Below are 70,968 nucleotides of genomic sequence, written 5' to 3' on the forward strand. Positions count from 1 at the left end.
ATGGGTGGCAGCGAGCTGGGGATGAAACACGGAGATTTTTCCTCCTGGAAAGGGAGGCCTGGCCCTGAGGAGCAGCTGGAAATCCTGCAAAACATCAACACCCTGTGGTGGCACTGGAGATGGAATGTCCCCAGCCCTGCTGGCAGTGGTGACACTGGAGATGGAAGGTCCTCAGCTCAATGACAACGTTCTGGCCACTCTGGCACCACAAAGAGCCGATCACTGATCAGAAACAGAGAGGAGAACCAGGCCAGGAGAGGCTCCTTGGGCTCCTGAGCCTGCCCTGGCCCATCACAAACCACAGCTCCCAAGCAGCCCCTCCCAGAGGGCCTTTCTCAGTAGCTCCTGGCTTGGATGTGGAAAATCCAAAGAAATTCAGTTTTCCTCACTCCTCTGGCTGACAGGAGGGGGCAGCCAGGGGGGTCAGACTCTGCTGCCAGGACAGGGACAGGATGGAGGAAATGAGGAAATGGCCTCAAGCTCCTCCATGAGGAATTTGGAGAACACCAGGAGGAATTTCTCCATGGAAAGGATGGTCAGGAATCAAGAGGGGCTGCCCAGGGAGGTTTGGAGTGCCCATCCCTGGAGGTGCCCAAGGAAGGCCTGGAGGTGGCACTCAGAGCTCTGGGCTGGGGACAAGGTGGGCATTGGCCACAGGATGGACTCAATGACCTCAGAGGGCTTTTCCAGCCCAGCTGACTCTGTCATCCTGTGGCAAAGACACTCGTGCACAGAGAATCCCTTTCCCACCAACATCTGCTCAGTGGGAACTGTTCAAGGGGAGAACTTTGCTCCCAAAGCAACATCTCCCCTAAAACATCCATTTAAATAACAACAGCTCCTCACCAGCTCCCTGGGACCCCTTCCCTCCCACAGCAGACCCCTGCTCTGACACCGGGAAGATCTCAGATCTCTTTCACTCTTCAGAGCTGCACAGCTTTTGTTTGCTCCCCTTTCCTTTCCTGTGCAACAAGGAAATAGGGTCACATTTCAGAGAAACCCAGCCAGCGGTGGTTTGCGAATGCCAGAGCTCTTGCTGGATGCTGCGGCCTCTTCTTTCCCAAAACCGACACAACCCTCACTCCACAGAGATTCTTTTCCTTCTTTTTTCCCTTCCTGCTCCCCAGCTGCTGTAGGGAAGCCCCCAAAGCTCCTCGGCAGAGCAGGTAAGAGGCACTTTTTGTTCGCTGCTGTTGTTTGGGGTGGCGGGTGCATCATGGCTGCTTTGTTCCTTGCCTGGTGGCTTTCTGCAGCACCGGGGCGTTCGGAGGGGAGATCCTGTGAAATGTTGGTGTTGAGATTCCAGATTGATTCCTCATTCAACCTTGGTTTTCCTACTGATCACTCAATTGAAAAAAAACAGGGTTGAGTTGGGGCCATCACGTTCTTTTTTGAATCTGAGGGGGTTTAGACGGGTCAGAAGACAACGAGATGGTGGCTTGTGCTCCAGCACCCCTGGCCAGCCTTTCCCTTCCTTTTACCTCTGAACATGGCATCAAAACTCTGGAAGTTTCTCCTTACATTTCCTGTGAGCCTCGGTGGCAACGTGGGAAGGTTTAGGATCTCAGTGGCAACGTGAGGAGATTTAGGATCTCAGTGTCAATGTGGAAGGTTTAGGATCCCAGTGGCAATGTGAGGGGATTTAGGATCTCAGTGTCAATGTGGAAGGTTTAGGATCTCAGGGACACTGTGGAAAGGTTTAGGATCTCAGTGGCTGTGGGAAGGTTTAGGATCCCAGTGGCAATGAGAGGAGATTTAGGATCTTAGTGGCACTGTGGGAAGGTTTAGGATCCCAGTGGCAATGAGAGGGGATTTAGGATCTCAGAGGCAATGCGGGAAGGTTTAGGGAACCTGGCACCTGCTGGACAATGCTCCAAACACTCCAGAAGAACTTCAGGGATTTTCTGCTGGCCATCATAGCAATAAACAGACTGGAATCCAGAGGCAAACTCACTTTTATTTCCTTGGGTTTCTTTGGCATCTCCTCTGTTGATACCCAGTGAGGACAGGCACAGTTCCAAGCACAGTCTGGGGTGGTAGGGAATAACCTGGGACAAAGGAAACTTGGGTTTGAACCTCAAAAAACCCTTCCCTATCCATTAGACTTGGAATAAACCCCACAGGAACACCAGGGAAAGCCATCCCAGGGAAGAACTGGAGGAGGGATCCGGCTCCTCGCTGGCAGGGGATGAACAAAATGGATCTTCCTGATTTATTTATGGTTCTGCTGATTCCAATCCCTCACCCTCCTTTTTCCTCTTGGGAAGAGGGACCCAATTTTTCAATTGTCTGAAAAGTTTGCTTATGTTGCTGGGAATAGGATTTCCTAAACAAATGTGGCTGCTGCCACGGCAGGATTTAGAATTTGCACATATTAATGCACAACTTAAAAAGTTAATTCCCATTAGGGAAGAGGATTTCTTGGAAACTCCCAGATAACCAGGACAATTCATAGTCTCTGTGTAAAGCACCCAGCTCCATGAAAAGCAGAAATTCTGGGAATTCCCAGGTTCCCTCCATGCTCTAAACCCACCCAGCCAAGCACAGAGAACTTGGCTTGAGCAGCCAAGGTCAGGAAGGACAAAGGTGTCGGTTAAGCCGAGCTTTTCCTCTCACAAACCCCAAGCAGGTGGGACTGGAGGCACAAAAACAGAGAGGCTGAAGGCAAAGAGTGGCACTGAAAGGATTTTTTTCACCTCTGACAACATTTGGGGTTGAGTTGGGTAACGAGCAGGGAGCAGCTCCTTGTGGGGCAAAGCAGGAAGTTCTGGAGGGTTGGAAATACTCAAAAATACAAATAATTGTTATCAGGTGATTGGAAAGCTGACACTTTTTGTTTAGTGCTTGATTTCCTGGGAATCTCTGTGGATTCCTGGGGAGAGTTAGGTGGTAACTGCATGTGGATGGGTTGGGAATTAAAGCCATGGAATCCCAGAATGGTTTGGGTTGGAAGGGACCTTAAAGCCCCTCCAGTGCCACCCCTGCCATGGCAGGGACACCTCCCACGGTCCCAGGCTGCTCCCAGCCCTGTCCAGCCTGGCCTTGGGCACTGCCAGGGATGCAGGGGCACCCACCCTGTGCCAGGGCCTGCCCACCCTGCCAGGGAACAATTCCTGATTGCCAAGATCCCATCCAGCCCTGCCCTCTGGCACTGGGAGCCATTGCCTGGCTCCTGTCCCTGCAGGCCTTGTCCCCAGTCCCTCTGCAGCTCTCCTGGAGCCCCTTCAGGCCCTGCCAGGGGCTCTCAGGTGTCCCTGGAGCCTTCTCTTGTCCAGGTAAACATCACCAATGTTTAATGCTGGCTAATATAATACAGACTGTAAGTACACACACCTAAAGCATAGACAGAGATACAATAAATACATTAATACAATAAATACATTTAATAAAATGAAATATAATAATAGAATATTTAATATCATTAAATATAGTCATAGATACAATAAATACATTAATATTTATACAGAATGAAACATAGTAATAGAATATTTAATATCATTAAATATAGACATAGATACAATAAATACATTAATATTTATACAGAATGAAACATAGTAATAGAATATTTAATATCATTAAATATAGACATAGATACAATAAATACATTAATATTTATATAAATGAGACATAATAATAGAATATGTAATATCATTAAATATAGACATAGATACAACAAATGCATTAGTATTTAATATAATGAAATATAGTAATAGAATATTTATTATAATTAAATATAAGCTTGAAGTGTAACCCTTGCTCTTAGTGCTTAGTGCAGGAATGTGCATTTTTAAACACAGCTTTGATCCCTGCATGTGCTGATTTGGCCTTGCAATATCCCAGAGGTGCCAGGAAAGGCTCTGCTGGGTGTGGAATTGAATGGGCACAGCCCAGAGAGAGCCCAGAGCATGGGACAGATCCCAGGGGGCCATGGGGACCATGGGCAGCTTCCACCAACTCCACACAGAGCCAGGAATCAAATTCCAGCCCCAGTGAGGGAGGCAGCAAGGATAAACCATGAACCAGTCTGAAATAACTCAATTTCCCCACATCTCATCCAAATCATTGCAACAAAACCCCTTTGCTGTTGTAATTAAAAATAAACAAAATGCCCTGGGCAGATCTAACCCTTTATTTCTGCCTCAGAAAATCTTGGCTCAGCTTTATACTTAGAAAATAAGGATCCCAAGCTGCCTGTGAGTGGAGCATTTCCACACTCAGGGAATGTGGGAACAAATTCCATTGTCCCTCACAAATCAGTGCTCACATGCAGGGGTGTCCTGACCCCTCAGAGCTGATGTCCAACACTTTCAGTTCCCAGCCGTCTTCATTTTCCTCCTCAGAATTTCCTCCTCAGAATTTCCTCTTCAGGAATTTCCTCTGGCTGCCCTCTAATGAAGCCCAGTTAGATTTTCTGTTTGATGCCCAGAACACAGATTAATAAAGGAATGGTCTCTGTCTGCTTTGCAATAACGTTCCAGCAATGCTCAGGCAAAGCTGGAGCTCCCAGTCCCATGGAGACCCTTCCAGAGCATCACCCACCACCAGGACATTCCACACGTGGGATTTCAGGCCTTCAGCTGGATCCTGCAGAATTCCTTTCTTTGTTGCACTTTCAATTTCAGCCTTGCGTTCATCTTTCTTCTTTTAAAATTCCAACCAGAGCATCTGATGCTCAATAAACTTTCCTGCTCCTAAACTTCCTGCTGGCATGGAGCTCAGGGCAAGGTTCTGCCCCCCGAGGCTGCTGGGCACTGCCCAGGCTCCCCAGGGAATGGTGCCAAGGCTGCCAGAGCTCCAGGAGCCTTTGGACACAGAATTCACAGAATCACAGAATTCCAGAATCACTGGGTTGGAAGAGACCTCCAAGACCATCGAGTCCAACCCAGCCCCAGCACCTCAACTGAACCCTGGCACCCAGAGCCACATCCAGGCTTTGTTAAACACACCCAGGGATGGGGACTCCACCACCTCCCCGGCAGCCATTCCAGAGCTTTATCACCCTTTCCATGAAAAACTTTTTTCCTAATATCCAACCTAATATCCTAATTAGGTTTTTCTTAATATCCTACCTATAGGATAGGATCTCACCAACTTCCTAATATCCAAGCTATATTTTTTTTCCTAATATCCAACCTATATTTTTTCCTAATGTCCAACCTACATTTTTTTCCTAATATCCAACCTATATTTTTTTCCCAATCTCCAACCTGTATTTCCCTTGGCACAGTTGAGGCTGTGTGCTCTGGTTCTGTCAGTTCCTGGAGAAAGAGCCCAGCCCCAGCTGAGCACAGGCACCTTTCAGGAGCTGCAGAGAGTGATGAGGGCACCCCTGAGTCTCCTTTTCTCCAGGCTGAGCACCCCCAGCTCCCTCAGTTGTTCCTCACAGGGTTTGTGTTCCCAGCCCCTCACTGACAGAGCCCTCAGGGGTGCTCAGGGTGGGGTTTGGGGTGGCTGTGCAGGTCCAGGGGCTGGATTTGATCCCTGTGGGTCCCTCCCAGCTCAGGATACTCTGGGATGCTCAGAAACCCCTCTGTTGCAAGAGTTAAACTCTGAAGCAGAACCTTGAGCCTCCCAGTCCATCCACCTGGAGCTTTGGCAAGGCCTGGAGTGGATGGGCTGGAGGAAATGGGACACTCTGGATTCTGCCCAGGGCTGGGGTGGGCAGCACTGGGTGAGCAAAACTGCAGAGCAGGAATCACTGAGCAGCAAAAAGCAGCAAAATCATCAGCTCTGGGGTTATTTTTTCCACCAAGTACATCCTGAGTACTCCAGCACCTGCAGAAAATAAGTGAAGTCTCCAAACCTCCTTTTATGACGATTTCACCAAGCCAGGCACTCTCTCCCAGCACTTCAGGGATGTTTCTGCCTGTCAGTAATTAACTGGACAGGAAACACATGCAGAGCTGGAAGAGACCCCAGCCCCAGCATCTCTCAGTGATTGACTCCAACCCCGAGCTCAGATCTCACAGAAAATCCTTCTGCCTCCAAGGTGCCCAACACAGCCACACTTTGCCCAGGTTCTCTCTTATTCTGGCCTCAAAAACACCAGGGGCTGAGTATTTTAAACCTTAAAAAGGTTTAAAATTTTAACAGACTTAAAAAGTCTCTTACAAAACCAACTGATTTGTGCCTCTGAAAAGTTTCTAACACTCCCCCAGCCAGAGCCTGTGAAGTCACTTAGATGTGACAGGCTGAGCCAGGGAAGAACAGATTATTCAGGTTTTTGGCTCTCCTGCTCTCCATCTCGCCAGAAAACTCCCAGTGTTGGTCTCTGAAGCTGAGTGAACCCTTCTAATTTCATTTTGGAAAGGTGCAGTCAGCACTGAGCACCCTGCAGCAGATCACACCCAAATCTGATGTTGAGATCTGCAGGGCAAGTGGAAAGTGCTGGGTTTTTTTTTTCAGTGAAAATCACAACTTTTTTTCCTGTCAGATGTTTGTGCAGATCCAGCAGATGATCTGTGAACACATCCATGTCTGGTTTGCCCCTCAGTTTTTATCTGGGCTCCTGATCTTTCACGCACAGAGGCAGAGGTGGGAGCGCCCCCAGAAATAAAATATCACAGCCAATAAACTTTGTTTGATTAATGCAGTTCTAGGGGAGACTGAGCATTAACTGAGAGCATCTCCCAGTTTCTGTGTCAGATGTTCAAGGTCCTGTTGTCACCCCCAGTACAGAGGGGGATGGATGGAGGAGGGTCCTACCAGAACCAAACTGGGCAAACTGGGCACGGACCCCAGAGCTGGGCCTGAGCTGGGAAAGCATCCAGAAAATCCTGCAAATCCTGCAAATCCTGCTGATGGGTTTCTCTTGGAGACAGATTTTATGAGCTCTCAGAGAACCCATCACACCTGAGACAGCCCAGCTACCCCAATGGCATCAAATTAGCAGCATGGCTTCTGAGGTAGTGTTGGAAACAGAGAAAGGCTTAATGAAAGGCAAAATAACAAAGCTCTTACAGAGAAAAACTGAGCTAGGGGTGAGAGGTTCTTGCTCCTGCTAAAACACCCCACAAAAGCAATTATTTCCTTTGTTCTCTTCTTTTCCTAGTGAATTACCCAGGTGGGACCTCTTGGCCTCCGTCCAGTGGACAGCCCCAGGTTGGAGGTGCAGTCCCAAAGGTCCTATGAGGTGTCTTTGTACCAAACTGGGAGAGAAACTTGTGGGCTTTTTGCCTTTTTAAGCAGTTAAAGAATAATTTAGTCACTCTGTGAACAGGGGGCACATTCCCACATCCTGTCCCAAGGAGCATTATTTGGATGTGGAGGCAGACAAGAGTGTGGAGAGAAAAACCCCACAGCCACAGCAGGGCAGGGTGAGGGATGCCAGAGGGATCAGGGGTGCTCAGTGCTGTCTGCACCTCCCCAAAATCCACTCCCATGGCTTAAACCAGGCCTTTCTGGGCACTCAGCTGGGCCCAAGCAGGGCAGGACAGGCCCAGCTCAGCTGCCATTCCCTGGCATGTGGAGGGATTTCCACTCTGGAAAGTGCTGAATAAAAGCTGCTGGCCCTGTGAAGAGGCTGTGGGGGAAATAACCCTGCTCTCAGTGCCCCAAAACACAGCCAGGAACATCCCCCGCAGCTGAGAGGGACCTCCAGCACCAATCCCCATCCTCTGAGCACAGGGAAATTGTGTCCAGTGAAATCTGTGCCCATGTCTTGGGTTTTTGTGGTTGGGATGACCCCTGAGGTATTAGAAAGTCTTTTTTTTCCTCAGCCTTACGACTGAAGAAGTCGAGATTTGTCGGTTTTCCTTTTCAAGGTTGTTTATTTGCTCTTATCTATTCCATTCTTTCTCTGAGCTGCTGAGGTCTGTCCAGCAGGTCGGGTTGTGGCACACTGACCACCCTTGGGGTGGTGTTGGCTTTTTATACTAAGAACTACGTGTGCTTTACTTACAATAATTTTCTAATACCCATCACCTATGTTAGACAGTCTGTCTCTACTCTAAACCAATCTAAAAGTGCCACCATCACAGCAGAAGATGGAGGACAAGAAGAAGGAGAAGAAGGACAGGAAACGCCCAGATTCCTCCATCTTGCCTCTTGAACCCTCATTCTAAAACCCCAAAATTTTACATTTTCACCCTGTGATAAATTCACTGTCACTCTACCCAAACCCTCATGGCTTGTAACTTTTCACACAAAGTTGTTTATTGTTTCTATGGGTTAAAATTGAAGGCACAGAGGAATGTCCTGGGTTCTGACATCCATGGACTCCTCTTGTCCCTCAGGTCCAGTTTGAGGGGGAGCAGAACACGAGGGCCCCAAAGGTTTTCTGTGGGGCAGCATTTCCCTCTTCTGCTCCTTCTTGTGTCCTTTCCAAGAGGGAAATGCTGGGTTTTGCCTGCTCTGGGGTGTTCAGCTGCAAGGTCACCTCAGAGATATTTTTCCTGGGTGGAAAAGTGGAGGCAGAGTTAAATAGAGCCCATGTGGGAACAGCGTGAGCACGGGCAGTTATTGATTAATGCAACCTCCCCTTGAGAGCACAGGAAGGACAAACACCAGGAACTCACCAGACCATGGAGAATGAGTTGTTTTTGCACCTCAGTCCTGATCACTGAATTATAAAAATGTGCCAGAGAGTATTTACTGCTGTGCACAGGGAGGGTTTCACTCTCCTTTCACACAAAAATGTCACAAAATCCTCCTGTGCTCGGTGGTTTTCAGTTTTCCACAAAAGACTGACAGAACTAGAAATCACATTGGCCCCAGAAAGAAACTGGAAGCAGGATTTTCCCTAATGGAACTCAGGATTGCAGGAATCAGCGATGGGAAAATCCTGTGAGCTCATAACTGGGGGTTCTTCCTGCCTGGGGAGGATTGTTCCCATTTCCTGATCCTGTGCTGAGGGCCTGCCAATGGCACTTCCAGGCTCCTCCTGCCCCACATCCTGATGAATCTTCTTGCTTGGAAATGTTTCTTGATACCCAGACTTCCTTTCCACTGATTAATTCCTTCTGCCTTATCCCTGTTCCATTTTATGAGCACATCCAAACCAGTTTTTCCTCTCTGAAGGAAACTTGTGCTCCTCAGATGCTTCTCCCTTGCTCTCAGATGTTCCCCCATCACTCTTGGCCAACAATTAATGTTTGTCTCCCTCCCCCAGGGCTGAGCCCATCAATCAGCCCAGCCAGGCCCTTCATCTCTTCCACTGCTCTTTCCTGAACTTGTCACATTTCCAACACTTTGAGGCTCAAATCATCCCCCAGAATAACTCATTTCAACCTCACCAACGTGCTGGGATCATGGGACTGAGCCCCAGGGGTGGTATTTATTTTATTCCTTAATTTTCAAACCACAGGGAATGTTTAGGTCTGGTCTATGCAGTCTGAGCTCCTCGTGGTGTGTCTGAGGAGCAGTGAGGGCTCCTCCAGCCCTTCCCCACCTGGCAGCAGCTTTCACCCTCTGTGCCCACAGGAATATTCTGACTATAAAGATGAACCCAACACGTTCATTTTGTGGTGTTGGGAGCAGCTGGTGGCCCCTTCACCTGCGATTTCAGACTGTGACTCACAGACAGCAGAGCCCCTGGCACTGCAGGCACAGAGAATTCACTTTGGTCTCTCAGCCAAATCCAGAGCTGCATATTTCTTTATTTTTTTATATTTCTGTGTTTTTATATTTCTAACCTGCCCAAAGCCCCTCCAGCAGGGCTACAGGAGGTTGTGTCCCTATTCCAGACACTCCTGGAGCACAGGAGCTGCTGTGCCCCACCAGAAGGTGAGGATGAAGCAGCTCCAACATCTGCTGCAGATGTTCAGAGGCCAAAGTGGTCTGGGGGAGCTGGAACTTCCACCTGGTTATTGTACCTGCAGGGAATGTCCTGATGAAGGCAGGAATGATGAATCTGACTCCATATTCTCAGAAGGTTCATTTATTACTTGATAATACTATATTATATTAAAGAATACTATATTATACTAAAGAATACTATATAGAACATGGAATACTAAGAATATAAAGAATACAATACTATTATATTACATTATATTATATTATATTATATTATATTATATTATATTATATTATATTATAATATATTATAATATTCTATTCTATTCTATTCTATTCTATTCTATTCTATTCTATTCTATTATACAAAAGAATACAGACAGGAAACTTACACAATGTTAAAAAGATAATAATGAAAATTTATGAATCTTTCCATAGTTCCTGACACAACTTGGCCCCAGTTGGCCAAAAAAGTCAAAACAACTCACACCAGAACCCAATGGAACAATCACCTGTGGGTAAACCATCTCCAAACACATTCCACATGAGCACAACACAGGAGAAGCCAATGAGATAAGAATTGTTTTCATTTTTCTCTGAGGTTTCTCAGCTCCCCAGGAGGAAAATCCTGGGCAAAGGGATTTTTTCAGAGAATGTGGATGCCACCCCCTTTCCAGTGCAGTTTTGGGGCAGCTCAGGGCTCAGGGAAACCTTTGTGCTGAGGTGACCAACGTGTGGCACTGACACAGCAGCAGCACAACGAGCTCAGTGCTGGTTTGGGTGGCAGCTGCTGGGTTTGGGATGGATAATGGGTGAATTCCTTATTCAGAGGGTGGGCAGGACCTGGCACAGGGTGCCCAGAGCAGCTGTGGCTGCCCCTGGATCCCTGGAAGTGTCCCAGGCCAGGCTGGACAGGGCTTGGAGCAGCCTGGGATGGTGGAAGGTTGTTGGATGATGCCCTTTTCTGACCCAGAGATGGGGCAACTGAGAGGCGTTTTAAAAACTAAAAAAAATGTTTAAAAACCCCATAATACAACAGAAGGTGTCCCTGCCATGGCAGGGATGGGATGGGATGGGATGGGATGGGATGGGATGGGATGGGATGGGATGGGATGGGTTTTAAGGTCCTTCCCAACCCAAAGCATTCCAGGATTCCCTGAGCTCACAGCCCGGGAGGGCCAGACCCAGGGACAGCTCTGCTCCTGCAGAAATGGGATTAATGGTCCCTTTCAAGGTGGTTTTTGCTGTGTGTGAGCAGCTGCCTTGGTTCTAGACAGTTTTTAAGAGCTGGACATTCTAAAATGACTCCCATTAAAATTTTAACCCATTCCTTTAAGGTCCCTCCAACCCAAAGCATTCCATGGTTCTGTGACCCCCTGTTCCAATCCTCCTCTCCAGGAGGGACCTGTGAGGGTGGCTCCAGTGGAGAACTGCGAACCAGAAATGCCACAAAGTTCCACATCTGCACAGAGATGCTGCCCAGAGTGAGAATTCCTTAAAAACCCACCTTGGGATGCAGAGAGAGGAGAAGGGAGGTGGTTTTGGGCAGGACCATCCATGTCTGGCAGCACCCAGAGCCAGAGCAGAGGCTGTGCTCAGCAGGGAGGTGTCACTCAGGGGGACACAACAACCATTTCAAAGTATAAGTAAATTACTTATACTTGGAAGTAAATTGGAAGTAAATTAAAGAAGAATTGAATAAGAATTAAAATTAAATTTTAGCAAATTTAAGTAAACTTAAATGAAGGCAGAGTTACTGAAGGAAGGAAACCCAGGCATGCTGATAACTTCACACATGTATCACCTTTATTTTCAAACAGCAGAGGCAAGGCAAGAGCACAGCTGTTCATGCACCAAAGCCACTGTCACTTGTGGTTGGAAATCGAGCTGTGAGCCCCTGCAGCACCTGAAGCAGGGAGAGGGGTGGGGGAGAGAAGGATCTGGTGCTCAGGGCAGTTTAAAACCTGCTCAGCACCTTCAGGAGGACCCAAACCAGTGCAGGTCGGGGTAAATTTATTTTCAGTGCTCTCAAAGCCCTCTGTGCCCCCTCTCCTACACCCTGCTCAAGGCTGTGCTACCTGCAGGAGTAAGGAAGTAGTAAAGGAATGGGCTCAGCCACAATTCCCTCACATAAATATCTCATTTAATCTTCCTGCAGTCTGACACTCCCCAAATCCTCTGCCCTGGCAGGATCAATCTCCACGCCCCTGATGTTGTGTATAAGTTGTAATTTCAGCAAAAGGTGAATGCAGGGAGGCCAGGGAGAAGCAAAGGAAAAACCAGAGTCCTTCTCCTCCAACTTGTGCACAAACTGCTGCAGTTTCCTGCTCGATCCCAAAGCCAGAGGAGCTGCAGCATTTCTGACTGCTTTCCATTTGTTGTCAACACCTTGGTGGCAGGGACGAGCTCTGTGCTCCTGCAGCCCCAGGACAAAGCTCCTGGCATCATTTGCTGAGAGCCAGGGCTGAGCTCTCAGCCCACAGGAGCACAGGGGGATGCCAGGCAGGAAAGGGTGGGGGGGGGTTCTGCAAGGGCCTAAATGAGGGGTGTGGGACTCCAGGCAGCTCTCCAAAATGCAGTTTATTGTATCCAAGAGGTTCCAGCAGTCCAGGATCATGGGTGACAGAGCTGCACCCACAGCTGTGAGCCCCAGCTGCAGGCAGGCCTGGAGACCCACATCCCTCATTCAGGCTCTTACCAATCCCTCTTACTAATGGTGCTGCACGTTGGGCGCCACTTGAGAGCCTAAATGAGAGATGTGGGACTCCAGGCAGCTCTCCAAAATGCAGTTTATTGTATCTAAGATGTTCCAGCAGCCCAGGGTCATGGGTGACAGAGCTGTGCCCACAGTGGCAGCTCCAGCTGCAGGCAGGCCTGGAGACCCTTTGGTTTTGGTTCCATTGAATTATAGACTTTTCTTTTGGTTACAATGCATTATAGACTCTTCTTTGCTGAGCATCTTAATACAGCAGAACCAATCTATACCTTAACTATTATCCATAGCCTATCATAACTACTATAATTACCATATTCATGTTACTGTTCTCCAATCACTAAAAGTCAGTACATTACAGTTTAAGCTAGAAGCTGTTTTTCAGTTTTCTTGCAGTGGAAGATTCTGAGACCTTTTTTCTACTTGCAACTTCACTGCCTTGTTTGCCTGTGCTATTTTTCTGCTTGGTAAAAACATCTTCTTGTTTCAGGTGGGTTTATCCTTTGCTCTAAGCCATAAAAACCCCTTCTAACTAACACACCCTTTGCCTCCTTGGTTATCCAGTGAGACTGGCTCAGCAATTCTTTTCCTCTATATCAAAACTTTCATCTCTATTCCTTCACCAGACTCAACATTTAAAAATCTTTCTGCTAAGCACACATATCTGTGAGACTTTCTTGTCAAACTTCCATCCGTCCCAACAGGGTTGTGTTTAACTCTGTGCCCCAGCCCCTCATTAAAAACTGTTCAGGATCAATGGCTCTGGAGCCAGGAGTGTTTCCAGTGGCTCCACAAAGGCTCGGCAGGGTGTTTGTGTTTTCACAGCTCAGTCCACAGCCAGCAGAGGAGGCCAGGCTGCCTGAGGACAGCACAGTGACATGGTTTTACACAGAAATGTCCCAGCAGTGCCACCCTGGGCCCAGCATCCTCCTGCTCTTTCCTGTTCCAGGGGGAAGCTGCTCACCAGGGACATTTGGCCTGGGAGAAGATGCTTCCACAAACCAGGGGCAGCTCCAAGAAGGGTTTCTGTGCCTGCTCTAACCACTTGGAGTCTTGGGCAGCACAAGAGCCCAGCCAGGGCTGAGCCCAAGATGAACCAAAATGGTCCCAAAATGCACGACCAGGCACGAGTCTCTCATTTTTATATTTCTGGTCCATTTGCATATTGGAGTTCATTGTCCAATTCCAGCCCCAGCCCATGCAGTCCCATCCTTCTTGTTTTTCTCTCTCCAGCCCATGTTGTTTGTACTCTTAGGGCTGAGATTTGGATCATTTGTCCTTGGTGCCCAGCTGGAGCAGGAATTGTTTTGTCTCCCTGCTCTGTGCACAGAGCTCACCTTCCCCTCATGTGAAGCCCAGACCCACCCACTAAAGCAGCACAGAATGTGAAAAATATAAAAGCCAAACCTGAGACATCACCCTCATCTGGTGGCTGTGATCTCACAGAAATTCCTATCCCAGCCCCTGTGGGGAGGCACCTGAGAAAACCCAGAGGAAGCAGAGTGACACCAAAAAGAAGCTTTGTGGGAACAAAGAAATTGCTTTCTGGGAACCTAAACCCTCCTTTCTGCAGTGCCAGCCATTAGAGAAGCCCAGCCTGAAGGGAGCAGGCACAGAGGTGTCCCCAGCAGCCCCAGGGCAGGTGGCCCTGTCCCTCTCCTGCAGCAAATTGCTTCCTCCTGTTAACAAATAACCCTGTGCAGGATCAGGAGAGCCCAGGCCTTTGGGGCTATCTGAGGGCACCAGACCTGCCTGGCTGGGATCTTCCACAGGTCCCTCATGGGGAGGAAGGTTGGAACAGGGAGTCACAGAACCATGGAATGGTTTGGCTTGGAGGGACTTGAAAGGAATGGGTTAAAATGATAAGGGAAATAATTTTAGAATGTCCAGCTCTTAAAACCGTCTATATTATATTACATTATATTATATAACATTACATTACATTCTCACAAGCACTTGAACAGAACCATCCCCTGTCCTTTGGAGCTCCACTAACACTGGGATGGGTGTCTGGAAAGGATTTAAGAAAGGGGTAGAGGCACATGAGGCCTCTGGAAAGGATTTAGAAGGGGATGGAGGGACATGAGGTCTCTGAAAAAAGATTTAGAAGGGGATAGAGGGACATGAGGTGTCTGAAAAAGGATTTAGAAAGGGATAGAGGGACATGAGGTGTCTGAAAAAGGATTTATGAGGGGGTAGAGGGACACTGAGCTCCCCAGGACCAGCTTTTCCCTGCTCCTGTCACTGCCAGGAGCCTTCCCTCATTGTCAGGTCCTTCCATGGGCCTTGCCAGTGCTGTGGAATTCAATATTTTTCCTCCTGAAGAGGACTGGGGATCGTCCCTGGGGCCAAATGGCTCCCACATTTCACTTCAGAGGGGGAGGAGGACATCAGGGAGGATTTCTTCATGGGAAAGGTGTCAAGCACTGGAACAGGTTGCCCTGGGAAGCAGTGAAACACCTTGGAGGTGCTCAATGAACAACTGGGCATGGCACTCAGAGCTGGGCTTTGGGTGTTGGGTCAAAGGTTCGAGGTCTTTTCCACCCTTGGTGATTTTTTTCTGGAGCTTTTCTGCATCAGGCAGCGCTGGGTGTGAAAAACGCCAATCACTTGTTTTTAAAATTTTAAAAGTTTAATAGTAATAAAATGGTTATAAAAATAGGAATACAGTTAGAGTAATAATCATTTGGACAAATTGAATTAGGACAGTATGAGACAATAAAGACAAAGAGTTATGGACAGTCTGGGTACCTTTTTCTGGGCAGCACGAGCCCGGAAAAGGACACAGTTAACAGAGGATTAACTCTTAAAAACAATAACCTGTTGTATATTCATACATCTCATACATGATGCATAAATTCCATTCAAACACAGGATTCTGTCTGGTCATCATCAACTTCTTCCTTCTAATCCTGACAGCACCTTCAAGGCGGGAAGAAGTTCATTTCTTCTGATAATGGAGCAATAAATTCTCTTTCTCTGAAAGATTCAGGTGTCCTGGGACTGCTCTCTGGAGCAAGTGCCTCATTCCTTTCTTAAAAAAATCCCACTAACATAGTTCTTATTTTAACTACAAAATAAATAACTACAAAAGTTACCTTTTAATTACAAGACTACATTTATTACTAAAATGTTAATACAGCACTACTAATCAATACATCAAAATACATATGGTAAATATCTGCAGACAGCCATACAATGTGCACTTTTCACACTGGGGCACTGAGGACCCGGCTTGTTCAAGGGCAGCGAGAGCAGACCAGGTCCTCGGTGGGAATCAGGGAGGTTTTCCCTGCAGATTTACCGTAAACTCACCCATTTCAGGCAGCTGTGAGTCAGTGAGCTCCCTGAGCAGGGGAGCAGATCGTTATCTGCACCCAGCCCGTGTTTGTGAGCACAAACACAGACAGGCTCTCACAAACTCCCACACAGCTCAAGTGTTAATCAAGAGCTGAGCAGCTTTGGCTTTAATTAGCAGCCAGCAGGGAGGGCAGAACGGCAGCTCCAGCCAGGAATGTGAGTGCTCCTAAAGGTTGGGAAGAGCTGCCATGGAGTGCATAAATAATTAAACATTAGTAATTAGTAGAATGCAGCCAGGTCAAGGCAAAGTGAAGTTTTTCAGGTTTTTTTTCTTTGAACTAAGGAACATTGCATTGAATCAAAGTTATTTCAAGTTGAATCAAAGTTATTTCAATTTAAATCAAAATTATTGCAAGTTTTCTGTTTAAGATTTTAAACAATCTTATTTTTTTAAGATTAAAATTTTTAAGATTTAAAAAACAAACAAAACCCCAAGAATCCTCCCAGAATCAGCTCCTCAGTTCCTCCTCTTACACAGTCCCAGCCAGTCCTGGGATGAACAATCTGCAAAATCAACTTGGACACTGAAGGTGTTTTCCAGCCTCTTTCTTGTCTTCAGCCACAAGTCAGAAACAAGAGAATGAAATGCAGGGAAGGGCTGGGGACAGGCAGGAGGTCCCTGGCTGTGCCATCACCTCTGCAGCAAACAGCACCACAACAAAGTGCATTTATTCTGGCATTAAATGCAGGTGGGTCCAGGTGAGGCACCACCAGAAGCAGCTTTGTGGCCATTTGGCATCAGGAGGGGACAAGGAGGCAGCAGAGCCCGGGGGAGCTCAGGGCAGAGTCGTGCCCCACACCACACCTGTGGTGCTGCTGCAGGATGGGCAATCCCAAACCTGGGCTGTCCCTTGTCCATCAGGAATGACCCTGGAGCAATCCCAAACACGGGCTGTTCCCCATCCATTGGGAATGACCCCAGAGCAATCCCAAACCCGGGCTGTCCCCTTGTCCATCAGCAATCCCAAACCCAGGCTGAGGTGGGCTGTCCATCAGGATCCCACTCTGGAGCAATCCCAAACCTGGTCCATCCCTGTGCCCATCAGCAATCCCAAACCCTGGGCTGTTCCCTGTCCATCAGGAATGACCCCAGAGCAATTCCAAACCTGGGCTGTCCCCCATCCATTGAGAATGACCCCAGAGCAATTCCAAACCTGGGCTGTTCCCCATCCATTGGGAATGACCCCAGGACAATCCCAAATCCACCCTGTCCCCCTGCCCATCAGGAATGACCCCAGAGCAATCCCAAACCCAGACTGGTCCCCCCACATCCATTGGGAATGACCCCAGAGCAATCCCAAACCCGGGCTGTCCCCCTGCCCATCAGCAATCCCAAACCCAGGCTGAGGTGGGCTGTCCATCAGGAACCCACTCTGGAGCAATCCCAAACCTGGGCTGTCCCCCTGTCCATCAGGAATGACCCCAGAACAATCCCAAATCCACCCTGTCCCCTGTCCATCAGCAATCCCAAATCCAGGCTGTGCCCCTGTCAATCAGGAACCCACTCTGGAGCAATCCCAAACCTGGGCTGTCTCCCTGCCCATCAGCAATCCCAAACCTGGTCCATCCCCGTGCCCATCAGAAGCCTCTCCACAGGACACCCCAGCCCTGAGAAGCAGCAGAAGGAACCCCTGGAGCAGTTCAGAGCCCTCAGGCCCCATCCCAGGCTGAATTCCTCTCTCAGCCATCCCCAGGCACATTTTCCTGGCACTTCCCAGTTAAACTCCATTTAGGGATTTGTTAAAACCACCCCACACTGGCAACACAAACCACCCCCAAAGAACAGAAGCCCCCCAGACCCCCCTTTTTCCCTCTCCAGGCTGGTTCCCCATCACAATTCCCATCCTTCAGCCCTTCCCCACCTGCTCCCCCCCAGACTGTCCCAGCCACCCCATTGTGGCTGCGTTAGCAGGGATTATTTGTAGTGTGTGGGATCATTGCTGCCAGGACAAGGAGACACAAAGCATGGTCCTAACAGGATGCTGAACCTTCCAGTGCTGCCTCCAGTTTCACCAGTACAACCCCCTGCTCTCAGGAACTGGTCTGGATTTGCATCAAGTGCTGTTCTGGGAAATTATAAAATCAAACCAGTTCCTGTTGGTTCTTGTCTGATATGAGTAAAAACGAGTGGCCAGCTATAAATAGATGTGATTGAGTGACATCTCCAGGGCTTCCTGCCTGCCTTTCCTGTGTTGTGGGGCACAGACCCGACTCATTTCATGTGGGAGTTGTTTTTTTGGGTGCATCTTCACATCATCACAGCAACTTGCCAACGTGGCCATCACCAGAGGAAGCCCTGGGCTTCCAGCCCTGCCTGGAGAAAAGGAGACTCAGGGGTGCCCTCATCACTCTCTGCAGCTCCTGAAAGGTGCCTGTGCTCACCTGGGGCTGGGCTCTTTCTCCAGGAACTGACAGAACCAGAGCACACAGCCTCAAGCTGTGCCAGGGAAATACAGGTTGGGTATCAGGAAAAAAATATAGGTTGGATATTAGGAAGAAATATAGGTTGGATATTAGGAAAAAAATATAGATTGGATATTAGAAAGTTGGTGAGATCCTATCCTATAGGCAGGATATTAGGAAAAACCTAATTAGGATATTAGGAAAAAAAAATAGGTTGGATATTAGGAAAAATTTATTATTCTTTCAGTTTTTCACAGAAAGAGTGATAAAGCTCTGGAATGGTTGCCCAGGGAGGTGGTGGAGTCCCCATCCCTGGGTGTGTTTAACAAAGCCTGGATGTGGCACTGGGTGCCAGGGTTCAGTTGAGGGGTTGGGGCTGGGTTGGACTCGATGATCTTGGAGGTCTCTCCCAACCCAGTGATTCTGGAATTCTGTGAATTCTGTGAATTCTGTGAATTCTGTACCCAACCTGTGGGATCACCCAAACCCAAGGGAACACCCAGCACCTGCAGCCCCAGGGACACAGATGAAACTGGAAAAATGAATAATAATTGAATATGAATAATGGTGGAAGGTCCCTTGCAGGTTCTTTCAGGTGCTGGTCCATGAAACTGGTTCTCATTTTTGGCCGCATTTGGCAGCGTGGGAGAACAAAGTTGAAGGTGATTTGTGCAGGTCTGTTGAGGTTGGTCAGGGTTGCTCAGGTGCATGCAGAGCTGGTGCCAAGGAACAGAGTTTGGAAGAAGAATTAGAGGAGACCCTGAGCTGGTGTGTGGGCAATAAAACCAGCCAGGACAAATATTTAAAAGCAACAGCTTTAGAGGGAATATAAATCTTCCTGTTCCAATGTGTTCTCAGGCTTCAGGGGGTGACTTTCCCTCATGTCTCAGGACTGGGAAGGTTTTACTCAGCAGAGTAATTTCCTACCAGGGTTGATCTGTGGCAGCAAGGCTTAGGTGGCACTGCCTGACCCAACCCCTGAGCCCTGGGTCCCTCTCCTATCTCTGTGAGGGTTTCTTCACTCCCAGCTCTGTGTTTGGTGAGGGAAAACATCCTGTTTATAACAGAGCACCCTGTGTGGGCAGCTGGAAATTCTGTGAGGGCTCACATCATCAATAACTTTTGCCCTCTCACTTTCACCTGGCTGAGCTGCTGACACAGGTGCTCCACTTGCTGTGATGTTCTGCTCCTGGACTTTCCAGAGAAGGGATTCAGCAGGTTTGGGTGCAGATGTCATGGCTGTTTTTCCCAGTGCAAAGCAGCAGCTCACACAGGAGGCCACTGACGTCCCTCTGCCCACTCAGTATTTCCTGTTCCTCAAGAACATGACTCATGAACCTGATTGCAGCTAAACCCAAGAGCTGCAGTCCTCACTGCTCATCTCCTCCAGCCCATTTTCCTGGAGTTATCCTCCTGGGAGCAGGCTGAGCTCAGGCAGAGCTGGCAGCCAGCTGGTCTCAGGAGCTGAACCTGGGGAACCAGCTCTGGGAACCAGTCTGGGCTTTAATATCTGGAGGCACCACAGGATTAGGATGCTTGGCTTTGGTCCCAAGCACCAACTCCAGTTTGGGTTTGAGCCTCAGGGGGTTCCCGTTCACCTCCACGTTCCAGACTGGCAGCTGTGCCAAGACCCCCACTTTGCTCCATTTGGTGAATTTGGTGACAGGGCCTTCACAATTTGGGCTGATTTGAGCTGTGCCTGGGATGGTTTCTGCTGGTCTCTCACCCTGGCTGTGAACCACTGACGCTTCCTGTTGTGGTTTCCTGCCTCAGCTGAGACACCTCCTCTCTGCTCCCCCTTCCTGTTCTCATCAGGGCCATTTCAGAGCTTCGTGGGGACAACAAATTGGTAGAGGAGGCTCTGGTGGCCATAAATCCAGCTCCTGGCAGCCCTTTGCTGCTGAGGGCTGAGCAGAGCAGCGTGCATGGGCAGAACGGTTCCTCCTGAGCCCTTCCCACACAGAGATCCAGCCAAGCCCTCCCCAGCTCCAGAGATGCCAGGGGATGGCAGGAGGGCCCTGTGCTGCTGGGAGGGATGAACCAGGCTGGCATGAGCCAGAGCAGGGCTGACCACCATGGCAGGGCTGACCACATGCCCAGGCACAGCTCTGGGCACTGCCTGGGAGCAGAGACCACAGCAGTGGGCTCAGCCCATGGGGAAACAATTTCTCCCACCATGGCCAGAAGAGTAAAATTGGGAACAATTAGGGCAAACACCCAACGTGCTGCTCCAAAATCTGATGTTTCTTTGCTCCTTACATGAGTGACGTGTTTGCAGGGGGCGCAGGTGGAGAAAATCTCTCCGATCTTTTTGGGGTCATCGTCTGCGCAGGAGCAACCCCAAAGTTCAGGCTCCAGGGAACAAATGAGACCCTTTGGTCACGATAATGTTTCCATTGATCACAGCAAACTGGGCTCTGTCAACACCCTCTGGGTGGGATTTTAGGTGATTCAAGATCGAGATACAAGCCCTGTACAGAGACAAGCCCTAAAGCTCTTTGGCACCAGGGGCTCTGCAGGAACTTGGTCAACGAAGGGCCCTCTCTGCCAAAGGGATCGGAGCATCAGGAACCAGCCAGAGCCAGGTATTGTAGGGAAAAATTCCACAGATTGTTTAAAAAACAATTCAAGGAAGGTTTCTTCTTGTTTCTGCTGACTGATGGTTGATGTCTACCCAGAAGCACTTGGGTTTCTCTCCTTTCGCTGTGCTTGGTGCAGTTGTTTATCTAAATGTTGTTTTAGACATTTCATATCCATCTCATGTTTTAATCTCAATGCATTTAAGGTTTTGGCCTTCTAGACCTTCATGGCAAAACTCATTTATTCTGAGAGGCCAAAGAATTTCCTTTTATTGTGAGCAGGGCTGGAGAGAAAATGGTAGGAAGTCAAGGCTAAAAACATCAGGATGGATTTAAGGAGCACATTTTTAATAGTGAAGGTAATCAAGGACTGGAGGAACTCACTGTAGGATTTGGGGCATATTCTCTTGCTTGGGATCTTTAAATCAGGTTCAGATGGTTTCTCTATTCCTTAGCATCTATAAATCAAGATCAAGTGGATTCTCTCTTGCTTGGGATCCTTAAATCAGGTTCAGGTGGTTTCTCTATTCCTTAGCATCTATTAATCAAGATCAAGTAAATTCTCTGTTGCTTGGGATCTTTAAGTCAAGATGAGGTGGATTTTTATTTACACTTCCCAGCTCCAGTAAGGGCAGAATAGAGGGATGTGGGATGCTGTGAGTTTGAAATGACCCCACAGAAAGCCGGCAGGAGAACCTCTAGACAGGGAAGTCTGAACCCCAATTAAAACATTTTGCAAAATGATGCTTCAGGGACCAATTTTCCCTGCCAGGCCGGGGCCCAGCAGTGGGTTGTCACAGCAGGTATTGCTCAGAAGTGTCTTGAAAAAAATCACCTTGGGGGCACAGCACATCTGTGCTCAATGCTGAGGGATTTCAGCTCCTCTGTGATCCGGGTGATGCAGAAAGAGAGACGGGGTCTTGGTATGAGAGAGCCTTTATTGAGCTCCTTCCTCAAAAGGATCCAGGGACAAAGAAACGTGCCATTGGTCAAAGCAGGGATTTATACAGGGCTCTCAAGGGGTGGGACAGAGCATCAGGGCCAATGGTATGAGGGCACTGGGGTAGAGCGAGTGGGAAGGGCCAATGGGATACATTGAATCTGCATATCACAGCAAGGCACGCTGGGAAAAGCCTTTTGGTTGTAGGAGCGTCGTAGGGTAGGAACAGTCGGGATGGATGGAGATGAGAGATCTCTGCAGCCAGGTCATGGAATTTGGGGTTTATTGCAAAGGGCCTGGGTGCAGGGCCCTGCTGGGAGCTGCCAGGCACAGCTCAGAGCAGGCCCAAGAGAAGAGAGGGGAGAGAGGATGAGAGGGTGAGAGAAGGAAGAGTGTGAGAGTAAAAGGGGTAAGAGCTAAAAGGGCGAAGTTCCCGTTCCAATACAATAAATCTTCTTCTGTGTTGAATATTCTGATTCTCACTAACCAATCTAGTACAAGATACAAATTCTATAGCATTTCCATACAGCCTATAGTAATCATTACACTACCATACTGTGTCACATTTTAAACACTAAAAACTCCTCTTTGGGCCCTTCTGCCAGGCTGGCAGGGTCTGCTCAGACCCTTGGAGCTGCCTGCAAGCAGAGGGTGTTGTTCCATCAAAAGGGGATCACCTTCAGCTGGCCATGCCATTGTTTTCCCATTGTTCAGTAACTGAGGGATCTCAAAGCTTGCTTTCATTTCAATCTTGCTTATAGTTTCTATATTCTCAAAATCTTTTGCCAGACAATCATATTTATAAGGCTTTCCTGTTTCATCTTCCCCAACATTTGCTTATAACTTGAAGGCTTTTCCCTCCAGGGGAGTGCTGCCACCTTCCTCCCTGCTGGCCCAGCAGCCTCCACAGCACGTGATCCATCGAGCGGAGGGGGAGATGCCGGACGCCGCCGCCCACCTGCCCTTCTACTACGGCAGCATCGCGCGCTCGGAGGCCGAGGAGCACCTGAAGCTGGGTGGGATGGCGGACGGGCTGTTCCTGCTGCGGCAGTGCCTGCGCAGCCTGGGCGGCTACGTGCTCTCCATGGTGCGTGTGACAGCGTTCACAGGGGCTCTTGGGTGAGGGAAGAGATGAGGATCTGACTCTGTGTTTCAGAAGGCTTGATTTATTATTTGATTTATTATTTTATGATATATATTACATTAAAACTATACTAAAAGAATAGAAGAAAGGATTTCATCAGAAGGCTGGCTAAGAATAGAATAGGAAGGAATGATGACAAAGGTTTGTGGCTCTGCTCTCTGTCTGAGCCAGCTGGGCTGTGATTGGCCATTAATTAGAAACATCCAACATGGGCCAATCCCAGATGCACCTGTTGCATTCCACAGCAGCAGATAACCATTGTTGACATTTTGTTCCTGAGGCCTCTCAGCTTCTCAGGAGGAAAAAATCCTAAGGAAAAGATTTTCCATAAAAGATGTCTGTGACAGGTGTGTGACCTGCAGTTCTACCACTACCCCATCGAGCGCCAGCTCAACGGCACCTACGCCATCCTGGGGGGCAAGGCGCACTGCGGCCCCGAGGAGCTCTGCGAGTTCTACTCCAAGGACGCCGACGGGCTCTGCTGCCCCCTGCGCAAGCCCTGCAACCGCCCCAGCGGGGTGGAGCCCCAGCCCGGTGTCTTTGACAGCATGAGGGACAACATGGTGCGGGAATACGTGCGGCAGACCTGGAAACTGGAGGTACTGGGGCTTTCCAGGGGAGGGGTGGTGTGGATTCTTTGGTTTTGTTTTGTTTTTCTTTTTTTTGCTTTTCTTTTTTTTTTGGTTCTCTTGCATTTTGCCAGGGTCAGGATTAATTGCACAAGATGGTGTTTCTTGTTTATCAGTTCTTATCTATGTCACAGTCCTACAAACCCTGAGTTCTACAGCATTCTACAGTTTCACTCTAACAAACTAAAAAATGGAGCCCCATCTCTCTCTCTACAAGGCCTTCTAAGGATAAACTGTCCAATTAAGAAATGACACCTAAATTGTTTTTACTTTTGACCAATAACCAACTACCCATGCCCACAATGTGGACTTTTTTATCCAAGTACACAAAACCACACAAACCCATGGAGAAGAAGGTGGAGAAGAAGGACCAGCCTCCACCCCAAAACCTCTATCTTGCTTTATATATATTACTGTATTCTAAAACCTTAAACTCTAAGTTTCCCACCCTGTGATATCACACACTTCTATTCAATCTCCACACCCACAATCCCAGCTCTGTCATTCCATTTTGGAAGCTTCTCCACAGCCTCAGGTCAGATCCAGTGTTCTCTTGGGGGTCAGTGCCTGGCAGCACAGAAAGTTTAAAATTCTCAGCAGCCAGGGCTCCAACAGGGTGGGAAGCTGTGATGCCTTTGGTGCTGTTGTGTCCCATTTGCAGCACAGCAGAGTAAGGTTCCTCTCCTTGGAGGATGCTGGCACTGTGAGGGGTCTGAATCCTGCTCTTTCCCAGTTTCTTCTCCACACGCTGGTCTAAACATCTTCCCAAGCCTTCAGACCCATCCTTGGAACAGCAGGAGTTCACTTTGCAGGCCTTTCCCCAGGTGTCCTTCTCCTCTGCAGCCCATGAGATGTTCCCTGCCTTAGACCACAGCTCTGATCCCAAAAGCCAACAACCCATCCCAAAAGCCAACAAACCCATCCCAAAAGCCAACCACCCATCCCAAAGCACAACAAACCTGTCCCAAACCCCAACAAACCCATCCCAGAACTAAACCAACTCATCCCAAAACCCAATGACCCATCCCAAACCCCAACAAACCATCCCAGAACTAAACAAACCCATCCCAAAACCCAGCCACAGAGCTCCAGAGGCACATAAAGACATGACTCCCATGCCATGGATGTGTCCCTGGCACTGCTGGCAGCAGATTCTCCATCCTAATCCTGAGATTGGCTCAGTTGGTCAGAGCATGGTGCTAATAATGCCAAAGTTTTGGGTTCCATCCCCATATGGGCCCATTTACTTAATAACTGGACTTGATGATCCTTGTGGGTCCCTTCCAACTCAGAATATTCTGTGATATCTGGGAGCATCTCTCCATATGTGAGGTGCCTATGCCTCCAAACATTGTGCTGAAGATGAAATGAAACCAGACTTAGACTTTTGCTCTGGTCTTTTGCACTATTTGGAGTAGAATTTTTGCCTCTCTGGAGGGTTATTTTTTTTTTGCCACTGAAGATTTTACCCATGAAACCAAGGCAAGGGGTGCTGGATCATGTCTGTGAATTATTTAGATTTAAAAATAGCCACAAACAAATTCCTGCATTTTATTGCAGACCGGAATATCTACAATATAAAAAAATCATATAAATCAAAATCTATAAATCAAAACTCTGAATGGTCCCACTGGCAGCCATGAACTTCATTTCTTTCTGCCTGCTGCTACCTTGGCTCCTCAAACATTTCCAGGAGTTATTTTGCTGTTTCCTTGGAAGGGGCTGCCCAGGGAGGTTTGGAGTCCCCATCCCTGGAGGTGTCCAAGGAAGGCCTGGACGTGGCACTCAGTGCTCTGGGCTGGAGACAAACTGGGGATGGGGCACAGCTTGGCCTCGATTACCTTGGAGGTTTTTCCAACCTAAATCATTCTGGGATTTTATATTTTGTTTTAAGTCCTCAGAGAAACATGGCTCAGGCAGTGCCCTTATGGAGCCTTTCTATAGAAGCTTCCTGAATTTGGCCTATTTACACCAAATGTGTTTGACAGAATGAGGTATTTTTTTAGGGTGAACGAACTGTTCTGTAGGGTTTCTATAGCCGATTGAGGTGTTCTGTGCTAAAATGAGGTATTTTGTTGCAGAATTCTCTCCCAGAACCGGGGATGCTGTAGGGTTGCCCCCAGAGCAGATGGGTGGCCACCTGCAGATAGCACAAAGGACATCGCCACCTCCTGGCAAAGGGACAGGAACGGTTTGACACCGGCGTGAGCCCGGGGAAAGGAGCTCAGGGTCCCTCCCCTGTGATTGCCAGAGTGCACCGACCTTGCCAAGTCCTGCGGGTGGTGGGCAGCCAGGAGGGCAGGGGCACCAGAAAGGTTGTGCTCTCAAGAAAATCAAGGAAAGGTGGAATATCCTGAGCTGGAAGAGACCCAAAAGATCATCCAGTGCAGCCCCTGTCCCTGCACAGCCACCCCAAACCCCACCCTGAGCAGCCCTGAGGGCTCTGTCAGTGAGGGGCTGGGAGCACAAACCCTGTGAGGAACAACTGAGGGAGCTGGGGGTGCTCAGCCTGGAGAAAAGGAGACTCAGGGGTGCCCTCATCACTCTCTGCAGCTCCTGAAAGGTGCCTGTGCTCAGCTGGGGCTGGGCTCTTTCTCCAGGAACTGACAGAACCAGAGCACACAGCCTCAACTGTGCCAAGGGAAATACAGGTTGGATAGCAGGAAAAAGTTTTTTACAGAAAGGGTGATAAAGGTCTGGAATGGCTGCCTGGGAGGTGGTGGAGTCCCCATCCCTGGGTGTGTTTAACAAAGCCTGGATGTGGCTCTGGGTGCCAGGGTTCAGTTGAGGTGCTGGGGCTGGGTTGGACTCGATGGTCTTGGAGGTCTCTTCCAGCCCAGTGATTCCAAAATTCTGTGATTCTGTGAATTCTGTGTCCAAAGGCTCCTGGAGCTGTGGCAGCCTTGGCACCATTCCCTGGGGAGCCTGGGCAGTGCCCAGCAGCCTCGGGGGGCAGAACCTTGCCCTGAGCTCCATGCCAAGGCCTGGCCCAGCTCCAGCCCTTGCTGGGCTCCTGTCCCTGTCCCAGAGCAGAGCTCAGCCCCTGCCCCTGTGCCTGCCCTGGGCAGGAGCTGCAGCCCCCAGGAGCCTCCCCTCAGTCTCCTGGGCTCCAGCTGAACCAGCCAAGGGCCCTCAGCTGCTCCTCAGCCCTTCCCCAGCTCCGTGTCCCTCCTTTGGCCACTCTCCAACAGCTTTGGCTCCTTCTGATCTCGTGGTGCCCAAAGTGCCCCCAGCACTGGAGGTGAGGCTGCCCCAGGGCAGAGCAGGGTGGGACAATCCCTCCCTGGGCCTGGTGCCCCCAGCACAGGGTGGCCCTTGGGGCTGCCAAGACACAGATCCAACTTGCCACCAGCCAGGAACACAAGGCTGAATGACACCCCACAAGCCCAGCATTAAGATTCCCCACATAAACATGATGCCTTCTCTTTTCCCTCACCAAAGTCAAAGGACTTCAGCTGCATTTAAAGGATTAAGTCAGCTGAGATAAGCCAGGAATTCTGCTCTGCACCAGAACAGAATTCAGCTGCTGTTGGGTCTCAATTAATCACGAGACTTCCCAAGTTTCTGTGTCATGTGCCCCCAGTGAGCTGTGCTGAAGCCATCAGCAGAGCAGCAGGATGGCAGGAGGTCTCTTTTCCTGCTCTTTTCCAGGGAGATGCCCTAGAACAGGCCATCATCAGCCAGGCTCCCCAGGTGGAGAAGCTGGTGGCCACCACAGCCCACGAGAGGATGCCCTGGTACCACGGCAACATCAGCCGGGAGGAGGCGGAACGAAGACTCTACTCGGGGGCACAGCCTGATGGGAAATTCCTGTGAGTATCCAACCCCCGGAGGATGCTGGCACCCCTGTGTTGTAGTGTGGTTTTAGGTTTATAATGGTTTTGTCTTTGTATCCCCTTATTTTCCCCAAATGGTTTACCCTAGATTGTGTTCCCTCCCTCTACCTGTGTAATCCCTTTGCTGAGAGCATCCCCAAATCCCCACCCTGGCTCTCTGTCAGTCACTCAGCATCCCATCCCCCCCATCTAGAACTTTCCCTCCAGGACCTCGAGTGATCAGCCAGAGGCCAGGGGTCACCCCCCAAGTGTTACCCCAAATCCTGTCCTAAATGTCCATTCCCAGAATCCATCCCTTAGGGTCACTCATTGGTCAGTAAATGTTTTCTACTTTGGGTTTCCACCTCCCTTTCAGTGTAACCTTGGCACCTCTCCCGGGGCTCTCAGCAGGAGCCCCCTGAGCTGTGGGGGCTCCCTGGAGCTCCTGAAATAAATTTGGATTAACCCTGCTAAGAGTCGGCCCCTTCATCTTCCACCGTTGTTCCAGCATTTCCTCTGCTGCAGGGGCTCAGCCTGGCTGCCTTTGGCACCCCCAGGGATCAGCCTGGCTGCCTTTGGTACCCCCAGGATCAGCCTGGCTGCCTTTGGCACCCCCAGGGATCAGCCTGGCTGCCTTTGGTACCCCCAGGATCAGCCTGGCTGCCTTTGGCACCCCCAGGATCAGCCTGGCTGCCTTTGGTACCCCCAGGGATCAGCCTGGCTGCCTTTGGTAACCCCAGGATCAGCCTGGCTGCCTTTGGCACCCCGGGGCATGGGACAGTGCCCTCCCTGCTGTCCACCATGTTGGGGCTGACCAGGGTCCCCTCAGTGGCACTCAGAGAGACCAGAACACCCCTGAATTTCTGACCATTTCCCACCCCCACTGCCCTGCTGTCACTGGCTTCATGTGACAGAGGAGGTGTAGCTGAATTTTCTCAGAGTGGTTACAGATATTTCAAATTTGGGTTGTACCCCAGATCTCTTCTTCCTCACACGGGGCACCACTATGTGGACTCTTTGGGGTTTTTTTATTGTTAAGGTGGGGATTAAGTGTATAAGATGGTTTTTTGTTTGGACTTAGATGTTTCTTAGTTCTTAACTGTATTGTAATTTCATAAAAATATAGTTTAGGAAAAAAATTTTCACCGAAAGAATAATAAAGCACTGGAATGCTCTTCCCAGGGAGGTGGTGGAATCACCATCTCTGGATGTGTTTAAAAAAACACTGGACATGGCACTTGGTGCTATAGTCTGGTTGGGGTGTTAGGGCATAGGTTGGACTCCATGATCTTAGAGGTCTCTTCCAACCTCATTATTCTGGGATTCTGTAAACTGAGTTTTATAGTACTTAACTCTAACAAGCTAAAAATGGAGCCCATCTCTCTCTACAAGGCCTTTTAAGGATCAACTGTCCACTTAAGAATTGACACTTGAATTATTTTTACTTTTAACTCAATAACTAACTACTCATGACTTGTAGTGTGGACTTTTTTATTTAATAACATAATACTACTCAAACTCGTGAAGAAAAAGGATTAACTTCTGCTTTAAACTATCTTGCTTTATATATATTACTATATTCTAAAACCTTCAACTCTAAGTTTTCCACCCTGTGATATCACACACTTCTATTCAAACTCCACACCCACAATCCCAGATTGTATTATATATAATTATATATTATATATAATGTATATATAATATATATATATAATATTATATTATATATATAATACATATAATATAATACTATATATATAATTTATAATATATAATATAGTATACAATATACAATATATATTATATATTATATATATACTTTTTATTATAATTTTATACAGGGATGCAGGGGCACCTCTCCATGTACCCGTGTCCACTCACCACTGACAATCCTCAGAGCGAAACCAAGAGCTGCTTTTAATAATTTATTAATCATTTTCCTTCCTGCTAGGCTGAGAGAAAAAAAGGAGAACCGTGCCTATGCCCTGTCCCTTGTCTATGGCAAGACCGTGTATCACTACCGGGTGGATCACGATAAATCTGGGAAATATTCCATTCCTGAGGGCACCAAATTCGACACACTCTGGCAGGTAACAAGAAATTGAGGCACCTTTTCCTTGCTTTGAAGTGTTACCAAGTCCCTCAAAATCATCAGGATAAATAAACCCCTCTAATGTCATTTTTTAAGTGTCAGCAAGTCAGGAGTTATTTTATTCCTGGCCATGGGTTGTGTGCATGGCTGACAAAATTCTGGCCTCCACACAGACCCTGATCCAAAACATTGTTACTTGATTGGACATTTATATTTATAAAAAAGTATATAAAATATAAATATTTATTTATAGACATATAATATATTTATATATTATTATATTTATATATTATATATTTATAAATATATATCTATTATAGAAAATATATTTATATAAAAGTATTTTATTTTTATAATTATTTCTACAGAAAAATAAATGAATGTTCATTGCTTCTAAATGACATCATAATACTACACTTTTGGTTTGATCCCCGTCACTTAATAGTTAATAATCATCATCACTGATCCTCTAACTTCTAACTCAGAATATTCCATGATTCTCTGCTAATTCTCTTTCATCAATTAGTATTCTATCCTCTATTGGTTATTAATTTCTCTTTTTCTGCTAATTAGACCATATTTTTAATCTTTTTAAAACTAAAAAAGATTTTTTTCCTTTTTTTTTTTTTTTTCTTTAGCAGGGAGTCTCCAATGCTTAAACTGATTTTTTTTTAAGTCTCTTTTTTTCTTCTGGTTTCTCTAAAGTCTCCTTGTGGTCCATAAATTCTGCATTCCAGATGTCGAACCTCAATCCATCTTCCCCTCCCAGGCTTTGTTCACTGGGGTATATCAGAGTTAGTTTATCAAAACTTAAAATTCTAGTAATTTTCCCCAGCTGTGCTCCTGCAAAAGTAGCTCATGACAACCTTGTTCCATGCTGGCTGGGAGTAATTGAAGAGTAACACAATAATTATAATTTACACATATATTGGTTGGGGTTAATTAATTAAAACAAGTCATTTACGAGTTAAACCATTAACTAAAATTAAGCAGGGGGTGGATGCCAGGGCTTCCTCCTGGCTAGGGCTGTCTGAGGGACAACAACCCCATTTTACTGAATTTTCTGAATTTCCAGGGATGTTTTCACTTGGAATTTTATCGAAAACAAAGATTTTGGGGCATTGTTATGGCGACAGAGCCATGCCAGGCTCTTGATTGCTTCTGAAACTTGAGCCAGGCAGGAGGGGAAGGGAAAGCCTGGTGTCCCTGGGCTGGGCTGGTTGTCCCCAGGCTGAGTGATGTCCCCTCTGTGCTGGATCCAGAGGTGCTACCATTAAAAACTGCCTGGGATCCACGGAACAAACCCTGCAGCTCCTCTGGGAAAAAGGATCTGCTTTCTCTCAGGATTCATCCCACACATCAGGGCCTAAACCCCTTCCTGGCTGGCCCAACAATGCCACTGCCCTCTACATGCCCTGCTCAGACTGCAGATTTTGTCTTTCCTTGGGCCTTATTGAATTCCCAAGTTCTTCCCAGCTCTGGTAGATATCCAGGGATGCAATCACACCCTGGGACACCCCTAAGTGCACACAGAGAAGACAGAAACAGTCTGGTGCCCGCCTGCTATAAATCTGAGAGGAATCATTGTCCTAAGCCACAAAAGATAATAATAATAATAGTAGTAATAGTAGTAGTAATGATAATAATGATAATAATGATAATAATGATAATAATGATAATAATAATAATAATAATAATAAAAATATAAGGTATTATATAGATAATAATATATATAATTAAATATATTGTCAATATAAAATTAAATGTATACTATATAATAATATAACATATCATTATATTATTATATAGTAATATAATAATATTGTATTTATATTATATATTATATATAATAATATATAAAATGTACAATATAAGGATATAATCTATTTTATATATTAAATATATATAATTAAATTATATTAAATTCTATATAATTCTATTAATATTACTGAATTATATTAATATTATAATATGTAAGTAAATATTATATACAATATATAAATATATACTTATATATTATAACATTAATATATACTATATACTAATTAGTATATATTATATATATTATAATATATATAATATAATATTATATATTATATATTATATATCATATATCATATAATGATTTTTTTTCTCCTCACAATAATCTTTTTCCTCTCATCCCTTTGCCAGTTGGTGGAGTACTTAAAACTCAAACCAGACGGGCTGATTTTCTACCTGAGGGAAGCCTGCCCCAACCCCAACATGCCAGGTGAGCTGACGCCTCCCAGTGCCACCCCTGGCCTTGGTTTGCCACCACCTGGTGCCAGTTGGAGCAGTGCCAGCCCAAATTTCCCTTCCTTCCCGGGGCCACTTTGGCTCCACGTGTCACAAATGTCACTGGAGAGCCTGCCCTGTCCTGGGGCAAGCTCAGTCTCTACCCATGGGGTGCTCCAGTGCTGCCACTTTCCCTGACAAAATTTGGGAATAACAGCCACATCCAGACCCATTTCTTTTAGGCTAAAGCTGGGGAAATTTTCCTTTGGGGGTTGGAGGGGATGTGATCAGACCCACAGGGTCCTTCAAGGAGCAATGTTCTGGCCCGGCTTGGAGCAAACTCCTGATAACAAACTCCTGATAGCAAACAGTTGATAACAAACTGCTGATAACAAATTCCTGATAACAAATCCTCCCTCTTGTTTTGCAGCCTCTGCAGCACCAGTTCCACCCACACACCCCTCCGTGAGCGTGAGTTTGGGGGAGGCTTTGTTTCATTGGGAACTCAGTGGCTTTAATATTGCTGCATTTCAAGCCTGGCTGATCAAACCCTGCTCTTCAAACCCTGCTTTTGTCTAAAAGCTCAGCAACTGCACTGGACTTTATTAAGCCCAGCTGGGATGTTGTTCCCTTTCCAGCTTGGATGGGGGTGGGGAATAGCTGGGCACAGCCCTTGGTCAAGCTGAGCAGGGTTTCCATTCATCCAGAGCTCCTTGCCACGTGTGGGGCTGTCCTTGGGGACCCCTCCATCCCTGCCCTGCTGGGATTCTGGGAATGCTCAGCCCTGCTGCTCCCACTGGCCCCCAGCCAGGGCTTTGTGCTCGCCCTGCCCTGGGGAATGTCCCTGCTCAGCCCCTGAGTGCTGGGCTGAAAGCAGCGGGTTTGGGGAGCCCAGGGGGGCTGAGCGAGGCCTGGGGCTCACCCATCACCTCACCCACAGTGGCCTCCAGGGTGGGGGCTCTCCCAGGTGTTGGAGAGTGGCCAAAGGAGGGACACGGAGCTGGGGAAGGGTTGAGGAGCAGCTGAGGGCACTTGGCTCGCTCAGCTGGAGCCCAGGAGACTGAGGGGAGGCTCCTCAGGGGCTCTTCCCAGCTCTGGTAGACGCAGTTCTTCCCAAGCTCTTCTTCCAGCTCTGGGATTCTGTGGCTCTGGCATTCTAAGCTGTGCCCGCCTGTGGCTCTCTGCTCTGGGGACAGTGGCTGCACAGTGTCCCTGTGTGCTCACAAAGCCACTTTTCCTGGGCTGGCTGTGACCTGAGCTGCCTCTAGGCCTCCCTCCCTGTAGGAGTGTCGGGGTAGGACGGTCAGGACAGACGGAGATGAGAGATCTCTGCAGCCAGGTCATGGAAATTGCATTTATTGCAAAGGGCCTGGGTGCAGGGCCCTGCTGGGAGCTGCAGCCACAACTCAGAGCAGGCCTGAGAGAAGGCAAGAGCGTGGTAAAGAGATGAGTGAGGAAGAGTAAAGAAGGAAAAGAGAGAGTAAAAGAGGACGAGATTCCTGTTACAATACAATAAATCTTCTTCTGGTTTTGGAACTTGGGGTTTATTGCAAAGGGCCTGGGTGCAGGGCCCTGCTGGGAGCTGCCAGGCTCAGCTCAGAGCAGGCCCGAGAGAAGAGAGGGGCAGAGAGGATGAGAGGGTGAGAGAGTAAGGGAGTAAAAGCATAAGAGAATAAAAGGGTAAGAGCATAGAAAAGTAAGAGGGCGAAGTTCCCATTACAAATACAATAAATCATCTTCTGTGTTGAATATTCTAATTCTCACTAACCAATCTAGTACAAGATACAAATCCTATAACATTTCCATACAGCCTATAAGAATCTCTACATTACCATACTGTGCTACATTTTAAACCCTAAAAACTCCTCTTTGGGCCCCTTCTGCCAAGCTGGCAGGGTCTGCTCTGACCCTTGGAGCTGTCTGCAAGCAGAGGGTGTTGTTCCATCAAAAGGGGATCACCTTCAGCCAGCCATGCCATTGTTTTCCAGTTGTTCAGTAACTGAGGGATCCCAAAGCTTGCTTTCATTTCAATCTCGCTTATAGTTTCTATATTCTCAAAATCTTTTGCCAGACAATCATATTCATAAGGCTTTCCTGTTTCATTTTCCCCAACGCCTCCCCTTCCTGGCTCGGATGGGGACAGCAGAGGGGACAGAGAGCCCCGACCTTGCACAGCCCTGAGGGAGGGTGCTGTGCTCAGGGTCCCTGGCACCAATCCCTGCTGGAACTGGACTGGAATGTTGGCTCCAGACCACTCCAGTCTCACCTTTCAGAGGGATCACCAGCTGGGGCTGTGTTGGGGTGCACTTTCCCTGTCCCTTTCCCTTCCATTTGCAACTGAAGCAATTTCTCCTTTATCCACTTTCTCCTCATTTCTTTTCCAGAGAAACCTGGGCCCTCTCAATGCAGATGGATACACCCCAGACCCTGTTGGTGAGCACTTCCAGAGCCCTCTCCTCCTCACAGGGGACAGGAATGGGGATGTTCCAGGAGCCCAAGGGTTCCCTGGAGCCCTGCTACAAAGCCCCTTTCTTACCAAAGCACCCAGGAGCACCCCAGACATTTCAGGGCCCTTTACGCACACTGGGCTCCCAGGAAATCAAGCCCTATCCCATTCCTTGCCTTGCCCAGGAAGTGAAGCCCTGTCCTATCCCCATTTTTCACTAAAAGTGACATTTTTTCACTAAAATTTACTCTTTTTTTCAGTAAAATTTACATTTTTCAGTGGATTCAGCTGAATTTCAGTGGGATAAAGCCCTGCCCAGGGCTGGCAGGGCAGATATGTGGAGTGGGAATGCTCAGACCCCTCTCCCCATCCCAACTCTTTCAGCAACCAGTACTATTAATGCAGGAAAACCCCCAGCCCGAGGAATAATGTGCAATGACTCCAAGATTCAGAAGGCTGAACAATTGCTATATTATATTATATTATATTATATTATATTATATTATATTATATATTACATTATATTATATTATACATACTATACTAATACTATACTAAACTATACAATTAAAAAAAATCCCATGACCCTTACCAGACAGTGATGACACAGCTTTGACCTAATTGGTCAATCAATCCAAATCATCACCAGAGTCCAATTAACAAATCACTCTGGGTAAACAAGCTCCATAACACATTCCGCATGTGCCAAACAACAGGAAGAGTAAATAGAGATAAGAATTGTTTTTTTCTTCTTTCTCTGAGCTTTCTCACTGCCTTCCCCAGGAGAAACCCTGAGAAGGTTGTGCCTGCTCTCTCTCTGAAGAGACAGGACTGGGAGGGGCCCTGGGTTGTGAAAGGAAGGGAGATGCCCAGGAGGGACCAGAAATGCTGGAGGTGGAGGTGAATTGGCCAACAGAGCAGAGAAACCCTTCCCAATCCGTGAGGGACAGCGGGATGGGGAAGGGCAGGTTTATAACCGAGTGCTCCTCTTGGGAAGGGGTAGGAAAATCCCGGCTGCTGCCCATGGACACCAGCGTGTACGAGAGCCCCTACAGTGACCCTGAGGAGCTGAAGGACAAGAAGCTGTTCCTGAAGAGGGACCACCTGATGATTGATGAGGTGGAGCTGGGCGCAGGAAATTTTGGCTGTGTCAAGAAGGGAGTTTACAAAATGAGGAAGTGAGTGAGGGTGCTTGGGAAGGAACGGGGAGGAGAGGGACCTGGCTGGGCTTGAGGTGTCCCCAGCTGTCCTGTTGGTCACTAGATGGGCCCCAAAGTGACAATGGAGGGGATTAGAAATGATCTGGAAGGTCAGGGGTGGTGGATCTGATGGTTGAGGCACCAGCACTGAAGTGTTCAGAAGATGAGCAGGTTTTGTGGTGGGGTTTAGTGGGGATGGTGGTGTTCAGCCAGGGGTTGGACTTGATGATCTTGCAGGTCTTTTCCAACCCCAGTGATCCCAGGATATTATGATGTGATGCTGTAATTCCACGGCTTCCCGTGGATTTTCACTGACAGCTGCATTGCCCTGGGTGTGTAATTTCCACATTCCCAGGCACACAGCTGCCACTTCCAAAGGGACTTGCTGGGCTCAGAGGAACAACTCTACATTCCTGAGACCACCTCTGTCTGTGTCAGGCCAAAGCAGTGACACTGAGGAGTTATGTCACCCTTGGCTCTGCTGTTGGTTATTTGTGATGGTCTTTACCTACTTGTGCCTCAGTTTCTTCCTGGAAAAATGGCACTGATGACCCAGATCTCAGTGTGGGAGGGGAGGTGTCTCGTCCCCAGATCAAGGATGGCAACTTCTGGCTATACCCACAAGGGTGGGGTGACCTTTCCTCTCCATCCTGGGACACCAGGATGGTGCAGGGCCCTGCCAGAACAGGCTGATGAGAGGTCAGACAGTGTCCCAGGAGAAGGGATTTCCATTCCTGGCTGTGACCCCTGATTCCAGCTGTGCTCAGCCCATGCCATGGTGTGGTGTTTGTGAGGTGCCCAGGATGAGGTGAGAGATGAGAAATCTGACTCCATGTTCTCAGAAGGCTGATTTATTATTATATTACATTATATTACATTATATTTTATATATTATACTATGCTATACTAAAGAAAAATAAGGATACAGACAGAAGGCTTAACAAGAATGATAACAAAAAACTTGTGACTGACTCCTCAGAGTCTGACACAGCTCATGGTGATTGGTTATTAATTAAAAAAAATTCACATGTTTGGCTAAACAGTCTCCAGACCACATTCCAGAGCAGCAAACACAGGAGAAGCTGAGGCTTCTCATCTTCCCAGGAGAAGAAATCCTGGCGAAGGGATTTTTCAGAAAATATGACAGTGACACCACGACTGCTCCCCCATGCAGGAAGCAGATTGACGTGGCCATCAAGGTGCTGAAGAGCAACAACGAGAAGACAGTGAAGGATGAGATGATGAAGGAAGCTCAGATCATGCACCAGCTGGACAACCCCTACATTGTGAGAATGATCGGGGTGTGCGAGGCCGAGTCGCTGATGCTCGTGATGGAGATGGCTTCTGGAGGGCCCCTCAATAGGTTCTTGGCTTCCAAGAAGTGAGTGTTGGATAAAACCTGGCTGATTTTCTGTGTTTCTTCTTAAAATCTACTTCAAAAGCCCACCCTTGTGTCACCATTGAGTCAGAGATGACACGTAGTTGGATCAGAAGGCAAAATAGCAAAAAGCCTCATTTATTTCATCCTCTCTTCTTTTATGGCTTAGTTTGCTACAGGTGGACCTGATTGGTCATTTAATCAACACATTTCACATGATTGCTTACAAATGGGTGTCTTGTTAATTAGCCAATCTTATGAGAAAAACAGATTATTAGAAAAATACCACCTGCAGGTTGTTTTTAATGTTTGGCTATCATTGTTTATCTCCAGTTCCCTAACGCTTCCCAGGCTGATTCTGGGAAAACTTATTGTCTTGGTTTGAAAAGACAGGTGCCTGCTAAGGAAGGCAGGAGCCTCCCCTGAAATGGAAAATGTAAACCCCCTCCCTCCAAATTGCTATAAATTTTAAATTAAGGGGCTCTCAAGCAACAAATATGGGAGCAGGAAGAACAGTTCTTTAATAGGGAAGAAAAGAAAAAGATAAACAATGCAGTAAACTAAAACAATACTGACAGAGCCAGAACCCAGCCTGACACCCTGTGGGTCAGGGTGCTGGCAGCAGTCCCATTGGAATTGTGGCTCAGCCCTCCTGCAGTGTCAGGGGTGGCTCTGCTGGAGCAGGGATCCTGGAGAAGGGTGGAATCTTCCTCTGAAGATGCAGTGGCAGAGGCAGCTGCTGCTCCTCTGGGGAATCCAGTGCAGAAGCTGTGCTGGTGTTCCAGAATCTCCAGATTATATCCAGGCAGGAATGCTTGGCTCCTCCCTCTGGGCTCACATCTCCCAATGGGATGCTGTAGTTCTCATCAGCCATTCAGGGACATTCAATAGCTGTTATCAGCAGGTGTCTGCCCAGAGGGAGGAGTGGGTGTGGAAGAGATAAGGCAAACTGCTCAATTAACAGAAGACAGCTGCCATCCAGATGGCAAATAGAACAGAATTTGCTTGACAATCCAGGACACTTCTCTCACTTTCTCTCTCTCTGACCAGGCTGTCACAAAGCTGAAAAGAGCAGAAAGAAATCTTTCATGTGAGGCTCCAGGGGATGATGCTTCTGGAGCACAGATCTCCATGCTCATTCTCCCTTGCAGCTGGAAAGGTCAGAGGGGAGCACAGCAGGTCCTTTATGACTGAGATCTCCTTTCACCCTCCCCAGGGATGAGATTACAATGAGCAACATCGTGGAGCTTATGCACCAGGTGTCCATGGGCATGAAGTACCTGGAGGAGAAGAACTTTGTCCACAGGGACCTGGCAGCCAGGAATGTCCTGCTGGTCAACCAGCACTACGCCAAGATCAGTGACTTTGGGCTGTCCAAGGCTCTGGGAGCTGATGACAGCTACTACAAGGTGGGTGTGAGCACAGCAAAGGGTCTGGAGCAGGAGCCCTCCTGGCTGGGAGGATGAGACCCCTGGAGACTTGAGGATCTGGGCTGTTCACAGACCCCTCTACACATTAGGCTGTGTTTCACTGCTGTGACATCAAAAGGGGCTTTGCAGAGCTCTGGTGACAAAGAGGATGCAGAGGCAGCCAGGGGGATGAGAGGAGCCAGAGAGAAGAGAAGGTGATGAAGAGTGAGCCAGGGCTGATCTTCCCAGCAGTGCTCAACTAAAGGAGAGACCCAACCTCTAATTCTGTGTCCAGCTCTGGGGCCACCAGCACAAGAATGATGAGGACCAGTTGGAATGAGTCCAGACAAAGCCACTAAATTGGTCACAGGGCTGGAGCCCCTCTGCTCTGGAGCCAGCCTGGCACAGCTGGGGGTGCTCACCTGGACAAGAGAAGGCTCCAGGGACACCTGAGAGCCCCTGGCAGGGCCTGAAGGGGCTCCAGGAGAGCTGCAGAGGGACTGGGGACAAGGCCTGCAGGGACAGGAGCCAGGCAATGGCTCCCAGTGCCAGAGGGCAGGGCTGGATGGGATCTTGGCAATCAGGAATTGTTCCCTGGCAGGGTGGGCAGGCCCTGGCACAGGGTGCCCAGAGCAGCTGGGGCTGCCCCTGCATCCCTGGCAGTGCCCAAGGCCAGGCTGGACAGGGCTGGGAGCAGCCTGGGACAGTGGGAGGTGTCCCTGCCATGGCTCTGGATGGGCTTTGAGGTCCCTCCAACCCAAACCATTCCATAATTCCATGGTTTAAGTGAGCCCTGGGAGTGGGTGGCAGGAGGAGGGTGACACTGTGGGCATTCAGCACCTGCACAACAGGACAGCAGGGCCTGGACTGGGCTTTGGAGCTCCCATTTCAGGTGATTTTTTTCAGCCATGTGAGATTTTACACACCCAGCAGAATTCAGGTGCAGCTGCCAGCAGTCTCAGGCTGCAAATGTCCCTCCTTGCTCTGCTGCAGGCCAGGACAGCAGGGAAGTGGCCCTTGAAGTGGTACGCCCCCGAGTGCATCCTCTTCCACAAGTTCTCCAGCAAAAGCGACGTCTGGAGCTACGGTGTGACCATGTGGGAGGCCTTCAGCTTCGGGCAGAAACCCTACAAGGTGAGGCAGAAATCCTGCAAGGTGAGGAAGGGCCCTACGAGGTGAGGAAGAAACCCTACAAGGTGAGGCAGAAACCCTACAAAGTGAGGCAGAGCCCCTACAAGGTGAAGCAGGAACCCTATAAGTTGAGGCAGGGCCCTATAAGTTGAGGCAGGCTCTATGAGGTGGGCCAGGAGCCCTACAAGGTGAGGTAGAAACCCTACAAGATGAGGAAGGGCTGTACAAGGTAAGGCAGAGCTGGCTCTGTCACCCATGGGTGTCACAGCCCCACTACACCTTGGGAAAGGCACAAATGAGGGTGGATCCTGCAGCTTTGTGCTCGTTTTAAGAGAGAAGAAATAGAAAACAAACGGAATTCATTTGGGGTTGAATTGAAGCAGAGTTCTTTGATCCTTCTTCTCTTTGATCCTTCTGCTCACTTGGGAGATGAAAAAATCACTTCTCATCCACTGCTGGGCCCATGCTTGGGTGGGATGGAGTTGGTAGGACAGGAGGGATGGGGTGAGTAGGGTGGGTGGGATGGGGTCTGCAGGGTGGAAGGGGTGGAGTTTGGAGGCTGGGTGGGATGGGATCTGAAGGCAGGGTGGGATGGGGTCTGCAGGGTGGGTGGGATGCAACTGACAGGATGGACAGGATGGGATCTGCAGAATGGGTGGGATGGAGCCTGGAGGCAGGATGGGATAGATGGGATGGGATGGATGGGATCTTCAGGCTGGGCAATGGGATCTGCAGGGTGGCTGGGATAGGGTCTGTGGGATGAGATCTGCAGGATGGGATAGGATGGGGTCTGTGGATGGGGTCTTCAGGGTGGCTGGGATGGAATCTGTGGGATGAGATCTGTGGGATGTCTGGGATAGAGTCTGTGGGATGGGATCTGCAGGATGTCTGGGATGGGCTCTGTGGGATGGGATCTGCAGGATGGCTGGGATGGGGTCTGCGGGATGGGATCTGCAGGATGGCTGGGATGGGGTCTGCGGGATGGGATGGGGTCTGCGGGATGGGATGGGGTCTGCGGGATGGGATCTGCAGGATGGTTGGGATGGGGTCTGTGGGATGAGATCTGCAGGATGTCTGGAAAAGGGTCTGTGGGATGGGATGGGGCCTGCAGGGTGGCTGGGATAGGGTCTATGGGATGGGATCTGCAAGGTGGCTGGGATGGGATCTGCAGGATGGTTGGGATGGTGTCTGTGGATGGGATCTGCAGGATGGGGTGGGATGGGATCTGCAGGATGGTTGGGATGGTGTCTGTGGATGGGATCTGCAGGATGGGGTGGGATGGGATGTTTGGGATGGGGTCTGCAGGATGGCTGGGATGGGGTCTGTAGGATGGTGTCTGTGGATGGGATCTGCAGGATGGCCTGGCCACAGCGTGGGACACCAGTTCTGGCTTCTGGGGTGGGAACAGTGACTGCCAGGTGTGGGGGGTTTGGGACCAAAGGTCCCCTCCAGGCTCAGCTCTAACCTGTCTCCTCTAGCCCTGCTGCCAGCTCTGAGCACATTAATCCCTTATTATCCCTTGCTCCCCTCCCAGAAAATGAAGGGCCCTGAGGTGATCAGCTTCATAGAGCAGGGCAAGCGCATGGACTGTCCCCAGGAGTGCCCAGCAGAGATGTACTCCCTGATGCAGCAGTGCTGGACATACAGGTGAGTGTTTCACCACAGTGCCAGCTCCACCAGAGCCACCAAATCCCAGAATGGGATTGGAAATTTGGGTTGGAAATGACCTTAAAGGCCGTCCAGTCCATGGGCAGGGACACCTTCACCACGCTGTTTGTATAGTCACAACACAAAGCAAATGGTGTCTCCTGCCTTTGCTGTGATGATTCCCCAGCCCAGGATGATTTTTTTATTATCAGACCTCTCCATTTGCCAGTGCCAATCCTGGAAGATCCCAAAGTGTCGCAGACATCTTTTATGGAAAATCCTTTCCTTAGGACTTTTCCTCCTGAGAAGCCGAGAGGCCTCAGGAACAAAATGTAACCAATGGTTATCTGCTGCTGTGGAATGCAACAGGTGCATCTGGGATTGGTCTCATGTGGTTGTTTCTAATTAATGGCCAATCACAGTCCAGCTGGCTCGGACTCTCTGTCCGAGACAGAAGCTTTTGTTATTCATTCTTTCTTATTCTATTCTTAGCTGGCCTTCTGATGAAATCCTTTCTTCTATTCTTTTAGTATAGTTTTAATACAATATATATCATAAAATAATAAATCAAGCCTTCTGAAACATGGAGTCAGATCCTCATCTCTTCCCTCATCCAAGAACCCCTGTGAACACGGTCACACCCAAGGCTCTGTGTCCCTGAAAAGTCTCAGCTGCCTCCTGAGCCCTGGCTGCTGTTCTCCCCCAAGGGTCTCTGTGTCCTCTGAGTGCATCAGGCCACTTTTGTCCTCTCTGATGACTTTATTTGTTCCTCTCTGATGACTTTTTTTGCCCTTGCAGATGGGAAGAACGTCCAGGGTTTGTGGCTGTGGAGAACACCATCCGCTCCTACTACTACAGCATTGCTGCCAAACCTGAAAATGGGCCAGACCCAGGGGACAAGGCCAAAGCAGCTCTTCCCTGAGACTCCTCCTCTGCTCCTCCACCTGCCCTGAATGGGCCTGGAAAGGCTCTTTGTGAAGTTTTGCTTTAATCTCTCAAATGCTCCTCGGCAGCTGCGGAACTGAGGATGAGGAGGGGCAGACAGGGACACCCAGCTGTGCCCCCCAGCTCCTCCAGCCTGGCCCAGCCCCGGAGCACAGACTGGCAGAGTCCTTCCCACCCAATTCCAAAGCTGTCCCAGAACCCCAGAGCTTTGTGCCTCCCAGGATGAACTGTGTTGGCTCCAGAAAATCTGGATTTTTCCAGATTCCTTAACAATGCTTTCCCAGGAAACCACCAAGTGCACGTTTCTAGTGGGGTTTATGGGGTGGGACACAGCACAAGGAACCACCTGTGCTCCTTTTCCCCTTGGATTAGGGCAAGAAGCAGCTGGTTTGCAACTGGTATGGAGAGGAGCAGTGGGACAGAGCTGGTTTTTACCCCTGCACCCCTGGCCATCCCAACCCATCTTATCACCCAGCCCTCCAAGGTGGCTCCCAAACAATTCCAGGAGCAATCCCTCAGCTCCTGGATCCCACCTGGCCCCTCAGTTTTGATGAAATGTTGTTTTTCAAGCTTAAAAACTGGTCACCTTGTAAATAAACTATTCCATGTTCTGAACATCCCATGGCTTGGATCATTGAACTTTGAGAAATGCTGGCAGCTGCTTCAGGCTTGTTACCAAAAACCCCCAAACCCATCAGGAGAAGAGAACCCTCCAATGCTGCATTTTTAGTGTTGGAAAATTGCTTTATTCTCAGCTCTGGGTGTGGATGGGGCTGACAAAATCCCAGCCTCCACACAGCCCCTGATCCAAAACCTCCTCACCTTTTTATACATTTTTAGCAAACAAAGCAGTGAATTTTCATTGCAGCATATCAAGGTTAGCTCAACAAACTTTACAGTTTTAGTCGTTTTTCCAGGCTGTGTTCCCACAAAAGGAGCTTTGCTTTATGCTAAGAGCAATTTAAGAATAACACATTGTCTATAATTAATATATTGGTTATGATTAACTAACTAAAATTTATTTTAATACTTTTATCATTTCCAACAGGCTGCCAAGAAAATAAATGTAATTTATTAAAATTATTAAAAGCCAGGATTTCCCTCCTTGATGCTCCCCTTGCCCAACCTGGCAATTTTTGGGCTGGTTTTGCTGCAGAGCTGGAAGCTTTTTGGCATGTTTTCTTGCAAAAAAAATTGAAAAAAATAAAAAATAAAGTTGCTTAGCTAGGTCTGCAGTGGATCCCCGGTGCAGGGGATCGCCTGTGGTGAGGGCTGTGCTGCAGAGGACAGAGAGGCGGAGGAAAGAGGAGGTGGGAGCCCTGCGATGCTGCGAACACAAGAATTTATCTCTCACCATCTCCTGGTAGTTAAAGCCACAGAGCAGCTCCCCCCAGCACCTTGTCCTGGGGGTAAACAAACAGCCTCGGGCCAGGGCACAGCCAAAAGCCTCGGTGAGAGTGGGATTTGGGCTGCAAACAAAGTTCTGGGGAGCGTTTAGATAATGAACCTTATCAACATCGGAATTAACCTCTGTCCCAGCAGTCACTGAGCCAGGTTTGGTATAAAAAAATTCCTGAATTCCCTTGCTTAGATAGACAGACCAACTCTTCAGGTGGCATCTTCTGTCTCAACCCCATCCCCTTGTCCTGAATGTTGAACTCTGGATATGTTATCCCTCCCAGCAGAGAGGAAAACAGGGATCCAGGAGAACCTGCCTTGTTCCTGTTTGTTCAGTCACTCAGTGCAGAGACAGGAGAAAATTCTCCTCTCTGTCATGTTTTCCTCCCAGAGAGAGCAGCTCTTTAGCTGGAAAAGAGAAGGCTCAATGTGTTTACTACTTGAAAGCCACTGCCAAAACATTTTGTTTAGATTTTATTTTCCAAAGCAAATCCATTTTCTGGTTTGAAATGGTTTCTTGCAATAAATTTTCAGTTCACTGGACACTATTTTTTTTTTCAAACAGGAAAGGAAAGCACCACAGAAGTATCCCCAGAGAAACTTCTGCTTTAGATGGAGACAGTTTTGAGTTTATCCACACCCTGACAGACGGGACATAAATCCCTTGGGATTATTCCAGAGGACCAAGGGAAAGGGTTTATCCTGGGCTGGGGATGGTTTGGGTTGGAAGCTGCCTGTTCCAAGAGCATTGGAAAACACCCAGAGTTGCTGGAAGGGGAAAAAGGAGTGAGACAAGTGGGACCTGAAGTCACAGGAGCTCCTGTGAATCTTTTTTTGGGATGTGCAGGGTCTGACAGTCACCCCTGAGGGGAATTTCCTTGGAATTGAGGCCCTGATCAGCCCCACTCTGCCATTCCAGAGGGGAATTTCCTTGGAATTGAGGCCCTGATCAGCCTCACTCTGCCATTCCAGAGGGGAATTTCCTTGGAATTGAGGCCCTGATCAGCCTCACTCTGCCACCCCTGAGGGGAATTTCCTTGGAATTGAGGCCATGATCAGCCTCACTCTGCCATTCCAGAGGGGAATTTCCTTGGAATTGAGGCCCTGATCAGCCTCACTCTGCCACTCCAGGGGGGAATTTCCTTGGAATTGAGGCCCTGATCAGCCCCACTCTGCCACCCCTGAGGGGAATTTCCTTGGAATTGAGGCCCTGATCAGCCTCACTCTGCCACTCCAGGGGGGAATTTCCTTGGAATTGAGGCCCTGATCAGCCCCACTCTGCCATTCCAGAAGGACTCAGCCTCCTCAGAGGAACATCTCCAGGTCTCCAGGCCCTGCAGCCTCTCTGCCATCCACAGCAGGGGTTTATCCAGCCCTGCCTCTCTCCCTGCTGCAGGTGGAACACCCTGCTGGACCTGCAGCCCCTTCCCTGGCCTTAGATAAGAGCTGTGTCACTGATAAAGGCAGCAGTTGGAGAGCACAGACTCAGAGCTGCTGCTCTTCCAGAGACTTCCCCAAATCCTCTCTTTTCTTCCTTCCCTCCTTCCTGCACTCATCTCCCTCTGTTTTACCCAAATCCTTGGAATTTTCCACTCTCTGTGTTGTGAGGGAAGGGTTGAACCCTCCTGAGCACCCACAGTGATAAGGTGACAGTGTTGGCACCCATCTGATCATCACTGGGACACCTCATCACATCCTTCAGCCTGATCTAGCTCATCCCAACCCATCTTATCACCAGCACACCTATCTTATCACCAGGACCCCTATCCTATCACCAACGCATGCTGGTTATCAGTTGTACACAGCACAAGCACAGAGACCTTTCCATCCCTCTCAGGTTTTGTTCAGCAGCACAAAAATGGGACCAAAACCAGCTTCTCTCCTCCACTTCTGGGCTCTCCCTACCTGTGACCTCCATCTCTCCCTACTTGTGACCTCCAACTCTCCCCTCTGTGACCTCCAACTCTTCCTACTTGTGACCTACAATTCTCCTCTCTGTGACTTCCAACTCTCCATCCTGTGACCTCCAATTCTCCCTATTTGTGACCTCCAACTTGGCCCCCTGTGACCTCCAACTCTTCCTCTTGTGAACTCCAAATCTCCCCTCTGTGACCTCCAACTCTCCCCCCTGTGACCTTCAATTCTCCCTACTTTTGACCTCCAACTCTTCCTTCTGTCACCTCCAACTCTCCCCTCTGTGACCTCTAACTCTTCCTCCTCTGACCTCCATCTCTCCCTAATTTTGATCTCCAACTCTCCCCTCTGTGATCTCCATCTCTCCCTAATTTTGATCTCCAACTCTCCCCTCTGTGATCTCCAACTCTCCCCCCTTTGAGCTCCAACTCTCCCTCCTCTGCCCCCCAGCCTGGGCTTGTGGCTCTGGGCCAGCCTGAGGGATCCTCAAACTGAGCAGGGAAATAATTGTGTGTCAACAGGTTAAAAAATGCCTTCAGTAAATACATTTTGCTGTTAAATCAATTAATTAAATTAATCTACAAAGTCATTGCTGATGGAACTGCTTCTCTTTGGTGTCCTGGCTCATCCATCAGCTGGGAAATGCTGTGGCCACAGCTCCAGAGTGTGTGGGGAAGGGGTTGAGCTGGCAGGCTTTGAGGGCCCATCCAAGGACCTGGCCAGGCCTTGCTTTGTTTGCACCCAAAGCTCTGATGGAATAAAAACCTTCCCCAGAACTCTTCAGTTGGGCCCTGTCAGCGTTCTCAGGTGGAAAACTCTTCTGTTGGAAAATTCCTGACCACCCCAAGTCATTTATTCCTGGGGTCAGGGAGTGGGTGTAGAGCACGGTCCCGGAAGGGCTGTGGCACTCCCCACATCCTTTGACGTGATGGAAACAGGGATGTGGTGGAGCAGATCTTTCCCCAGATCTGCAAAATCCACATACCACATCATCCTGGGCAAAATTTTGGCCATGTGCCAGTGAATTTTGGGCAATAGATTGGAATGGCAAACAGTCAACAACCCTCCACCTAAAAAAGAATAAAAAATCCCATTGAGGTGAGAGTTGATATCTCCTTATCTTCTCCCAGGGATGGGATGAGAAGAAATGGCCTCAAGCTGCTCCAGGGGAGGTTTAGATTGGATATTTGGTGGAATTTCTTCATGGAAAGGGTGGTCGGGCATTGGAAGGGGCTGCCCAGGGCAGTTGTGGAGTCACCATCCCTGGAAGTGCTCAAAAAACCTTTGAATGTGGCACTTGGGGACATGGATTAGTGGTGACCATGGTGCTGTTGGGTTGATGGCTGGACTTGTTAATTTTAAAAGTCTTTTCCAACCTTAATTTCATTATTTTCTATGGAATTCTGTGGCCCTCTGATTTATCCCTCTGCCTTTCTTGCTCCCAGAGCTGTGATTCCAAAAATTCACAGTTAATCCTTTGGGAATTGGCCTCTTTGATGCACAGCAATGCTTCAATGTAAAAGAAACATTTACATTATTAAATATTAATAAATTAATATAAACAGATAATACAAATAAATATTAATATTAATAAAGAAATATTAATAAGAAATGATAAATTAATATTAATAATTTGCCAGTTTTAGCCCATTTTGCTCTACTGTTGCAAATCTCACAGAAAATTATGACTCTATTTACTATTAAGAAGCACCTGTGCAAGAGACACCTTCAGGAAGGAACTCAAGATGTCTGTGGTAAAAATGTAAGGGAATCACAGAAATAAGGGAATCACAAAATCCCTTGTCTTGTTCCAGCTTTTTAAATTGAAAATTTAACTGGTAGATATTCACCAAATTAAAAGGAAATATAAAAATACTGATTGGAAAAAAAAGTGTTTGCAATGATTAATAAAAGAGAAAAAATCTCCTCCAACCAGTGGAAAAAGGGAAAGTATTTTCTTTCATGTGTTTTTGCTTCTAGAAAGAAGAGAAAAAAGGACGGAAAAAGTGTCTGGTGCACCAAAACTGGGTTAAAAACAGACACAGGAAGGCAGATTTTGAATCCTGCCAGCAAATCCCCAAATTCAGCACCCATTTTTCCCAAATGTGAAGCAGCAAAGACTCAGCAAAGAGGAAAAAATACTGTACAGAAGGCTGAGAGCTGCTATTTAGGGCAGCCTGTTTAACACCCCAGGGCTGAGCTGGCACAGTCAGAAAAATCACAACTGAGCTGACACTGGGAGGAGCTGCAAAGACACAGCAAAGGTGGAAAAGCGGCAGAGCAGCTGCTGAGAAAGAGCAGAAATAATGACACGGGCTCAGGTACTGAAAGTGGAACAAAAGGAGGAATTTTTGGGGTAGAATATAAAAAATCTACTCACAGACAGAGCAGGGAATTGAGCAAAGGGCAGTGGAGCATCAGCAAAGGGAATATTTCAGAGGTTGTTCCAAGTATAAACTACAGGAAGCAGGTTTTAAAGGGAATATTGAATTTTAGTTTGCTGTGTCTAATTCTGATTTCATGTCAAATCATCTGGTTTATCTCTGTTATTTTAACTTTAGAAATTAACAGAAAAATCTATCCTCTAGGTTTTCTTAGCTTGCTTTTCTAAATCAAGGGTTTGATTGTATCCCCTAATCAAGAATTCTTCATTAGGAATTAGGGATTTTTGACCTTTTTTCTCTGGCAGTAGAACAGGCAAAGGCCATTCCCCTGAAATGGGTCACAGTTGCCTCCACACCCAACCTGCTTTGCCCTCAGGGATCAGAGCCCATGAGGGGATGGAGAAATCCAGCTGGACAGGATGGAAAAGGGAGCTCACTCTGCTGGAGAAGGACAATCCTACCACAGCTGTCCCTTTGTCCTTGGGACCAAGGTGGAGCAAGATGCCTCAGCACAGCCCCAGGCTCAGGAAAACCAATGTAAGGGAAAATCAGCTTCACAAGCAGAGTGAAATGAAGAGGGAATGAAGTGATGGGAATTTGTGGAGATCATTCTTCCCAGCAAGTCAATGGAAGGAGGATGTCAGAGTTCCCTTGGAGCAGTTTTCAAAGGACAGTGTCACTTAGGGCAGATTTAATCCTCATTTTCCCTTCTGGTATTTTTAGGTTGGAGCCTTCAGAGTGGGGAATGACATCCCTGGGGCACCTGGGAATTGTCAGGTGTGTCCTGGTGTGTGTAGGAAAGGTTTTATGTGTCTGAAGTGCATACAGGGACAGAGCTGGGACCCTGCTGGCACGAGAGGTTATTATGGAATCCCAGAATAGTTTGGGTTGGAAGGGACCCTAAAGTTTATCCCATCCCACCCCTGCCATGGCAGGGACACCTCCCACTGTCCCAGCTGCTCCCAGCCCTGTCCAGCCTGGCCTTGGGCACTGCCAGGGATGCAGGGGCAGCCCCAGCTGCTCTGGGCACCCTGGGCCAGGGCCTGCCCACCCTCCCATTGTTTGTGCCCCTTCCTGCAGCACCTTCATTCCTGTCTCCCCAAATCCTCAGCATCCCTCCTGCTGGGGAATGGCCAAGGGGACTCTCTGGAATGACCCAGTGCAATCCCCTCTGCTCCCAAAGCTGCTGCACTCAGGGAGCCACGGGGCTCTTGTGCTGCCCCATTCCCTGGCCAGGGGTGGAAGGGAATCATCCTCCAGTGAATAACCAAGGAGTAAAGAGCTGGCACAGCCCAGCCCCAGGGTTACACCACAGATGTCACAGTGCTTTCATCCCAGGAGCTGCTGCCAGCCCTCAAACAATGGCTCAGGCATGACAGAAAGGACCAGGGAGCTTTCCAGCCCCTCAGGCCAGCTATTCCCCAGGGATGGGTCCTGCCAAAACCCTGAGCACACTGTGCATGCCAGCAAATCCATCCCAATTCCAAACCCCTCCCACGTGGAAGAGGTCTCACAGCCACTTCTGGGAGCCAGAGAGAAGTTTGATCAGAGGATCCATGTTTACCCCTGAAAGAATTTCCTACCAAGGTCATTGACACAGAGACACCAAGAAAGAAAGAAGGAGAAATAAGAGAAACCTTAATCCAATAAACACTTTGTTTGTCTCTTGTAACCAATGAGTAAAGTTGTCAGTGATGGAGAGAGATGGGGAGACTGACTTGGTGATCAGAATCTGATTTATTTGTAGGATACAAACACTTCTATACTATTTCAGGGAGACTAGTAATGTGTACTACAATGATTAGGTTAAAATCACAAACTTATGTGAATAACAACACCTTTTGATTGCAGAGATTAATGGGATTTTCTTTTTCCAGTAAACCTGTCTGATTTAATCTTCTTGCAACCCAGGTCTAATTTTCAAAGTTTCCTTTGCTTTTGCCAAGGCATCCTGGTATCAAATCTCTTATGTTAACCAGGTCCAAGTCCATCATCTGCCTTGTGTCTCCCAACACCCCAAAATAAAGTGTAAACTTATGAGTTTTGTAAGAATGCATAAAAAGCATGCATGCTAGAATAAAAACAGTTTGAAACCTTCTGAAAATGGAGTGTGTTGCTTTGTACTGTCTCTGTCTCAACTACAACACTCCAAGAGCACAGGAGTGGGAACCCAGCTCAGTATTGGGTCATCCCTGCAGCCCAAACCCAAATCACCTTCCCCAGCTGTGTGAATGTTGAAAGTCTCTCTCCAGTTCTGGCTGATTTTCCTTTTCTCCTATGGCAGCAACTTCCAGAGCTTTTTCCTGCAGGACAGGCTTTGCTTCACTTAGGATAAAATGTTATGAAAGCCCTGCAGGAATTGGCAGGATGGGCTGAGGAGCTGCAGACAGGCTCTATTCTTCTGGGCAGCTGGGGTGGGTGAGCACTGAAAATGCCATCGTGGCACTTCCTAGTCCCTCCCAAAACACAAATAACGCCTTCTTAACTCACTGAAACATTAAAATAAGGGTAAAAATTATAAACCCCAGCTGAGCTGGACTCAAGGTGGTGGCAGAGATTTGGTTTTGGGGGTTCAGGGGAAGAGGGTGAAGAAGGAGGAAAGCTCCTGGTGCTGGGCTGTGGTGGCTCCTGTGGGCACTGGGTGAGCCACTGGTGGCACTGGGTGAGCTCCTGTGGGCACGGGGTGAGGGTTTGAAGATGAGGTTCAGATGCAGCATCTCAGCAGGACAGGTGAGGCCTTGCCATGGAGACAATACAAAGCAGCACACTCCATCTTCACAAGGCTTCAAACTGTTTTCATTCTAGCATCCATGGTTTTTATACACTCCTACAAAACTCCCAAGTTTACACTTTACTCATTGGTCAGGAAAGACAAAGTGTTTATGGGAATAGTTGCAGGTTTTTCTTATTTCTCCTTCTTTCTTTCTTAGTTTCTATGTCAATGACCTTGGTAGACAATTCTTTCAGGGGTAAACATGGATCCTCTTCTCAAACTTCTCTCTGGCTCACAGAATTCTCTGTAAAACCTCTTCCACCAGACCTGACCTTGAAAAGGAGCATCTGAGCCCTGCCTTGAGTTAGGAGGGCAAACAGAGCAGGACCACATGATTTGAACCACAAAAATCCCCTGGGTGAGGTGGGAGATGTTTCTGCAGGGAAAAGTCTGGTGGTGCCACAACTTTGTGGAGCTGCTTTGAAATTCGCAGCTCCTGGCAATGATTTTGTCAACAGAAAACAGAAAAGCTGTTTTGGGTTTGGAGAATTTTTCTTTGCAACCTTTGGAGGGTTTGTTCAAACAATACATCTGGGAACTAAAGGGTATTTTGGGGTGTTTTTTTTTGGCTGTGAGGTTTTGATTGTCCAAGATGGAAACCACTTGGGAGAGGGAGAACAACTGAGGGTGGTTCCCCAACTGCTGTTATGAAATTCAGTTTGAATTGAAAATTGAGGGTTCCTGTGGAAAATTCTCCTTGGTGAAAATTCACATTGCTGTGGAAAACCTGTTTTGAACAAAATATTTTCTTTTTCATGACAGACTGCCCAGTGATGAAGTTACCTGATCCCTGAATATCTGAAATGCAGAAAATCTCCTTTTACAGCTGGATGTCACGGGCTCATCCCTGTTCCCTGCACTTCCTTAAAATCTCTGTATTTCCTTAAAAATATTTTTTATTCCTCTTTTCACAACAATCCATTTTCAATGTTGAACTTCAACTCCAGTTGTTGGAGTTAGCAAGGATCTTTATGTCACAATCTCATTCATTCACAGGAAAAAAGCATTTCTTGCAAAACTGGCATTTTCTGGAGGAAAATTTCTATATTGCCAGCCAAAAAAACCCCCAAAAAACAAAAAAAAAAATTCCACAAACAAACAAAACCAAAACCCAAAACACACTTAAAGTATTATATTATATTATATTATATTATATTATATTATATTATATTGCCAATAAAGTGATGACAGGATGTGTTTCTTCTTCTCAAGATAAAAATCTAAAATAGATCAGAACCTTGCAGAAGTCTGTTTCTCTCCATTCACTAGAAGGGCAATCTTACAGGTTCTTTCCATATGGAGAAACCTCTCAGGAGCAGATATCTAAAGTTCAGTGCAACCAGGAGCCTCCATTTCTGGGAGCAATAAGAGAGAAGAGTTGCCTCTAGAGCCCAGCCCTGATTTCCTGTTGGAAAGGAAAAAGGAAAAGGAAAAGGAAAAGGAAAAGGAAAAGGAAAAGGAAAAGGAAAAGGAAAAGGAAAAGGAAAAGAAAGAAAGGAAAGGAAAAAAAGGAAAAAGGAAAGGAAAAAGGAAAAAGGAAAAAGGAAGAAGGAAGAAGGAAAAAGGAAAAAGGAAAGAGGAAAGAGGAAAGAGGAAAGGGGAAAGGAAAGGAAAGGAAAGGAAAGGAAAGGAAAGGAAAGGAAAGGAAAGGAAAGGAAAGGAAAGGAAAGGAAAGGAAAGGAAAGGAAAGGAAAGGAAAGGAAAGGAAAGGAAAGGAAAGGAAAGGAAAGGAAAGGAAAGGAAAGGAAAGGAAATCTTGTGACTGCTCACAGCCTCGACACAGGTGGCTGTATTGGTCATCAAGTAAAAACAATTCACATGCTGGGTAAACAATTCCCTAAATCACATTCCAAAGCAGCAAAACATGGAGAAGCTGAACCTTCCCAGCTTCTCAGGAGAAAAGATCCTAACTGTTGGGAAAATTAATCCACAAACACCAGAGGTTTATGTCCAAAAAGGAGACAGAGGAGTCCTTTCTGCCTTTATTCAAATAAAGGGAGAGGCCATGGGGCATTCCCCTGAGATCTCTCAAATTTTTGGAGGATGCAGCCCTCGTTTTATCTTCATTTCCCTTCTCTCCTTCCCCATTGGCTGAGGTACTTGAGAGGTTCAGACTTCCTGATACGCCTGATACCGAAGATTTCCCTCTAATGTACAACCCTCCCTTCTGATTTTTAATTCTTACTGAATTTACTGATTTTTCTTCTCCATTGTTTCTTTCATCTTTCAATGTCTAATTTTGTTTCTCAGCAAACCTAAAGTTTATTTGTAGAAGCAAAACATCTTTTTCAACTCATCAATCAGTGGAATCCTTCCCATTGTTTCTTTTATCTCTCAGTGCTGGTTTTTATCTACTTAACCTTTATCTGGTTTTTGTTTGTAAAGACAAATCCACTATTCCTCTCATAACGAAAGGATTTTTCAGCAATATCTCTGTGTGACAGACAGCGTCTGTCTGTCCCAGACAGGTGGGGTCCCGTGCCACCCTCAGGGTGCTGCTGTCACCTCTCTGGGACTCCTCACCCTCTCCTGGGTGACCCCAATTCTGCACAGAAGGCTGATTGATTATTTTATGATATAAAAATAATGCAAATAAAAATAAAAATAAAAATAAAAGAAAATGATCTATTAAAACTGCAGGAGTATTCTACACTAGAATCCTCCCGTCGCTGCCTGCAGATGCTGAAGCTCGACAGCAGCCACCTGCCACCCCCTCTCTGTCCCCGCTTGTCACCGCCTCTTACGTAATCGCGACATCGCTGCAGCTTCCCCGGGGCTGCTCGGGCAGAAACAAACAACCAAAAAAAAGTGGAAAAAAAAAAAGAAAAAAGCCAAAAAAGGACCCAGGGCCATGTGTGGGGGTGTCACAGGGGCGGGAGGTGAGGGACACTTGGGGACACGTCCCCCTGTCGCCCTGCCCGGGTGGTTGCAGGGTTTGGGGGCCATCCTCAAGGTAAGTCCTGCCAGGTGGGGCTGGGGAGTCCCAGGGATTGGGGCTTTTCCAGGTGTTGGGGGGAAAAGGAGGAAACCATCGCTGGGTTTGTCCCCAGAGCGCCGGGGCTCTGCTGGGATGGGGCTGGCTCGTGTCAGGAAAACCACTTTTTAAATTTTAAAATTTTTTTTTAATTTTTAAAATATTTAAAATATTTTAAATATTCTTATTTTATATTTTATATTTTATATTTTATATATCTATTTTCTATTTTATATTATTTTATATCTTATATCTTATATTTTATATTTACATTTATATATTTATATATTTATATTTTATATTTTATATTTTATATTTTCCTTATATATTTTAACATTTTGTATTTTCTATCAATCTCTTTTATATTTTATATATTTTATATATTTTATTTTTTATTCAATATTTAAATATTTTTCATATTTTTTCATATTTTTTCATATTTTTCATTCTTTTTCCGTTCTTTTAAAATCTTCTTCTATTTTCCCCGCGCTTTTTCCTTTCCATGTTTTGAAGTCTTTTTCTAACCTCTTTTTTTTCTTTTCTTCTTTCTCACTTCTTCCTTTTTTTTCCTCTTTCCCTTTTTCTCTTTACTTTTTCCGTCCTCCTTTTCTCTCTCTCTCTCCCCTCTTTTTATTATCTCTTTGCATTCTCTGTTTTCCCCCACCTGTGTCTGAATTTCTGTCTCTAAACTGGCACCCAGCGCCCTCCCTCCCTGCTGACACCTGGATGCACAAATATTCACTGTTCTGCCATGTCCAATATGTCCCTCCCTAATTCCTTTTCCCATCCTAAGATAGAAATGCTGATATTTGTAGATTTTTTTTTGTATTATTCCACTTTATTTTCCTCATTGTCAAAGTTGGACACTTTTGCTGCCTCTTATTTCCACTGTGCTTATTTGAGCAGCCAGCATAGTTTTGAATTTCAAGAAAGTTGGAGATTAAATAATTACTCTGTTGATTAAAAAAACTGCAAAAATGACATTTTTTGACTAAAAAGTCTTAACTGGGCACCCACCCAAAGGTTGGAACTTCCTGTTCCACAGGTGACAAAAGCCCTTGGTTGTAGCAGAGGGAATAAAAGATTTAAATTTAAAAAAATATTTAAGTTTTATTAATTTTTGACCATTCTAAAATAGATTTTGGTTGTTCTCTGGCTTCTCACTGGCTGTATTTCTTGGGGGCAGCCAAGGATTTGTTGGGATAAAAGAATTACAGTTCCTGAGAGTCCTACATGCCAGTTATCTCATATTAGAGACCTGCTCATAATAATTATTGAAATAATTAATTATAGGGTGACTTCCATGCCAGCACAAGTGGAAGAACTTGCAGATATGAGGCAGTAAATATGAATTCCTCCAATTTCTGGCATTTCTGGTTGCCAAATGCAGAAGGTTTCACTTCAAAACCACCGCTTTTAAAATTCAGGCATCTTTAAGGTGCCACAGAACTTCAGTTCTCTTATAGAGCCTAAAGCATCAACTGTACCCAGAAAATATTCCAATCCAATTTGATTTTCTTTACTGTGTACCCTTAAAACTTAAATTCAAATGATACTGGGGTAGGAAATCAAATGTGAAGAAACTTTTGGTTTTGTTTTGTTTTGTTTGTGGGGTCGGGTTTTTGCTGTTGTTTTCTGTCCGTCTGATTTTTAAGTCCCCATATTTTTCTTTAATTAAAAGGTGAAAGTTCTATATTGAAGCACCTTTAGCACACAGAGGCTTCCAGAAAAACAGCAGATATTGGGAAAATCATATAAATTCCAGATTTTTTTCCCTGAACAGCTGTAAAACATCTTGGAAACAATGACACCAGATCCCATCACTGCTCTTGGGGTCCCTGCCCTGATTTTTCCTGTGACAGAAACCTCTAGAAGTTCTGCTGTTCACAAACTGTTTCTGTTTCTCACTCTAATTAATTAATTAATAATTATCTCCCAGTTTGCCCTGGTTGCAGGGGTGTTTTCTGGATTTGTTTAAGGGGGGCTCTTACTGTGCTACCACATCAGTGTGGCCTCAGCAACTGGAGGCGAAGTGTCCCCTTAAATTTGGATTTTGGGGAGTTGGGGTCTCATCCCATCTCCCAGGGGTCTCTCAGACCTAAAAGATGGGGTGGGTGAAACCTTTTTTGTGAATAACCTGCCCTGATTCTGCTGAAATTGGTGCCAGGCCACAGCTCCCTCCTTTTCCAAAGCTGTGCAATAATTCAGGTAATTAAATTGAGTCAGGTGAGGTGTAATTAATAGCAGAAAATCAGGTAAGGGGTGATTAATAGCAGAAAATCAGGTAAGGTGGAGTTGAGAGCAGATTTTGCCTTTGTGCCTTGAAAAGGGAAAGTTTATTTTCTTGTGGAGTCAAGAAACTCCTCCCGCTTCCGCCTTGTGCATTTTTACTGTGATTCTTAATATTGCAACAACTGGAATATTGCAAAGATTGGGATAAGCAGGGGATGGAGGAGAGAGCTCATTGGATTTTGCATTTTTCTCTCGTGGCCTGGCTGTTCATTTCTGCTGTTTGAGTGCAAACCTGGAAGGAGTTGGGCAGCTTTAGTGGAAACACTCCAGATTTAGCTTGAGTGCACTTTCAGACAAAACCCAAATACTATTTTAGAGCCTCGACTTTATTTAGCCAGCATTTTGAGACTGATAAAGCCCTGATAAGGACCCTGCTGCCTTGGGCACAGAGGAACCAAGATTTGGGGTTGAAATGAGCGGTTTCAGCTTTCGTGGGTTGCCAGCAGCTCTGTGTGTTACGGAAACTCAGCAGCACTGACTGTGCCTGAAAAACCTTCAGAAGTTTCATTTATTTCCTGTGATAGCAGAGTGAAAGGGAAACCTCTGAGAGAAAATCTTGATATTAGCAATTAATGAGTGAGAGATGTGATCAGGCTGGGCTGAGAGTGCCTTTGGCACGTGCAGGAGTGGAGGAGGCCTGGCAGCCTCCAGACCAGGCTGGTGGGGATGATTTGCTTCCTTTCAAAAGGAAAAAGGAAGATTTTAGAGCACTTCAGGTCCTGTGACAGGATTTCTGCAAAAGAACTCAAGGATTGGAGTCTTCCTGCTGAGAAAGTATAATAAAATCACAAAATCTCATATTGGTTTGGGTTGGAAAGGACCTCAAAGCCCATCCAGTGCCACCCCTGCCATGGCAGGGACACTTTCACCATCCCAGTGCTCCCAGCCCTGTCCAGCCTGGCCTTGGGCACTGCCAGGGATCCAGGGGCAGCCCCAGTTTGTAACTTTAAGGAGACAATGACAAAGGTGCCATGTGCAGAAATTCATGGTCCTTGAGATGTTCCAGTCCCAATCTGCTGAATATTCTGCACATCACAGTGGCAATGGTCTGGAACAGATGGGGAAGCAATGAAGGGAGTTTTATTTAGGTCCTGCAGAAACTCTTGTAAATGGGACCCTCTAGCCCTGAGTTCTGGAAGTGCTTGTGCTGGCTTAGGCACAGGAGAAGACTGGGAGAAAGAGAGGGAGAGCTGGACTTGGTTTCAGTTTTTCTGCTTAAAGCTAAATAATTTCTTAGGGCTGGAATCTGGCTGGGTTTGCAAAATCCCATGGGATCTTATCCCATCTCTCAGGGATAAGGTCAGGACCTGGTTCAGTTTGATAAATCAGGAATAACTTGCAGCTGCTGTTGTGAGGAACCACACAAGGAGCAGGAGGATGGGGATCCTGGAAGTTTTATGGGCCGTACAAAATATTTTGGATTGGGCATATTGAAAGAGATTCATGAAAAATGAAAGAAGGAGTTGGGAATATCAAATGTAGGAGAAGGCTCTTTCCTGACTGATCTTTGCTGGATAGATCTGGAAAATGAGGGGAAGTCCTTGATTTTATAAGGATTTGTTCTGCTTTTCCTCTGGAAGAGTTGTCATGGACTTGGTGACAGTGGCCCCTTTTCAGCTGCTGCAGAGCAGGGGCATTTTGTCATTTGCAAATTATAAAAAATGACCAAAATGACAGAATTCCACTCTGCTTTTAAAATAGGGATTTCTTGTGCCCTCAAGACCTGCTGGCACCTCCAAAAGAGTAGAAATGTGGTCAATTATTTCCTGGTGGGTCTTGACTTCTGAATTGGAGTTCTTAGGAATTCCAAGACAGAAACCCCTGACTTGTTAAGGCCAATGGCAGTTCTTGCTTTAGCCAGCATTTCTGGCTTTGTCTCAGCAAAAAAAAAAAAAATCTCTTAGGCTGTGCTTAATTTTAGATTTCAGTTTAGGCCTCCTGGATCTCAGGGCCTGCAGTGACGTTCTGTGGGGAGGAAGGGACTTACCTTGGGCTCGTGGCCGCCTCTCACTTCTTCCTCCTGCCAAAGCATCACCGTAACCTGTGGGGTAACCTTCAGATAATAATGAGCTTTATCTCTGCCCATCGATCTTCACTTTTTTAAAAAACCCTTTTGTGACAGCAGTTTTGGTCACATTCAGTATGAAGCAGATGGAATTTTCCATCCCTCTGGGTAGGCAGAGAGGGGAGGAGGGCGGAAGCCAGGCTGCACTCGCCGCACGTCGCTCGTGGGCATCCAACTGCTCCTCCAAGGAGCTCCTTCAGCTCCTGGGCTCCATCTCTTCTCCTCCCATCGTGAGAGTGAAGATCCAGTGCCAGGAAAAGCTTTCCTGCAGTGCCATCAAGGTAAATGCAGCCACACCCTGCAGGTTCCTTCTGCAGCCCCAGAGAAGCTGCTGGAAATATCCCATAATTGCCAGGTTCATCCCTGCCCTCTGTGAGGGGCACAAAGGCTTTGTGTGTTCTTTCCTTTCTCCTAGATGATATTATTGATGATATTATAGATGATATTTTGGATGAGACAGGTCTGATATGGAGGGGCTGCTCCTGCAGCCTGGTCCCTGTGATGCTGCTCGAGGGTGATCTCAGTGAGGGGCAGTGTCAGGAGCTCTTGGCCAGGTTGGGTTGGTTGGCATTAGTCAGCTCAGGGGAATTCCTGCCTCTCTCAGCAGCGTTTGATGTGAATGAAAGAGCTCAGATATCTCAAAGAAATGGCCTGGGGAAAATGAACATTTCCGTTATTCATGTTCTGTGTTCCTGGGGCAGGGTCCAACAAATGGGTGCTGAAGCTGAAGGAACAACTAAAGATGTAAAATGCTCCTTAGTGTCCAGGCTGTTTTTCTGACATAATTGGCTTACAAGGCGAATTTTAGTTCTTTAAAAAAATAAGCAGAAATTATATGAAAGTACCGAGATCTAAATTGTTTTGAGTTTTCATAGAATCACTGAAAGATGGAATGGTTTGGGTTGGAAGGGACCAACCTCATTCCATCCCCTGCCATGGCAGGGACACCTCCCACTGTCCCAGGCTGCTCCCAGCCCTGTCCAGCCTGGCCTTGGGCACTGCCAGGGATGCAGGGGCAGCCCCAGCTGCTCTGGGCACCCTGGGCCAGGGCCTGCCCACCCTGCCAGGGAACAATTCCTGATTGCCAAGATCCCATCCAGCCCTGCCCTCTGGCACTGGGAGCCATTCCCTGGGTCCTGTCCCTCCATCCCTTGGAAATATTATCTCTCCATCTTTCTTGGAGCTCCTTCAGGTCCTGGAAGGTCACTATCAGTTTGCCTTCTCTTCTCCAGGCTGAACATTCCCATTTCTCTCAGCCTTTCCTCCCAGAGCTGCTCCACCACTCTGGCCATCCTGGTACCTTCTCTGGACTCACTCCAGCAGCTCCAGGTCCATCCCATCCTGAGGACTCCAGAGCTGATTTCAATTTTTGGCTGAAATACTCAAATCTCTGATTCCACTATTTCTAAACTGTCCCAAACTCAATACTATCCATCCAAAATATGGAATAAAACAGGGGAATAAAAAGGATTTCTTGAAAGCCCTTTCCCAGAAGAAAAATAAAAACCCCACATTTATGAATATCTTGCATTGATTCAGGGTGGGCCAGGTCAGACTTCTCGGGTGCAGAAGCAACTGAAATGGAGCAAACACTGTGAAAACTTCATTATTTTTGGATCCTGTGATTATTCAGCAGCTCTCACTGAGGCATTTGCAGACCAAGAAATGCAAAACTCGGCCACTTGTAAATGCTCAGCAGCACCTCGGGGCTTTTCAGCCTTTTGCAGCCTTATGGTCTGTCACAGACCCACAGTCAAATTTAGAGGTCAGATTGTTCCAGCTGAGGAATACCTGAGCTGCTTTTGAGGCTTCTTACCCTGAGCAGAGCAGTCTCAGAGCTGTGGGCTTGGACCACAGGGCCTGGGGAATCAAGGAAGCAGCAGCTCTGGTCACTCATGGTGGGTTCCCAGCCTTTAAACTCTCTTACCTCAAGACCAAAAAGACAAAATTAATTCTACCAAGCTTCCAAACAACCACCTGTTGTGATTAGGCTGTTGTAGATGGTGATTTCATTGCTTAGAACTTAAAATTTTAGCACATCAGGAAGTTCATTGTGTCCTTCTGACCTGGAATCTGTAGAGGAAAAGGTGATTTGGGGGATTTCAGCATCCATGGTTGTAATAGTTATAGTAATAATAATAATAATAATAAGTAGTAATTTTAATCTGATCCAGAGAATCCTTCTGGGATCTTGAAATCTAAACTTCCAAGAAAGGAATGCAAAGCTTGAGTGATTTTAGAAAAGCTGAAGGTGAAAATGCCTAATTTTGGAAATTAAAAGCCCTGCAATCCATTGCCAGACCTGCAGCAATATTTAACACTTGTAGCCAACAATCATTTTTGTGTTTTCAAAATAGACATGCAGCAAATTGGGGCTTTGGCACACTGGGGTTGTTTCTGAGTCAGTTTTGGTTTGAGTTTGAGTTTAAAGCTTCCAGTCCTCTGGCAGTGGCTGCCACAGGTCATTGGGTTCTGTTTTTTTGCTCCTTTTGTGCCTCTTTTCATCACCAGACCACGTTATTTCCCACTGAGACATAAGAAGTGAGTAATAGGTGTTCCTCAACAGCTCCTGTTAACCACTGTGCCATGTGAATGTCAAATACTCAGGAATATGAGTAATTAGAGTGGAGCTCTTTTATCTTAAACAGGCTGGGAGCTTTAAAGAGCACCCTGAGATACCACCAAACCACAGGGTTAATTTTTTTCTTACTACTCAGGTGAAGAAGCAGCAGCAGCAGGGATCAAAACTTGTTTGCTGCTTGCAGTATTTGTACAGTGTCCCTGGGAGAAGTTTTCAGAGAAGTTTACATCAGAAGTTTTCTGATGTAAATCAGCACCTGGGCCTCATCTTATCACTGTAAGTTCTCATATCAGTGAAAAATATCAGAGTTATCTTATTTTATCAGAGCAAATTCTCAATAACTCCTGCGGGTTTGATATTGATGTGCTGGAGTGACTTGAGATTAAGAGCTGAATTTTGATTTAGTTTAGGATGAGATAATTTAAAAGATAAAAAATAGACAGCTTTCAAGCTCCTTTATATTGATGAGAAGCAAGGGGAACTTGGCTCAAACTGTGTGATTTAAGCTCCAAATTCCAGATTCCGAGCCCAGTTTAACAAAGGTAAATTCCAGTGATGTTCCCATGGATTGGTGCTTATATATCTGGGTGATGAAGCCAGAGGGATCAGGAAATTGGGAATGAAAATTTGATCCAAAGATTGTCTGTGGGGCAGCGAATTTTATAATGGAATTGGGTGTTTTATGAAAGAAAATTGGAAGTTTCCTTCCCTCTGCTTGTTTAAAATCAACCATTTTCACTTCAGAGCCAAGAACAGAAATCTCCAACACAGGGAAGTTCTGCCAAGTCACTCTGTGCCTTTTTATATTACATTGATTGTCCTATTTAATTTAAATATATGTAGACTTAGGCTTGGATTTTTATTTTTGATGTTTTAGTGATGAATGCTCCTCTCAACTGTGCATTTAAATGAGACTTCAAACATTACATTTTTATCGATTCTTGTAGATATAATTTTTTTATATAAGGATAAACAGCTGTGAAGATTTAAGAAAAATTTTGCAATTTAGAGAAGTCATCGAGAGACATAGCAAAATTTAGAGCCACACTTTAAAAATGGAGGAAACTGAGAATAATAAAATACAGATATGATATTACAGGGATTGAATTTTGTATTTAATCCACGTCATCTTTTCTAATCCCACACTAAAACCATGACTCTGTTTCAGTTATATATCAATAACCACTTGCTGCTGAATAAGGCTTGATCTTTGTCCCTTTTTTGCTGACTACATTTTTTTTACATTATCCTGAGGCAAAGAACTCCAAATTTTAGTTGTGGTGTATGAAGATTCCCTTTGTCTCTTTGAAATCCACTCCGTGATAATCCCAGTTCATTTTCTTTGCTTCTGACAAATAACGAGTTAAAATTTCTGTTTGGAGAAACTGTTCTGGTTGCCCTTTGCAGGATTTATTTTAATTTTACTGCATCCTTGAAACAAAAAGAATAATCTGGGGGTTGAGGGCTTGCCTTGGGCTTGAAGCAAAGGGAGATTCAGCATCTGATTTCGGGGTGGTTTGATTGTGTATCAGCTCAGGGCTCAGCACTGAATCAGTTCCGCTGAGATATTGAGTTTTTTCTGGAGGGTTTTGCACACTCTGCTGGAAAGTCCAACTCATCAGAGTCCCCTCTGATCTGTGGCTCAGGGGGGAGATAAGAGAAAGGAGGGGAGATAGTGCTGAGCCCTGCAAGGGCCTTCTTTTAGTGGGAGGAAAAGTTTTTCACCAAAAATGAGGATGTTTCGAGCAGGGCGGTGGAGACCAAATGCAAACCCTTGAGTACAGCACGTCCTCACCCTCACAGGGGTGCACATTAAACCAGGGCACTGCACATTTAGCCCTTCCCAGCTGATCAGAGGCATCATAGAAGTGATTAGGATGGGTTTTACTGCTTATCTTCATGTATTTAACAATCTTGATATAAAAACAGTGCCTTGCTTTCAGCCTGTCCAGAGGTAAAGCTCAAAGGCTGCTCTCTAGAGAAGCAGAGCTTCTGAGAGATGCTCTATCTAAACAGAACCAGCAGATTTGGTGCAAAAAAGAGGAGAAAACCAAAGAAACAGCATCATTTTACAAATATTTTGGTGCTTTCATTTTACAAATTTTTTGGTCCGGGATGTAGGTAAAGTTCAAAGGCTGCTCTCTAGAGAAGCAGAGCTTCTGAGAGATGCTCTGTCTAAACAAAACCAGCAGATTTGGTGCAAAAAAGAGGTGAAAACCAAAGAAACAGCATCATTTTACAAATATTTTGGTGCTTTCATTTTACAAATTTTTTGGTCCAGGATGCAGATAACACAGAGCTCGGCCTATATTCAGGCAAGATGCTGGTAAATCTCTTTTATACATCCAGCTGCAGAAACAACAGACACAACACATCTTAGAAACTCTTGGTTGCATAATTGCCCTGACCAAACTGCTCTAATGTCACTGTAAATATCAATATTTCCACTGGGCCCTGTGGGGACGGGCCCAGTGTCACTTTGTGCTCTCCGCTGCTGGAGGCCGCGCTCACCAGGAGCCCTGGGGCTCGTGTGGGCACAGGTGTGACTTTGTGGGCTGCAGATAAAAATAACAGGTAGGGCTGAGACTCTGTGGCCTAAACCTTGATGCTTTCACACACTGGCCCAGCTCAGGCTTCATTCCTTGACCTTAAAAGGCCAGATCCTGCCTCTGATAAGAGCTTCTTCCTCTGCCTCCCACTTCACACCCGGCCTCCTTCCAGGCCTTCCCCACCTCCAAGGAAGTGGAAATGTTTGGTTTTTCCCTTTCCCCCTGGGTTCAACCCTCACCTCTCACTATTTCACGTCCATGTGCTTCAAGTGTTGAGTTCTGAAGGAAATTCCCACCTTGGCACCGTCACTTGGAGTGTGAGGGGTTGGATTCATGTGGGAAAAGTTCAATGAAATTGGTTTTCAGGAAGGTTCATTGCTCAGGCTCTCTCTCACAAATGTCTGGTTTGGGTTCCTTTTCCCCCCCTGTGTTTCCCAGGCTGACTGAACAGGGAATATTGGGAACAGTAATCCTGAAATTTCCTGTAGGATCCCCTTGTGATGGGAACCAGGAGCAAGGGAAGGATGGTGAGAGAACAACCTGCTCTGCCCACTGTGGGAGAGGAGTTTACTCAGTGAAAAAGCTGCCTGTACATCTTTGACTCATTCAACAAACAACTCACGTCACCTCCAAACCTGAAACATTCCTGCTAAGTGATTAAGCCCTGAAAAAATTGCATTTCTGCCTCTTGACACTGTGAGAAACCACAAATCCACTCACTGAAAGTCGCCTTTTGATGCTTTTAGGTCAGCAGTAAATTTGATCGCAAATTTGAGGCTGGAGGAATTACCCCAAACTTATTCATGCTAAAGGACATTTGTTTTGGTTTGGTTTTGTTCATTCTGAGTTATGCTTGGAACCTTTGTGTACTCTTTGAGATCTCCAGGGCTTAGGGAGAAATTAAAATAAATGTATTCCAAATGTATTTAATTACAAAATCCCACTGATTTCTGCAGAGAGCACTTTGGTGGGACTTGTCCTGCTTAAACCAGAACAAAACTCTGGTCACACTGGGCAAGCTGGGAGAGGAAATAGATGTGAATTGGTCAGGTTTGCAGGTCTGAGTTGTGCAGACGTGATGACAACTGGCCAGTACTGAAGGTTTCTAAACCTGCATAAATAAAGATTTCATCTACAAGCAGTGGAACACTGAATCAAAGGCCTTGAACAGCATTTTAGGGTCAGCACTCACCTTTCTGCTGTACAATATTTGTGTAACTCTGTGTACATATGATGGAGTTAATTTAATCCATTCTCACACTGTTTGATCCTCAAAATCCTCCAGAGATCTTTCCTGCTTCATTTGTTGGGTGCTTGGGATACCTTAAAAAAGAGATCAGATTTTCTGAAATATCTTTAAATGGACACTGAGTAGGTTTAGATGGGATATTGGGCAGGAACTGCTCCCTGGCAGGGTGGGCAGGCCCTGGCACAGGGTGCCCAGAGCAGCTGGGGCTGCCCCTGCATCCCTGGCAGTGCCCAAGGCCAGGCTGGACAGGGCTGGGAGCACCTGGGACAGTGGGAGGTGTCCCTGCCATGGCAGGGGTGGCACTGGGTGGGCTTTGAGGTCCCTTCCCACCCAAATCCTTCCATGATAGCAAAGCTGTTTTGTAACCCTGCTTCAGCTCCTACCCAAAATCCGTGACTGGGGTAAATCAGTTCTTCTCCCTGTGCCTTCCTTATCTCCCAAACAGAGCTAACGATTCTTACTTCCGCTGTAAAGTAGCTTGAGATGAGTAGGAGATCACTACTAATTTTTATCATCTTGACTGAAGTTACTTAGATAAAGTGTGACAGTTCACTGATGAAATCTGTGGGTTTGCTCAGTCGTGCACATTTTTGGATATTCTGGGTGAGATGGGATTGATTGATTGATTGATTGATTGACTGATTGACATGCTGACACACCAGAACCTGAATATTTTGAAAACGTTACAGAGGGCTCCAAGGTGGCTCCAACCTGACAGGAATCAATGGGAGAAGTGTCTTGGTTTGAACAGACAGGTGTCAGCTAAGGAAGGCAGGAGCCTCCCCTGAAATGGAAAATGCAAACCCCTTCCCTCTGAATTGTTATAATTTTGAAATTAAGGGGCTCTCAGGCAAAAATATGGGAATAGGAATAACAGTTCTTTACTAGGGAATAAAATTAAAAAAACATATTAAAAATGCAGTAATACAAAACAAACCCTGCCAGAGTCAGCCCATGCCCTGCCCCCTGTGTGTCAGGGGGTGGCACAGCCCCATCCCATGGGGGCTCAGCCCTCCTGCAGTGCCAGCTGTGGCTCTGCTGGAGCAGGGATCCTGCACAAGGGGGGAGTTTTCCTCTGCAGCTCCAGGGCTGCTGCAGATGGGCCTGGGCTCCCTCTGGCCATGCAGGGCAGCAGAAGCTGCTCCTCTGGCAATGCACTGGGCAAAGGCTGCTGGGCTGTGCCAGGCTCCCATTGGATCCAGGTAGGAATGCTTGGCTCCTGCCCTGGGCAATGCAGCATCTCCCCATGGGATGCTGGAATTGGATCAGCCCTGCAGGGACACTCAGTGGCCATGGACAGCAGAGATCTCCTGCAGGGAGGGTTGGTGTGGGAGAGATAAAGAAAAAACTGCCCAATTAACAGAAGATAACTGTTGCTATAGGACCCGAAAGAACACAAGCTCACACCGCTGTTCTCCAGGTGAAGAAAAAGGGAAGTTTATTTTCTGACTCCAATATTTATAGTTTTCCAAGAGTGACAGTGGATTGGAGGGTGACAGTGCCACCTCTCCAATGACACTGGACAAACGAACAGTCCATCAACTTTCTCCTCCTCCATAAAGGAATGCAAACCAATGAGTTATTTACAGAAAGTGTGAGAGAAAGTTCACTACTAGAATGTCAACATCAGAAGGCTTAGAAAATCTTAAAAAACCAGGGTGACAGATAACTGCCCCACCTCTGACAGACAGGAACAGATACACACCCCCATTTCCATCCTAAGACACAGAGACAAAAACCAACCCCATTCCCATATTAATTTACCCAATGGCACTAATTAACAGCACCATTAGAAGCAACTAACGAGCGTTCTCATTCCAACAGAACCCCAGCTGCCCTCCCCACCACCATGGAGCACTTCCTGACCACTCCAAGCGAGCTGGTGCTGCAGCGGGGCCAGGCCCAGCTGCTCCTGGGGAAGGCGGGCGGGCACTCCCGGCGGAAGAGGGAATTCATGCCAGATGACAAGAAGGACACCATGTACTGGGAGAAGAGGCGCAAGAACAACGAGGCCGCCAAGCGCTCGCGGGAGAAGCGGCGCCTCAACGACGTGGCCATGGAGAGCCAGCTGGCAGCGCTGAGCCGCGAGAACGCCGTGCTCAGGACAGAGCTGCTCTCCCTCAAGCTGCGCTTCGGGCTCCTCAGCCCCGCGCCCAGCCCCTACCAGGGCCACCCCCTCGGGCTCTACCTCAGGGGGCACCGGGCAGCCTCACCCCTGCTGGGTGTGGAGCCCTTTGCTGGTGACTCCTGCTGCCCTGCCCAGAAGAGTTTTGTGCCCAAGGTGCTGGAACCGGCTGCGTTTCCTTGCAAGACCTTCAACCCTTCCACAAACATCCTCGGCTGCGACTCCAAACCCATTCCCGTGGACACACGTGGCCTCCAGCAACCCAAAAGGTTTGAGGAATCCTTTAGCCCCAAAAGGTTTGAGGAATCCTTCAGCCCCAAAAGGTTTGATGCACCCTTCAGCCCCTCAGTTTGCTCCCCATTCCTCAGCTACCCCTGCCCAGACAAACACCCCTTCCCCTGCCCTTGGCTGGGCAGCGCCTGCTTCTTGTGCCCATCGCCCGCCATGGCCGAGGCCAGGAAGGAGAGCAGCACCGTGGTGTCGGATGAAGATGACGAGCAACAAGTGCCCAAAACTTCTCCTGTGCCCTCCTGCAGCCTGCCCTGCCCCTCAGAAGAGCAGCTGAAGGGCCGGAGCTTTGCTGCTCTCCCACACAAGCTCCGGATTAAAAGCAAAGCTCTGGGCACTCTGGAGGAGACTGGGCTGGACTCACACTGAGGCAGCACAGGAATGGCTGCTGTGGGCCCAGGGTGAGACATTCCAAGGAAAAGGAGGGTTTGGAAGGACAAGGTGAGAGGGAAATGTCTTTTTCTCCAAAGATGGACATAATTTTCCCTGCTCTGTGTAGATGCTGAGGGTGTTTCTGGGGCTGCACCACTACAGCATAACTGCAGCTGGCCAGGACCCTGTGGTCACCCCCTGGTCTCACTGGTGGCTCTGCTACCACAGCAAGCTCAAACTGGAGGTGTGAAGGGGCAGGAAGAGGCCAAGACAGGGGAGATGGTCACACAATGTGACACCACTACAGCTGGTGGGGTTATCAACTATTGTAGTCACCTTTGCTTCATCACCACCTTCATCCTCACCAACGTGCCTGAAGTCAGAATTACTTGACAGGAAACTGTTGATGGAACCAGTTTCAGACCTGTCAGCTATCTGGAGAAAATAAAAAGCAGTTGTGACTCTGGGAGCATGGATTTACATTGACATTAACTGAAAGCAGGACCTCCTGCACTTTATTCCAGTTTACCATAACTTATCTCCAGAGAGAACAAAGTCTTTCTCTGTGACCAGACATGCTGTGGTCCAGAAGATTTCATATATCTTTGCAACTGTTATTATGGAAGACTAAATATTATTTTTTTATTATTATTATTGAAATGAAAAAAATATTTTAGTTTTGCTTATTTCTTTTAAAAAGGCATTTTCAAAGCTGATCTTTGTGTATTTGGGAACTCATTATCAAACACCTGCACATGGTGTTTGTATTCCTGCATCTGCTGGGACCCAGTCCCTGTCCATCCTGACTTCTGCCTTCTTTTCCTTTGTGAAAGCCTCAGGGAGAGCAGCCTCCTGCAGGGCTCTGGAGCCTGTTTGGAGCTGTTCCTCACTTTTCAAACCAAAGAGAATTCTCAGGGATGCACTCCAGGTACAGCTGTGACTTCCTCTCCTCAGATCTTTCCTGCTTTGTCTCTTTTCCCAAGAAAAGGATAATCCTGCAGTTGTGATGTTGCTGTGTCTGTTAGCCCCAAACATTTTTTTGACATGTTGGACAAGACCAGCCCAATCTGATGACTCCATCAGATCAGAAGAATAAGATCTCAATGTGAAAAAACAACTTCAAACTGTTCTCCTCTGCCCCAACCACACATTTTCAGTCTGTGTCCCATGTCCCAAAAAATAAAAGAGCTGCAGGGCCCTTCTGGGAACCAGAGCTCAACATCCTGGCTCACACAGGAGGGCTTGGAGCACCCTGGGACAGTGGAAGGTGTTCCTGCCATGGCAGGGATGGGACTGGGTGGGTTTTAAGGTCCCTTCCAACCCAAATCATCCCAAGATCCATGAAAACTTCAGGCTCTGGAGAATAAGGACAATTGACAAGAGTGTTTTCCTAGGAATCATTTAATAGCCAATAAAGGAATGCAGCAATGATAGGACCATGCAAAAGGACAGCCCACACTGCCTGACAGAGGATGCAATGATCCCTCAAACTGGTTTGGAAAAGAGTGAGAGCTGTACAAGGGTTCTGAACTGGGGAGGGACCAACAGGTGCCCAATAAAACAGGAGCTGCAAAAGGTGTCTTGGTTTGACTGTTGGGACTGGATCTGCATCTTTCCCCCTCAGGAACAGCCAGCATGATAACTCCATCCAGTGAGAACAAGTGGGAACAAGCAGGGAGCTGTGGGCACCCATTCCTCTGTCCATAAAGGTGTTTTCCCTCTGCCTGTGCCCCTGTTCCCACAGCAGGACCCCCAGCTCCCAGCACAGACCCTCCAGCATGGGGTGTGGGCTCTGTCCCGGCTCACCTCTGTTTATGGGGACACCCCACAAGGACCAGTCCCTGTTCTGGGCCAGGATCAGTGCAGAGAAATGGGCAGAGCTTCCTGGCACAGCTGCCAGGGCACAAGGGGAGCTCTCCTGTACCCCTGGCATGAGGGGAAACCAGAGCTGCAGCCGCTGCTCAGGGTGAAAGGCGAGGCAGTGATGCTCTGCAGATTAAAGGAAACCACACGTGGTTCCATTTCCTGCCCCATTCCGGCTGTCCCCTCTTCCCCTCACAAGGGCCAGGGACAGCCCACGGCAAGGAGCAGGCACAGAAACGATTTTAGTGAAAGAAATCACCTCCCTCCCATTCCTGCTGTTCCCAGTCCCTGTGGGATCAGCTTTTCCCCCCACTGGGCTGGCTCTGTGTACTTGCCAAGAATTCGAGATGCAGTGAGGGGATGGGAGGGAGCTCAGTTTAATCTGTAGGATGGATTTGAGGTTAACGTGTTGCCTCCAGGACCTGCTGTCCCTCCTAACCCTGCTGCACCCCCTGATCCTGCTGTCTCTCCTAATCCTGCTGTCCCTCCTAACCCTCCTGTTCCTCCCATCCCTCCTGCCTGTAGCCCAGTGATTCAATCCCCAGAAATTTAACCCTGCAAGTGCCCAAAGGTGATTTTTTGTGGGGTGTTGAGAAGGCTGAAGAAATGAGTAACATTTCCTGTTTGCTGTGTCCCTGCTCTCACAGAAACCAGGGGCCAAACCCAGTCTGGAGTCAGGGCTGGTGGCACTGGGAGCTGTTGGGTGCCTGTGGAGGGAGTGGGAGGGTGGGACAGCAGCAGGAAAGGCAGCACGAGATGGGGACAGGGTGTACAGTGAGCCAGCCCTGGTCCTGCACCTGCCTCATCTCACAGCTGCTCCCACACCTGCTCCCCTCTTTCCCCTGCTCCAGGGTTTCCTCCCCTCCAGGGTCACTCACCTGGAGGAGATGCAGGTGAAGATGGTTCTTCCCCTCCTTCCACACCTTCACTGCTCCTTTGCTGCTTTGTCCTAGAAAATGTCCTACTTGGGGAATATTAGTTTGTCCATCCATCCATCCATCCCTCATCCATCCATCCATCCATCATCCATCCATCCATCCATCCATCCCTCATCCATCCATCCCTCATCCATCCATCATCCATCATCCATCCATCCATCCATCCATCCATCCATCCATCCATCCCTCATCCATCCATCCATCCATCATCCATCCATCCATCCATCATCCATCCATCCATCCATCCATCCATCCATCCATCATCCATCCATCCATCCATCCATCATCCATCCATCCATCCATCCATCCATCATCCATCCCCCATCCATCCATCATCCATCCATCCATCCATCCATCCATCCATCCATCCCCCATCCATCCATCCATCCATCCATCCATCCATCCATCCATCCCCCATCCATCCATCATCCATCCATCATCCATCCCTCCATCCATCATCCATCCATCCATCCATCCATCCATCCATCCATCCATCATCCTTCTGTCCATCCATCCATCATCCATCCATCCATCCATCCATCCATCCATCCATCCATCCATCCATTATCCCAAGTTCCACATTCAGTAACACCCTCAGGAAAGTTCCATTGTTGTACCAATTGTGAGGCTGGGCTGGAAGTGAGCTGAGCTGTTCCTGCCTCTGCTTAGGCTTAGTTAATTCTTTAATTAGTCTTTGTTCCAAAGTCATTTCGGGCAGTTTTCAAGCTGATTAATTACTGGGCTGTGCATTATAGAATAAAAATTCCTCTGTGTGTCCTAAGAGGGGGAGACAAGGGAGATATTTCCTCTTTGGAAAACTATTCCAGTATTTTTTATCTGTCTGCCAGGAGAGGGAGGTTTTGCCTTTGAGCTGGCAGGAGGTACCTGAGACGGACACGCTGCAGACACCTAAATATATTTCAAGGGACATGGAGAATGGGAGAAGGGGAAAATTGCCCAGTGCTTTCCACGCCTTAGAATGAGCTGGCACCGAGGGAAAGTGGACAGAGGCTCTGCAAAAGCTGCAGGATGGATTTTTATTGTGCAGCTCGTGACTAAACCCGGCAGTAAGGGACCACGGGGGTCATAAAACAAGGAGAGGATTTCAGGAAGGATGAATCTGCTGGGAGGAATTGGAGACTGAGCTGGGGGAGTGTGATGGTGCTCTCAGGGGTCCCAGGATGAGGGAAGAGATGAGAATCTTGACTCCATGTTTCAGAAGGCTGATTCATTATTTTATGATATATATTATAAGAAAATTATATACTAAAGCTATACTAAAAGAATAGAAGAAAGGATTTCATCAGAAGGCTTGAAAAGAAAGGAATGATAATAAAATCTTGTGACTGACCAGAGAGTCTGAGACAGCTGGACTGTGATTG

At 47.3% G+C, this 70,968-nt stretch overlaps 2 protein-coding genes across 3 annotated transcripts; both read left to right on the top strand.

The window, feature by feature from the left end:
* The first annotated feature begins 1,015 nt into the window (after positions 1–1,015).
* ZAP70 (zeta chain of T cell receptor associated protein kinase 70) lies at positions 1,016–42,436 on the top strand. 2 transcript variants are annotated; one of them, XM_071451932.1, is made up of 14 exons: positions 1,016–1,166; positions 22,595–22,817; positions 23,222–23,473; positions 27,155–27,315; positions 29,270–29,408; positions 31,583–31,661; positions 32,097–32,137; positions 34,051–34,099; positions 35,116–35,290; positions 36,486–36,692; positions 37,906–38,098; positions 39,092–39,232; positions 40,764–40,876; positions 41,675–42,436. In XM_071451932.1, exons 2-14 carry the CDS (start codon positions 22,668–22,670, stop codon positions 41,796–41,798), a joined length of 1,824 nt encoding a protein of 607 aa, XP_071308033.1. In that variant the 5' UTR covers positions 1,016–1,166; positions 22,595–22,667; the 3' UTR covers positions 41,799–42,436. The 2 variants fall into 2 exon arrangements, with proteins under 2 accessions (XP_071308033.1, XP_071308032.1); XM_071451931.1 differs by having other exon boundaries at positions 1,017–1,166; positions 35,110–35,290.
* Positions 42,437–65,849: 23,413 nt separating this feature from the next.
* Positions 65,850–66,782, top strand: NFILZ (NFIL3 like basic leucine zipper). The gene has a single exon (XM_071451601.1). It carries the CDS (start codon positions 65,850–65,852, stop codon positions 66,780–66,782), a length of 933 nt encoding a protein of 310 aa, XP_071307702.1.
* The last annotated feature ends 4,186 nt before the right edge of the window (positions 66,783–70,968 follow it).

The sequence above is a fragment of the Agelaius tricolor genome, unplaced genomic scaffold (genome assembly GCF_023055355.1).
Source record: "Agelaius tricolor isolate 1412-34295 unplaced genomic scaffold, bAgeTri1.0.p SCAF_33, whole genome shotgun sequence".
In the NCBI taxonomy this organism is placed as follows: domain Eukaryota; kingdom Metazoa; phylum Chordata; class Aves; order Passeriformes; family Icteridae; genus Agelaius; species Agelaius tricolor.

Excerpts from the sequence above, each read along its gene's own strand:
- NFILZ (XM_071451601.1), top strand. The coding sequence starts at position 65,850 with ATGGAGCACTTCCTGACCACTCCAAGCGAGCTGGTGCTGCAGCGGGGC.
- ZAP70 (XM_071451931.1), top strand. The coding sequence starts at position 22,668 with ATGCCGGACGCCGCCGCCCACCTGCCCTTCTACTACGGCAGCATCGCG. Across the intron at positions 34,100-35,109 it reads ATACACCCCAGACCCTGTTG|GGGTAGGAAAATCCCGGCTG; the intron begins GTGAGCACTTCC and ends CCTCTTGGGAAG. Across the intron at positions 35,291-36,485 it reads GGAGTTTACAAAATGAGGAA|GAAGCAGATTGACGTGGCCA; the intron begins GTGAGTGAGGGT and ends TCCCCCATGCAG.